The following is a 55,197-nucleotide window of genomic DNA, read 5'->3' as shown; positions in this document are numbered from 1 at the left end:
TTCACTACACACAGCCTCGTGGCTCGACTCAGCTCAGCTGATCGGAAGTTAATGTTTATCAGATTTGACTTGAAAATGTTCCATAAAACTCTCAGCTCTGACTGTGCCTTCACTCAACCCTCTCAAAGCCCTTCCCTCAAAGCCCTCCCCTCTTCCCACTCTACTCAGTCTCCCGCATTATCCTTGTGAAGACGTTAATCCTATGTGATGCGATGCGAGCTGCAGTACTGAATGGCAAAGTGTTGTCGTCACTCCTCACATGGGTGGACGTCTCGAAACACTTCCTACGATACACTGCAGAGTGGAGCCATGATGAGTAATTGACCAACTAGTGACCATCCTCTTTGAGCTGAACTGGCTCCACAGCACTCTGTGTGGCAGCAGCATGTTGGAATCAAGGCTGTGGTGCACTCAGTATTCCAGGCGCCCAGCCCTGGCACATCGGCAGGACATGGATGGGCAAACCGGGGGCAGGGAATCCTCCCACTCAGCTCCTGTTAACCCTGCAGCCAAAGCCCTAAGGGGGAGGGTGGTCCGAGCTGGACAAGCAGCGGGAAAGCTTGGCCAGGCAGTGCTCTCTCTCTCTCTCTCTCTCTCTCTCTCAATGGCCAAGCTGCGTGTGGGTTAGACCCCAGCAGTTACCCTAACGCACACGCTGGGCTCCCCCCAAGCCTTGGCTCTCGCCAACCTGCGCCTAACACTCTCCGGAATTGGGTAAGCAACACGCGACGCTCCTCCAGAGAGAGAAAGAGAGAGAGAGAGAGAGAGAGCGCATTCCATTCCAGACACAGGGACATTTATTTCCATGTGTCGTTGGGATACATAGAATTCTCAGTTTGAGAATTGCCTCCAGTTTAAGAATAATAATCCTTACATTAAGTGCAGCACCTTTCACATCAGCAAATGCCAGGATTATTATAGGATTGTTATATCATACAAATACATGCTCTTTGCATTTGACAGCAATATCCTGTGAAACACTTTATGAGACGTCTCAACGACGTAATTAGGGCCTGTAACAAAGGCAAGGAATATGACAAGTAATCAGAGTCCTTGCAAGCGAGAGGACCCCGGGTCGATTCTAGGGCACAGTGAAACCTTAGGGAAGTTTCCTTACTCCACACGTCTCTGTTTACACGGCCGTAAGTAGGAACCCGGTTGTTAGTCGATCCGCGGGTCGCTGTTTGTGGGACGCTGCTGTGCGCAAATGGCTGCCACGTTTCGCCCACAAAATATACAATCAATTCACTTTACGTCTCAACAGTGTGACAAGGCACCGTTACAAATAACATTCTCTTTCCGGCGTCTCACTCGTTCCCTTTTGGTGAGTAAAGCTCTCTCAGTCGGCCTTCTCCTCCAGGAAGCCTCTTGTGGGGACTCCGGCAGAAAGACGAGGAGATGGGAGAGAGAGAAACCATTGCTGGGCCAAGATTCCCACACACATTGTGTCTGTGTCGGAGGATGTCAGTGGCTGCCATGTAGTTTTGCTACAAAAGATGTTTTACCCAAATCTTTACAAATATATTCCAGCAACAAGACAGGTTGGACTTGCGAGCGTTTGACAAGTAAAGTCTATATCCTCACCATTAAAAACATCGTTGTCCCGTTAACTTGCTTACAAATGAAACAATAATCCTGTGTTCGAAACAGCGGCTTTCGCATCAGGTTGTCTCAAAAGGCAGTGTTTGGCAGGCGATCGTGGCAGTCGGTTTGAGCGCAGAAACGTCCCACAAACAGTCACGGAGCAGGTGACCAATTTGGTTTGGGGGATCGTTGACCAAGGCTCGGGGGGAGAGAGGAACTCCCTTCTCTTTTCGTATAGCACCTCGGGATCTTTAACGTCTACGCGGACAGGAGCAGAAGGGGACCTTGGTTTAACGCCTCATCCGAGGTTGCCCCCCCCACCCACCCCACTTGTGACTGACTCGCCAACCAGTGGGGAGCCGATAAACGCTGACTGGTTCCCCATCGTAATCTTTTCATACTCTTGAAGATAAAATACACAACAGCTTTACACTTTACTCCCGCGAAGTGTTTCGAAACGTCTGAGCAAAGCGATGAGGTGCTACATATCAAATGCACGGATTATTATTGTTATTCTTATTAACACTATTGTTACTCTTCTTAACAGCAATATTATTATTATTGTTGTTAGTCTTCTTAATAATATTATTATTATTGTTATTCTTCTTAATAATAATAATAATAATAATGTTATTATTACGATGTCTCTCAAGGCTTTTCTGTCTCGGTACAAATACCCTGAACCTTCTCGGGCCTCTGGCCTCGGGGTTTGGCTGATCGCGTGCCTGACACGTGCGGAAACTCATCACCGAGCTCGAGAGTCTCCAAACCAGACGGAGACGCTTGCATCTCACCTGTGCACGGAAATTCCCGTCTGTGGGATGGAATACTCCTCTCTCTCCCCACCCCACCCCACCCCGGGGACCAAAACCTCCTTACCTAATTGGGAAGGTTGGAAGAACCAAGGCTTGAGGGGGGGGGGGGGGGGGATCTTAGAGTGTGCATTGTGGGATAATTCCGAATAAAACCGAGAGCTTGTCACTGTGAGGACCACCTTCGGCCACGTTCTCCTCCTGCTGCTTCTCCAGCTCAGACCACCCTCATTCCCCAGAACCTTCCCAGTGAATCCACGCTCCGCCTTTCCGTCACAATGGGCGCGGGGGGTGGGGGGGGGGGGGGGGTGGGGAGGGCAGGAGGAGAATAACTGGCCACAAAACCCTGATTGTGACCCTAATGAGAAGTCTTGCTCAAATTCTGCCTCCCCTCCTCTCTTCCCCCCTTCCTCTCTTCCCCCTCCTCTCTTCCCCCCTTCCTCTCTTCCCCTCCCCGCCCTTATTTGGTGTGTGTGTGTGTGTCTCTCTCTCTCTCTCTCTCTGTGTCAAACTGAGCGATTTCTCTGCACTAATCTCCGCCAGGGCTCGAGACGGTGAAGTTTGCAGCCTGGGAAGCAGACAAGGGCAGCTCCTGAACAAAGAGCTGTGGATTGATTGTGTTAGTGTTAGATGGTGTGTGGCGAGGGTAGGGGGGGCGGGGGGGGTTGGACGAGAGACAGACGGACAGACAGACAGACAGACAGAGAGAGAGAGAGAGATGGGAATATTTTTACACCATCATCGCTGCACGAGTAAACCCCGTGTGGGTTTGATTATAGAGACGACTCGCTTACGAACTGAAACCGTGCCCTTAAAAACATGCAACTCCCTCCCTCCCTCCCTCCCTCCCCGCCCAGGCTGCCAGCCCGTAAACTAGGTGGGAGATGATAGCGAGAGGAAGGCGGTGGGGGTGGGGGGGGGGTGGTGGGGGGTTATTTGTTTAACTGCAGCATCGCTCTGTGACAGCAGTTGGCATCGCCGTCACTGCCATGGAACAAGGTGGATTGTTGCTTTTAATGTGCAATCTCCGGCCACCAACCTCTCTCTCTCCCTCTCGGTCTCTCTCCCTCTCCCGTTCACACTGCAGAGCCCAGTTCTGGGGGGAGGGGTGGGGGGGTGGGGTGGGGGGCTTGGCTGGTTGTGTGTGTAAAGTAACTGTGACACAACGCTGATTGCACCAATTAATTCCCAATGCCCTCATCATACGATTGGCTGCCACGTTTCACCCACAAAGTACACAGTCACTCCACTTTACAGTATGTCCTGTGAAACGCCTCTGAAACATCTCGAAGACGTGATAAGGCGCTGTGTCAAACGTGAGGATTATTGTAGGGGTATTATAGAGGTGAGATCCACACAAGTACCACAACAACACCTTGCAGTTAGATAGCATCCCTCGTATGGGGTAATCTCCCAGAGCGCTGTAAACAGGGGCTCACATCTCGCACCCCCCACCATCTTTTTATGTAACAGATGATAAATCAACAGTAGGTAATGGTAACTACACCCCCATCCCCAACACACACCCACACACACCCCTCCAACACACACACACACCCCTCCAACACACACACACACCCCTCCAACACACACACACACCCCTCCAACACACACACACACCCTCCAACACACACCACCACACAACCCTCCAACATACACACACCCCCAACACACACCCACATACACCCCTCCAACACACACAGACCCCTCCAACACACACAGACCCCTCCAACACACACCCCAACACCCCACTGATAGAATTGGTGTCAAAGGAAATGGAGTGAGATTAACAATAAGACACTCAAACGCTTCTTATTTACATCAAACTTTAAGCTGCTCCATCATTTCAAGGCAACTTTCTGTCCCAGTCTGACTATTGGCAGCAACTCACCCACTGCCATGTCAGGGCTTTCCCAGAGAATAGCATCACATTCTCCCCTCTCCCCCCACACTCCTCTCTCCCTCTCCCCTTTCCACATCTCTCCCTCTCCCCCCCATCTCCTCCCCTTCTCTCCCTCCCCATCTCCTCCCCCTCTCTGCCCCCCACCTTCTCTCCCCTCCTCTCCCCCTCTCTGCCCCCATCTCCTCCCCCCATCTCCTCCCATTCTCTCCCTCCCCATCTCCTCCCCCTCTCTGCCCCCCACCTTCTCTCCCCTCCTCTCCCCCTCTCTGCCCCCACCTTCTCTCCCCCATCTCCTCCCCCCCATCTCCCCCATCTCCTCCCCCCATCTCCCCCACCTTCTCTCCCCTTCTCTCCCATCTCCTCCCCCCCCATCTCCCCCACCTTCTCTCCCCCCATCTCCTCCACCTTCTCTCCCCTTCTCTCCCCCATCTCCTCCCCCTCCCCCATCTTCCCCCCCCATCTTCTCCCCCACTTCTCTCCCCCCATCTCCTCCCCCATCGCCTCCACCTTCTCTCCCCCATCTCCTCACCCTCCCCCATCTCCCCCACCGTCTCTCCCCCATCTCCTCCCCCATCTCCCCACCTTCTCTCCCCCCCATCTCCCCACCTTCTCTCCCCCCATCTCCTCCCCCCATCTCCTCCCCCTTCTCTCCCCCTCCCCACATTCGCTCCGCTGTTTCGCCACAGAATTGTATTTGGTCTGGGAGGGGGGGAGATAGAGAGGGGGGGGGGGGGGAGAATAGGGGGGAAAACGAGAGAGAGAGAGAGCAAAGGGGGGGAGAGGTAGAGAAGGGGGGAGAAAGGTGGAGAGAAAGGGGAGAAAGATAGAGAGGAGTGGGCAGAGGAGGAGCTGAGGGGGAGAGAGGGTTGGGGGGAGAGGGGAGGGTTGGGGGGAGGAGAGGTGGGGAGGAGGGGTTGGGGGAGAAGGGGTGGTTGGGGAGAGGGGGGTTGGGGGGTTGGGGGAGAGGGGGTGTGGGGGGTGGGGGGGGTAGGGGGGTGGGGGGGGAGAGGGGGGTGGGGGTGGTGGGGGGTTGGGGGGAGAGGGGGTGGTGGGGGGTTGGGGAGAGGGGGGTGGTGGGGGGAGAGGGGGTGGTGGGGGGTTGGGGGTGGTGGGGGGTTGGGGGGAGAGGGGGGGGGGGGGTGGGGGGGTGGAGCTGCTCACAGCATTGTGGTGTGTAACAGTATTCGGGGCTTCGACGCCACAAATGAAACAAATGAATGAAAAGTGCTCTGAAAATCCGCGTCTCCTTCTCCTCCATCACCGCCTCTGCAGCATCTCTCCATCCCTCAACCTGTCACTGCCACACAGCAGAGCCCCTCTCTCCCCCTCTCCCCCCACAAACTTTTACACCCAAATAACACTGCCCCCCCCCACCCCCCCCCCCCCACACACACACACACACTTACCCTCTACAGCCGCTGTAACAGTTGGCAATAGCCATAAAATCCAAAGCGTTTCCATTATTGCGGGTCGTGAGCGGCTGCATTGACACTCAGACTGGAACCAAACCACAGAGAGAGGGGGAGAGGGGCTGTGCTATAGCCCATACCATAGGGGAGGGGTGGGGGGGGGGTCTGTGTGGGGAGGGGAGGGGGAGACACAGAGAGAGAGGGAGAGAGGGAGAGAGGTGGGTGTATAGGGACTGGGTGTTTGCTGATGCAAAGTACCATCCACTCTCCCACACAAAAAAAAACTCCCCAAAGCAGAGCTTTCAGCATAAACTCAACATTGCTTGTGAGAGGGGGAGGAGGAGGAGGAGAGAGAGGGGGAGAGAGGGAGGAGGAGGAGAGGGAGGGAGGGAGGGAGGGAGGGAAGGAGAGAGAGAAAGAGAGAGAGAAAGAGAGGTGCTTCCTATTGCAACGTGTAGTGATTTAACACCAACCAGACACACACTTTCCACACACCACAGCCTTTGTTGTGGGCAAAAAAAAAATCAGGGCTTGGATTGGGTTTGGAATGGGTACCAGGAAAAGGTAGAAATCTCCCCCCCCCCCCTCTCTCTCTCTCTCTCCCCCCTCTCTAAGCCCACCCCCAGCCCCAGAGCAGAGCAGAGCAGCCCCTACCCCTGTGTCAATCACCCTCAGCTCAGCCTCTCTCCCTACAGCAGATATTTCATGTGATTCCAAGACAGATTTGCTTTACATTCAGCAACTGCTCTGTGTGTGTCTGCACTGGGATTGGAAACCTCCACAACTACCCTTTTCTCTCCTACACACTACCTTTCTCTCTCTCTCTCTCACTCTCTCTCTCTCTTTCTCTTCCCCCCCACCTCTCCCTCTCTCCCCTCCACCCAAAATATAATGATTTAAAAAATGTCCATGAATGATATTCCATAAGAAATGTCCCATTAATGATATTCCATAAGAAATGTCCATTGATGATATTCCATAAGAAATGTCCATTGATGATATTCCATAAGAAATGTCCATTGATAATATTCCATAAGAAATGTCCCATTAATGATATTCCAAAATACACAGCAATTGTTTCAAAATCTGTTGCACACCATAAACACACACGTTATTATCCCCACAGCAACTAACACTCAACTCCATCGCACCATCTTTTGCGGAGAGAACATGGACCGTGAGTCAGGATCGGATAAGAGCAGATTTTTTAAAAACAAAACGGTTCGAAAAATAAATTAAAACCAGGTCATATCTGAGCGAAAGCCCGAACTCCCTGAACTGGGCTTTGGTCAGAGCTCTATCCCCCAGTGTCAAACATTGAGGTTTCCAATTGCATTCCTCACTCTCCTGCCATCCCTTAAGCCTTGGCTGGTGGTTAAAGGATATTAAACAAAATTGCTCCTTTTTTTAAAAAAAATAAATTCTCCCTTTTTTTCGGGGGCACCAAATAGCAAGGGAAGCCTCGGGCCGGGGAGGTAGAAATCTGTCTGATTCACGCAAGCCATGAGAAGCCTGTGGTGTCTGAAGGCCAAGTGTCTTGCAATCCATCTCATTGCGCATCCAAACCAGCCTCAATGAACTGATGCAATGAATGGTCCTTAACCACTGGCTTTGCTGCTGGACGTGACACTGCCGGCCAGAGCCTGTGGTCAGGACGAAATGGGGGTTAAAGACGATGCTTTTCACTGCAATTTTTTTCTGTCTGTCTCTGTCTAGTGGAGTCCTGTAGCTCAGCGGTTAGAGCACTCGCTTTGCAAGCGAGAGACCTGAGTTCAATTCCCGGCAGAGGGCGAAACCTTGAGCAAGTTTCCTTACTCCACACAGAGCCTAATAATAATCCCTCCAAAACCCACAAAAAATAATAAATTTGGTCATTTTCAATCCACGACTGTCTGTGGGACATTGCTGTGCGCAATTGGCTGCCGCGTTCGCCCACAAATATACAGTCAATTCACTTTACAGTGTGTTCTGTGAAGCGCTTTGGGACGTCCTCCCAACGTGAAAAGCGCTACATCAAATGCAAGGATTATTATTATTATCTATGTCTCAGTCTCTCTGCCTCTCTCCTCATTGGGAGCCAATTGACCAAAGCCGCTCACCCACTGCGTCAAACAGCGCCGTCTGCTGCCGGCAACGTGCAACCGCATCTCCAAGGGTTTGACCCAACCGCCAGCTGACCTCTGAGCCTCACCGTGTTCTCTGTCCACTGACCTCAGTGTGAAACCGTTCCCTGACCCATAGGTTTAATGTCTCATCCAAAGCCATCCATCTCTACCAAAGCAGCAGTCCAGGTGCATGCATTCACTGTCCTGTGTGTACAAGTCTCTCACCCCCCCACCCCCCCCCCCACACACACACAGCCCTGGGTGTACAGTGCAAAGATAGGCAGAGAGAGAGAGTGTCGCTTCACCTCTGAGCGCAGCCAAACTGACTGTGTGAGAGTCTGGGAGCTTCTCTGCTGATGAGTCTCAATTCCACTGCACACAACGCGACAGCTTGAAGTCCAGCAGAGGCTGGCACTGAGATGACAGAGGGCTGGCTGGCACACGGTGCTTGGCTAGTCACAATGAGGCAGGGCTAACCTTCGGAGGCAAGGACTCAGCACATTATGGAGGTGTCTGGCTCCACCAGCCGTCAGAGGGCTCGATCTTGAGTTACGGGCTCTTCAGAGTTCCCCATTTTGTTCGTAGCACCGTCCCACAAGCAGCCATGGAGCAAGTGACCAATTTTGTTTGGGAGAGAGATTGTCTGCGAAGTCACAGGGAGAAAGAAACTCCTTTTTCATATAGTGCCACAGGATCTTTAATGTCCACCTGGATAGGCAGGTGGGACCTCGGTTCAACTTCTCATCCAAAGGACAGCACCTCCGACAATCCAGCTCCACCCCCAGCCCCACACTGCAGTGTCAGCCTAGACTAGATGAGATCCAGGTCTTGGTCTGACCCATGGGTCAGAATGCTATCCACTGAGCCAGACACAAACTAACACCGGTCAGTGGACAGTGAGTGGACACGCACAGGCTGAAGCTGCTTGGTTTATATACTGGGCAGGAGCCCTGCATGAATTGGTTGATTGCTGCTGACTATTTCTCCAGAGATTTCAAATATGAAAGCCTCCAGTGTTGTGTTTGATTTGTTTTCAGTTGCAAAAGCGAGTCGGCCTAAACCAGTGGGATTCCATCTCCTGAAATCAGTTAGAACTAATTAAAGAGCTGAGGAGTGAAAGCCAAACAGGTTCATTTAAAGACTTTTAGGAGCCGTTGTGTGTATGTGTGTGTTAGCTGCTCACACACAAACTCGCTCAATCAGAGGATTGTAACTTACAATACATTAAATCTCACACACACACACACACACGCAGACTCTCACACACACGCGCACGTGCACACACAAATACTTACACACACGCACAGACGCACTCACACACGACGCACTCACACACAGATGCAGACGTGAGTCATTATAGCATGTTTTGGAGCTGGGCCACACAGCCGTGGACACAGATGGCTGTTGCACTATATCAGTATCCTGTAGGGCAGTGGCTGTGAGATTGTGCCATTAACAACCAGACCTGGAGCTGGGGCACACAATCTGGCCGACAGCGACACACCAGGGGTGGCCTTCCATTGCAGGGGAGACGCTGATTAGAGAAGGTGGTGGCTGAGCCCAATCACAACACAAGAACGTACAGCAGAGAATCAGGCTGAACAGGCACCCATCACAGCATCAAGCTGGTTTTTAAATGAGTTTAGTGTCCTGGCCTGAACAACTCGCATGGGAAGCTGTGTATGTTGTGTGACTTTCACAGTGTCCGACCCGAGGACATCACAGTGGAATCTGATCCTGACCTCAGGCGGGGATGTTTCTGGATTGTAATCAGCAACAGCAAAGCTACGGCTGATGCCTCGCTTCTCAAACTCAGATCCTCTGTCGCCCCAAAACAATTTGCTAACAAATAGGATCCCTGTCGCCCCTGGTTCGATTCCTGGGCAGGGACAAAGATTGGGCAAGTTTCCTTTCTCCACACGCCTTTGTTACCCAGCAATAAGTAGGAACCCGATTGTTAGTAAATTGGTGAATCGTTTTCTGGGGTTAATAGTCTCTCCAAAAGCCCCTCCGTCTTGCTGTGCACAATTGGCTGTTGGACAAACGTGCCAGCCAGTTTGCGCCACGTCCCACAAACAGCCACGGAGCGAGTGACCAATTTTATTTGGGAGTATTGTTGGGCACGGGGAGAGAGGAACTCCCTTCTCTTTTCAAACAGCTTTAACGTCTGCCTGAATGACTGCTTGTATTTGTGCGGGTGGGGGATGGGGAGCAGCTCGATGGATGTGCTCAGGAGCCCTGCCAGCAGCTGGTGTACGATAAGATATTGGATTTAACACACTAAGAGGATTTTGAAGAGCATTTTATCAGTGCCTCTGCTGCCAGGAGTTCAACAATCCCCCTTGAATTAAACGCCGATTGTATTAAATTCCTTTGTTGGGTTCGGTTCAGAAGGATTAAGTGGTTGTAGATTCAGACCCTGCCTGGAGTTGGAAGAGAAGTCAGAAAAGCTGTGAGGCTGTGTCCAGTTCGGTCAGGCCACCAGTCTAAAGTTACACGGCATTAGCAATTGAATGCTACACACAACACAGAGTCTGGGAATAGACTTAAACTCTCTTCAGAAACAAACTTTGGGCCATGGTTAGACTTCAGATGTTACCCCAACTCACTCTGGGATCTCCAAGGCTTGGAGCTCCATCCTCGAATCTCTCCTCCTTACCCCCTCCCTCGCCTCCTTCAAGTCCCATCTCCTTACCTCCTTTTTGGCCACACTCCCCCATCCCCCCCCACTCCCACAGTGCCTTTCGTGTTGGGATGAAGTCACAAAGCGCTTCATAGCATTTACAGTAAAATGGAGTGACTATATATTATTGTGGTTTGAACGCGGCAGCCAATGTCCCACGAACAGCCGTGAAGTGACAGCTCAGTGCGATCGGGGGGGGGGGATTGCTGGCCTGGACTGTGGGTGAATCAGGGCTTGTGCCTTGGCTATTTGCTGAATTGGGATGACGAGGAATATGAGACACTGGGTTTCCACCTGAGCAACTCCCTGAGCATCTTCATTGCTTCTCAAACGATCAATTAAGACAATTTGCTTCTCCATCACAGCAACAATTACACCCCAGAGAATCCTATCGCTGGTGGAAACCTCTCTCCTGAGCCAAGCAGCCCCAGTAAGCGTAGTGCTCAAGTTCCATTCAGTTAACAGCCTGGCGCAGGGGTAGCTCTCTCGCCTCTGAGCCAGGAGGTTGTGGGCTCAAACCGCACGTTGGCACTTGGAATCACATTATCTCAGCTCCTCTGCGTTGTTGGAGGTGCCGTCCTTCAGATGAGACGTTAAACCGAGGTCCCATCTGCCTGTTTAGGTGGATGTTAAAGATCCTGTGGCGCTATTGGAAAAGAGATAGGAGTTCTCTCTCCCAGTGTCCTGGCCGACAATCCCTCAAATACAATTGATTAGATTATTCACGTTAACCTTATCAGCTGTGTGTGAGGGTGTATGTGTGAGTGTGAGGGTGTATGTGTGAGTGTGTGAGTGTGGATGTGAGTGATTATGTGGTGTGTGGGTATGGGTGTGAGGGAGTGTGTGGGTGTGAGTATGTGTGAGTGTTGTGTGTGGGTGTGAGTGTGTGTGTGGGGTGGGGGTGTGAGTATGTGTGTGAGTGTGTGTATGTGTTTGTATGGAGGTGGAAGGGGAAAAGAGGGAAAAGGAGGGTTTCTGTGTTTCGTTGGGGGGTGGATGGGGGGGAATAAGGAGACAGTCACACACCTGGGGAGGGGAGGGAGAGTGATTACCCACGTTGTGACAGAGCCTGGATTGATTCTTGACAAGCTAGACCCTGAGCAGCGAACACTGAGGCCCTGAGAGAGAGCGGCTGGAGCTAAGCTGATCAGAAAACACACTGAGTTGCTATGTGACAGGGAGATTTAGTCAATCAGTCAGGATAGAGCACGTGCCCACGAATGGTTAATATCACGGTGTTGAGGCAGGTCTTTAATAATTTATATTGATGTGTTAGTCCTGCGTAAACACAGTAATAACCGCCCTAATGAGGTGGAATATTGATAGCGTTTTCATTGCCAGTTTTACCACTCTATTAATAGCATGTTATTAAAAGCAGATTTCATAAGGAAGTGTCTATTTATACACGGCAAAAAAAACACAGCTTCCTAAACGCCCAATAACTCGGAGGAATTCAGATTATCCACACCTTCCCCAGGTGGTGTGCCTGCTATCTTCCCTCCCTCCCTCCCTCCCTCCCTCCAATCTTTCCCTTAAAATTCTCCCCATTAGAAAGTACCTAACCCGAGGTCGCTTTGAACGTGTGTCTAATTTTTTAATAATAATCCTTACATTCGATATCGCGCCTCATCGAGTCATCTCAAAGCGCTTCACAGGATATACTGTAAAATGTAGTGACTGTGTGCTTGGTGGACCCAAAACAAGGGAGTTAGGTCGTACACAGGCTAAAGGCAGTCGCTTTTCACAGTGTCCTGGGAAGTGCTGTTGCACTGTCAGAGGTGTCGTCCTTCGGATAAGACATTAAAAACCAAGGTCCCGTTTGCCTGTTTAAGTGGACGTTAAAGAACCCGTGGCAATATTCGCAAAGAGAAGTGAGTTTCTCTCGAAGAGAAGCAGTTTGTAAAGGAACAAGCAGAGCCAAAGGGCAGGACTGACTGACTTACAGCATCGAGCCACCGGCTCAACTCACCACAAGCTGAACACAGGAGAAGAGCAAAGTCCCACCTCGATCTGGATTTACTCTCTCAACAAAGCGGTTGGAGTGAATTCTTAAAAACACAGCCTTCATTTTGAAGCCATTTTTCCTCTAAATTCTTTTAAGAAACTACAGCGATATCTGTGAGCAAATCAGCTGCCACATTCACCGACCAGGTTACTGTGCTGCACTGCAAATCTTCCAAAGCGCTTTTGAGATGTTTCAACGGTGTGGTACAGAGCTAAATCAAACACGCGGATTCTTATGATCGTCATTAATTATAAACTCCAGACTGAAATCAACCGTTTGCCAAATTCTGGACTCTCCAAAAATGCTACGTTAATATAGTAAACCAAGATCCGGGTGGAATTCCTATCCCTGTACGTGTCGAAAGATAAATGGTCTTTGTGAGAGTGTGGGATTCCGTTATTTGATCCCTGAGTGTGGTGGTGATATTGTTACTGTCTAAACTAACCTTCCAAGGCAATGTTGAGGGAGATACTGTCTATGGCTGTCCAGTTGAATGTTAATGATCCCTTGTGGCTATTCAGAAAGAGAAGGGAGTTTCTCACTGTTTTGTGGCTAAAAATTGCCCCCAGGTAAAATCACTCGCTCACTTCACAATAATAATAATCCTCTAATCCTTGCATTTTTTTTTACAGGACCTTTCACATCTGGAGGACGTCTCAAAGCGCTTCACGGGATTTACTGTGACTGTTGTTGGACTGTGAAAAGCAGCCGCCAGTTTGCTCACAGCAACATCCCACAAACACAGCCGGGAGGTGAATGACCGAAACTCCCTTCTCTTTACAAATAGCGCCTCTGGATCTTTAACATCCCCCTGAACAGGCAGAAAGGACGGGACCTCAATCTAACATCTCATTCGAGGGGGCGGTGGGGGGTAATGACAATGCAGTGCCTCCCCACCACCCACCCCACTGACTGCCCTTCACAATGAGCAACACCGAGCAGCAGTAAAGAGGTGAGCAGCGCAGAGCTGGATCCCCAATACCCCAGATCCTCCCCAGGGAAAGAGCTCGACTGGAACAAGTCCTTTTCTTGCTCGTTCACCAGTGGAGCTGTGAGCGAGTGTAGGTTTGTGTCTGGCTTGTATGTCTGGCTGCTCCCAGTGTCAGCGCCATGGCAGTCTGGAGAGGTTGGCCTGAGACATCAGCATTGAATCATAACCAATTTCAGTGCCATTAGAGCCAGACAGATAGGGGTTAGTATTTGTGGGGGGGAGAGGTTATTCCCTGTTTGGTGTGTGTGTGTGTGTGTGTATGTCTGTGTGTGTGTATGTGTGTGTACGTTGTGGGATGGGGAGTGGGGGCCGTTGTGGAGGTTTAAGACTTTGACATTAGATTCCTCTTGTCATCTCTCTGACACAATGTCCTAACGGGGAATAATTGGCAACGGGGCAACAGAGCAGAACGTAATGAAGCTGACAACAAAAGCTTCTGGGAGATGTTGCCGGCAGTAAGATACAGGCCACACAGCCTGCCGAGTGGGAGCACTCACACAGCGTTACCACAGCAACTACTGCCCCGGAGAGATCAGTGACCCCCTCCGACAGCTTCTGATGTGGGGAATTGTAGGTCACATATGGCAAGGCCGACCAATCATGTGTAATGGGAACTGACTTTCAGGTCAGAAATTAAATATTAGAAACAAATTCCACAGCAAAAAGCTAATTCCACTTACGGGAGGTTTTTAACCCATTAAATTCCCAGTTAACTGCCTCCCTCGTGCGCGCCGAGGAAAACGATAAATAATAAATAAAAGGCCAACGTGACGCTTGAGTCGCCCCATTTGGCGTCAGGAATAAACGCTCTGCTTCACGCGGGGAGAGGGGTGGATTCGGTTTTAATCTGAGGAATGACGGCGACTGCTCTCGGTCTAGCAAGGAGATTACAGCCCACACCTCTTCCCCATGGCCCCCCCCGCGCCCCCAACACTGAGCTGAGTATAGGGACCACCGTCTCATCACAACAGCTGCGGGTGAGCGAGTGAGAAGAGACTGAAAGGAAGATCAAAGGAGGAAGAGATGAGAGCAGGACATGGGGACAATCCACCCACAAGATAATAATAATAATAATTCTCACATTTGATATCGCATCGTTCATAATCAAGAGGAAATAGAGGGAGAGACACGGGAACTGGGGAAAGGGAAATGAGGGGCTGCTACATTGCGGACTTGAGGTTCAGGCAAGAAGGAGGGAAGAGGATAGACTTGGAAATCGAGAAGAAAGAAAGAAATATGGTTCCCGAGATGAGTGGATTCCTCTAGGGAGGCTACATGACAACATGTTTGTTGAAGAAGCAAAAAAAAAGCTGCAGGCTGCAAAAACAAGACTTTCATATGAAGCCTTGCAATAATATTTGCATAGCTACATACACGGAGGTGAACGGAGAAGTGTTTCTGTGTCAAAAATCCAAAGCCCAAGGAGACAGAATCACAGAGAAATATTACAATGGAGCCACATTGTAAGCTGTACTGAGGAGATCTATAAACCTGTCAATTAGTACATAGCCACAGCTGATAAACGGACTTGGAGCAAGTGACCAATTTTATTTGGGGGATTGTTGGCCAGGACATGGGGAGAGAGAAACTCCCTTTTGTTTTTTGAATTGCACCAACAGGATCTTTAATATCCACCTGAACAGACACAGACTGGACCTCGATTTAACATCTCCTCTGAAGGACGGCACCCCTGACAATGCAGCGCTCCACAGGACGACATGAGAACATCAGCCGAGAGTGTGGGCTCAGATCCTGACGTAGGGCTTGAACCCAGACCATCTGGCTCAGAGTCGGGAGTGATACTGACTGAGCCAGGCTGACACCTTGAGTTTAACACAACAGTCACTCTTTGGGAGAAAGTGAGAGTGTTTACAACTGTAACAGTGAGGGCAAAGAGCCAGTGGAGACTATTTTTTCACTTAAAGACTAATGGACTGTGCTGAGGGAGAGAGGCACAACCTCAAGGCATAGCTCAAATGGGAAGATTGATTTGGTCTTTATCACCTGGTAATTCCAGTTCAGATCCTCCGTCTCTCAGAGCCTCCAGTGGTGGTACATTCCATGTGTGGGTGTGTTTGATCTCTCTGCCGGCCACAACTACACAGAAGGTCATCGAAAGGTAACTATCAATGCCACCCTGTCCTTCCTTTCCCTGCTTTAATTTGGGACGTCCTCCCGACGTGAAAAAGGCGCTCAATAAATGGAATCTTGTTGTTGTTGTTGTTTAACGGGTCAAGTTTGACTGGAGCAAACAAGAGACATGTCTAACAGTGACCTAAACAGAATTACAGAATTATAATACTACTAATAATAATAATCCTTGCATTTGATATAGAGCCTTATGATGTAATTAAGACAACAACAACAACAAGATTCCATTTATAGAGCGCCTTTCACGTCGGGAGGACGTCTCAAGGCGCTGTACAGTTGGGTCAGGACCCGAGCATTGGGGGGAAATGGTCAGGGTGAGGGGAGGGAAGGGAGGGAGCGAGGAGGGGGTAGAGAGTCGAGAGGGGAGCTGAAGGCACGGTCAAAGAGAAAGGTCTTGAGACCGGCCTTGAAGGAGGAAAGGGAGGAGGCGGCGAAGGCACTGGGGGATAGAGTTACAGAGCCTCGGGGCTGAGAGGCTGAAGGCCCGACCACCGATGGTAGGGCGGTTGGGGCGGGGGATGTGGAGTAGACCGGAGCCAAAGGAACGGAGGGTACGGGCAGGTAGGGGGATAGTAGGTCAGAGAGGTAGGAGGGAGCGAGGCCATGAATGGCCTTGTAGGTGAGGATGAGGATCTTGAATTCGACTGCATTTTTGTGGGCAAAATGCAGCAGCCAATTACACACAGCAGTGTCCCACAAACAGTCGTGGATTGAGTGACCAAATTATTATTATTTGTTTGAAGGGATTATTACCCCGGAAAGCGATCCACCAAATAACAAACAACCTGGTTCCTACTGACTGCTGGGAGCCGGTTGTTAGTTTGACTCCAGAACGGCCTGCGCTGGTGGGAGGTCAGAGCCAGACCCATTCACACGTTAGTGAGGCTTCAGTCTATCCAGGTGGAAACCCAACACCAACAGCAGTGTCCTCCGGCTCCTGCCGCCTGGACATCATCAGTGACTGACTTCTCTGACGTGTTACTGAGCTCACAGAGAAAGAACCTACAGACACACAGTCTGGATGGAATTAAATTAACAACAATTCAAACTGTGAGCTTTCCGAATGAAGCCAGCCTGGCTCAGTTGTAGCACTCTTGCCTCTAAGTTAGAAGGGCTGTGGGTTCAAGCCATCACATCGGGACTTTGAGCTCAGATAGTCTGCTCTAGGCTGACGCTCAATGGGGGTGAGGGCAGCACCGTTGGAGGTGCTGTCCTTCGGATTATAGACGTTCAGCCGTGTCTAAGTGTCCTTAGTTCAAGCGATGTGTGTAACAGGGGCCGCCAAATACAGGTCAAAGTTGAGCATAAACTATTCTATAATCAAAGGCAAGAACATTTTGTTTCTGTTATTGTATTCCTAGAAATGACACAGTACGTCCCACAGTACAGTCACCGCTAAATCCTGGGAAGAGCTTTGAGACGTCCTTTCAATATGAAAAGTGCTGCATCAAATGCAAGGATTATTATTTATTATTACTATAATGATTATCAGTAATAATATAGTTAATGTTATTAAGGATTCATACTGATTATTAATAGCAATTATTAATGCTAATTAATCATTCATAATAACTCACTAGAGTAAATTGCCCTGAAGTTTTAGATAAAATGGAAAATGCAGTACAATTTACATTTGCACAGAGCTTTCCACGTTAGGGATGATATTCCAAAGTGCGTCTTAAAATGATGATGTACCAAAATCTGATATACCATTCACCATTCATAGCACCATTCACATCGGGAAAACATCCCAAGGTGCCAGATGCTGTACTTACTGTCAAGTTGTGCGGAGATATGCACACACACACACATATATGCACACACAGACATATACACACAACAACAACAAGATTCCATTTATAGAGCGCCTTTCACGTCGGGAGGACGTCCCAAGGCGCTGTACAGTTGGGTCATACACACGCGCATACACATACACACAGATACACACACACACATAGACACTAATGTACAGTCTCTGTGCACTGCTTCCTTGACACAACTATGGGAGTAAGACGTGACTGGTGACTGGTGTAACCTTTCCTGGGGCAGTGCCTGGCTCTGACATTCTTCTCCACCGACCTCTTGTGTCCCACTATCTGATATGCTACGACAACAGCAACAAATTTACATTTACAAAGCGCCTTTCCGTCGGGAGGACGTCCCAAGGCACTGGATGCTGTATTTATTGTCAAGCTGTGCGGAGAGAAAACTTGGTCGCAAAGCAGAAATGGGATTTTGAACGAGAAGCCGGCTTGCTAAATAAATTTGCTACTGTAATGAGTTTAATAGCTATTCAAATCATCTCTCATTATCTTCCATAAAAGATCCATTACCATGGGATGGGGAGTGACAGTGACAAGAACTATTCTGTAACCTGGGCCACGGACAGCCATTAACTGTGCAGCGTTTGATATATAATATATATAAACGTTCTTAGCTTTTTCATCTGTTTTCTATCAGAAGCGCTTACTGTTTTGTGCTCCGGGATCTAGTTACAGATATTGTTAACAAAGTGTTAGAAAAATGTTGATAACAAAGGTCGCTTGGCTTCGGCGAGTGCTGTTCTGCAGTAACACTGACATAATACCTTATAAAGAGCCGTGCATCAGGCAGATTTCCTGTCTCAGCAGTTTACTAACGCTCAATCACTTGACAACATATTGGCGGTCTGAAACAAACACAGAAGTGGCCGGGAACCCTCAGCAGGTCAGGCAGCATCTATGGAGAAAGGAAAGTGAGTCAACGTTTCGGGTCCGCGACCCTTCGTCAGAACTGGGGCGTGTTGGGAGGGAGAGGCTTTTAAGGACTGACAAAGAGTGGTGGGGGGGGTGGGGGGGGGGGAGAGGCAGGGCAAGGAAGGCAAAGGAGAAAATGGGGTAGAGGACGGGGGATGATGGGTTCAACAGTGTCAGCGCGGCTCAGTTGGTTACACTCTCGCCTATGAGTCATACGGTTGTGGGTTCGAGCCCAAGTCATCAGGACTTGAACTCGTACAGTCTAAGCTGATACTCCCATGCGAAAAAATAATAATCCTTGCATTTGATATATATATATATATATATATATATATAAGTTGTTGAGACTTCTCAAAGCGCTTCACGGGATAGATTGTAAAGTACGGTGACTATGCATTTTGTGGGCGAAACGTGGCAGCTGTGGAGTGAGCGGCCAATTTGATTTAGGGGATTGTTGGCCAGGACATGACACCCAGAAGAAGGAATTCCCTTCTCTTTTCCAACAGCATCGCGGGGTCTTTAACATCCACCTGAACCGGCAATCGGGACTTTGATTTTTGACCTTCTCATCCAAAGGACAGCACCTCTGACAATGCAAACCCCTACCCCCCCCCCCCCCCCCCCCACCCCGCCTCCCAGCTCTGCACTGCAGTATCAGTTTAGATCACCTCGACATGGGGCTTGAACCCACATTTTTCGGACTCAGAAGCCAGAGCACTACCCACAGGGGCCTGGAGCAGCGCTGCCCATTACTACTTTAGAAATGGCTCCCATCATTTCACACTTCACAAGCTCCCGATATTAAAGTGAAAATTTTGCAACAGCGAGGGGATAGCTGAGATATATCTGGGATGAATCTTTTATGTGGCAGCAGAGAAAGCTAAGTGGGTCCGTGCAGGAGTCAGAGTCCCTCCCATCTTACTTGCATGAAGACTCTTCGGCTCGTTTGATCTCAGCCCTTTAGATCGTCTCCCATCACAGCATCTCAGTATCCAGCTGCTTATTAAATGTGTCCCAGTGTCCTGGCCTCATCCCCCCCTTCCTGCCAACCTGGTCCTATTCCTTTTGGTTACTTATCCTTGTGCAAAGGCCACCGGTCACCTTTTACTTTTCCGAGTGTGGTTAAAAAAAAAGAAGCCTTTGATAGCAACGCAACGCACAAAGTACATATTGTGTTCAGAAACATTAATCCCCCAAAGAGACTTGATTATTTCACTTCATTTTACGGGACTTTGCGAGAAGACGGAGGCCTCAGCCTTGGAGGTTTGATCGACAGGCCTCGTCTGTGTCCCTCTGTGGGTCACGTCAACCACATGCCAGGGGAGGCCGGCTTTGTGGCCAGTTGCCTCTCTCTGTGCTGTTGGGAGATACTGTGGAGCCTGGAGCCTCCTGGAGCAGAGCATCTGTCACGTACTGTCACACATCACATTGTGTCAGCCCGGCTCAACGGTAGCGCTCTCGCCTCCGAGTCAGAAGGTTGTGGGCTCAAGCCCCGCATCAGGGCGTGGAATCGTATCGTCTAAGATGAAGCTCCGATGCAGCCCTGCGTGGGTGTTGCATTGTGGAAGGTGTCGTCCTTTGGATGAGGTGTTAAACCACATCTGTTCAGGTGGATGTTAAAGATCCCGCAGGGAGAAGGGAGTCTCTCTCTCTCTCTCCACTGCGGTGTCCTGGCCGACAATCCCCCAAATAAAACTGGTCACTCGCTCCATGGTTGTTTGTGGGACTTATTGTCCAGGGCCTTGGGACGTCCTCTCGTCGTGAAAGGCCACTTGTTCTTGTTGTTGTTGTTGTCTTTCATTCTCTCCGCCATCTCTGGTGGACGGGGTCTGTATGTGACTCACTCTCTGGGTGCAGTGTTGCCAAGACACGGTTTGGTATCTGCAGCACCAGACTTGACCCCTATTATCGATGCGATTGGTGATTTGAGCGGAAGCGGAATAATAATTGGTGCCTTGTTTAATGGAATGGCATTCACGCTGCTCAAAGCATCGCCACCACCAGGACTGACATCTCCCACTTAACGGACAGAAAATATACTGACGTCCCAATCGTCTGCCCATTTGTGTGGATAAAACTTTACGATTAAGACACTCTGAGCGACAGTTTTAGTAAGAATCACACTGTACTCAGCAAAAGGCAAAAGACCGTGCTTTTCGCAGACTTGTCAGGAACAATAGTGGAATCCCAAAGCGTGGTGGTGAGAGCGCTCGCCTCGCAAGCGAGAGGACCCAGGGTCGATTCCCGGGCGGGGCTAAACCTTCGGCAAGTTTCCTTACTCCAAACACATGCCCGTTTACCTAGCAGTAAACAGGAACCTGGTTGTTAGTCGATTGGCAGATCGCTTTCCAGAGATAATAATTCCTTCCAAATCAATAAATAAAAATAATAATTTGGTCACTTCAATTCATGGCTGTTTGTGGGACGCTGCTGTGCGCAATCGGCTGCCGCATTTTGCCCACAAAATATCCAGTCGTTACACTTTATAACATATTCTGTGAAACGCTTTGGTACGTGTCAATGACGTGATAAAGCGATTTATCAAATGCAAAGATTATTATTATAATGAACTCAGAAAAACCCAGAGAGAGAGGCAAAATGCTTTCAGATTTAGGGGAATAAACCGTACAAAGGAAAGTGGGGGTTAGACCTCGATCTTTCGTCTTAGGTGTTCAACGAAAGTTATTGTCTGAAGCAGAATCCTTCCATTTTGATATAGTGTCGCCTTTCATATCAGGACTTCTCAAAACCCTTCGCAGGATTTTACTGTAAAGTGAAGTGACTATTTTGAAGGCTGCTAATTTGTGCACAACAATGTCCCACAAACAGCCATGTAGCGAATGATAATTTTTTCTATCGTGGGAATTGTCGGCCAGGATACCAGTAGGAACTCCCTTCCCTTTTTCCGATAGCGCTATATGATCTTTAATATCCACCTGAACAGGCACTCGGGACTTGAGACTTTATAACATCTAATGTGAACTTGTTTCTTACTCAAAGTCAAGCCGATTAAACATTTACCGGGTGCTACACCTTTAATGCATCCCTTCTCCCAGGAACTTCAAACACCTTAAATAATTGAATATAGAGAGAATGTAAAGAAAGTGGTAAATATAAGATTCGGTCCATTAGTGTGTGTGTCTCTGTGTGTGTGTGTCTGTGTGATGCAGCTAGTGTAGTGTGTGTGTGTCCGTGTGTGTGTGTGTGTGTCTGTGTGTGTCTGTGTGTATGTGTCTGTGTTACACAGTTAGTGGAGTGTGTGTGTGTCCGTGTGTGTCCGTGTGTGTGTGTGTGTGATGCAGCTAGTGTAGTGTGTGTGTCTGTCTGTGTGTGTCTGCGTGTGTGTGATGCAACTAGTGTTGGGTGTGTGTGAGTGTGTGTGCGTCTGTGTGTGTGTGTGATGCAGCTAGTGTAGTGTGTGTGTCTGTGTTACACAGTTAGTGGAGTGTGTGTGTGTGTTTGTGTTATACAGTCAGTAGAGTGTGTGTGTTTGTGTTACACAGTCAGTAGAGTGTGTGTGTGTGTGTTACACAGTCAGTAGAGTGTGTGTGTGTGTTTGTGTTACACAGTTAGTGGAGTGTGTGTGTGTGTTTGTGTTACACAGTCAGTAGAGTGTGTGTGTTTGTGTTACACAGTCAGTAGAGTGTGTGTGTGTGTGTTTGTGTTACACAGTTATTGGCGTGTGTGTGTGTTACACAGTCAGTTGAGTGTGCGCGTGTGTTTGTGTTACACAGTTAGTGGAGTGAATGTGTGTGTGTGTGTGTGTGGTGTGTGTACCGAAGTATTCAGAGGGTTGAGTGCATTTGCTCTTTGGTACTTCAGCAAAGCTCTCCAAGACTAAAAGGAATAGTCACTCTTTGGCAATGTTCTGAGCTTCTCATTGCTGTGCAGACATCCTCAAACGATTTCCTTAATCTATTCTAGCAGAAGGAACTCAGAGCGAAAAAGTCTCCTGGGGTTTTCTACAAGATCAGGGGACTATTTCTTATTCAGTTGTTCTGCTTGACTGCATTTGGAATATAAAATGCCTCAGAACACATTTTGGCTTGTGTAATGCAACCCAGTCTGGTACAGAGTGATTTTAACACCATCAACAAACAAGCCCAGTTTGCCGGGTGGGACAGTTAGAATGTCCTGACAGCAGGATGGGCTGTAATGGCAGTGATGTTCTCTGCTCACCCGCTCCCCAATAATAATAATAATAATCCTATTGTTTGGTATAGCGCCTTATCGTGGTAGAAGGATGTCTCAAAGCAATTGACAGGAATTATTGTGGAAGGGAGTGACTGCGTTTGTATTTGTATTTGCATTTTTATACACAACAGCCAAATGCGCACAGCAATGTCCCCACGAACAGCCCTGAAACAAGTGACTAGTTTTATTTGGGGGGATTGTTGGCCGGGACATTGGGACAGAGAGAGAGAGAGAGAGAGAGAGAAAAACTCCCTTCTCTTTTCCAATAGCCCCGCGGGATCTTTAACATCCACCTGAACAGGCAGACGGGACCTCGGTTTAAAGTCTCATCTGAACAACGCAACACCCCCACTAGAACCTCACTGGAGCATCAGCTTAGACTATGTGAGTTACGTCTCTGAACCCACAATCTTCTGACTCAGCGAGTGCACAAAAGCAATCCTAAAATAAGCCGTCCTTCCTCCTCACCTTTGATCATAGCTTTCCGACCGTGTTGCCAGTCATCTGCACGTGTCATGAACCTTGCACACAGCTGAGGAGACATGGAGCTTCGAAAGGAATACTAGAGAAGTGGGGCTGTAAATAACACCAGGTTTTGTTGTAAAAACAAATCAGCCATTATTTATTGTTTTACTGAAGCCCTTTTTAGGTTATTACTGACACTGTCTGGTGTTCCTCAGTCAGCAACTCCCTGATACAGGTCATAAACCAGCCAAATGTACTCAGCCCTCGCCATAGAGAAGCCCTGAATGGATGTGCAAATGCTGTACTCTCCCTCTGATATTGTAAGTTGTACAATAATAATTCCCCGTGCATTTGAAAAAAATGTTGCCTAAAGCATGTTCATTTCTTCTCAACTTCAACCTTTCCCCATAGGATACAAATCATTAAAAGCCTTCATATTCACTCACAACGTGGGGTGTTTAGCTGTATTTGGAGTCCTCAATGCTTGGCTCTTGCCAACCTGCGCCTAAGACTTTCTGGAATTAGGTGAACAGGATGGGAGAGAGAGAGAGAGAGGGGGAGAGAGAGCGCGTTCCATTCCAACAACCTATCTCTGGGATTTCCATATGTCGGTGGGATGTGGGGAAATCTCAGCTTGGTTTGGAGACTCTTAAGCAATTGGGCTGGTTTCCACGTGTGTCAGACTGGGCAAAAAAAAACATATCGACTTACTGCGTAAAGTGGAGAGGATTCCCCGTGGGACAGGCAGCTTCAGGCCGTTGCTTCTGTTATCTGGTGTGAACTTTTCTCAGTGTTACTTTCCACTTTGCTGCGTCCGACAAAATGACAGGTGTCACTGACCCCGACGGGGAAATCAATCCTCAGCTCCCAGTCGCCTCCACCGAGAACCCACCCGATGTGAGAAATTACTGGCGGATTCCAGCCGCAGGTCATTTCCAAACCTCTCCCACCCACCCCACCCACTCCTCCCCACACCCCACCCCTCCCACCCCCCCCCATTTCTATGTTACAATAATACAAAATAATAATCCTTGCATTTGACACAGCGCCATATCACGTCTTCGAGACGTCTCAAAGCGCTGCACAGGATACACTGTAAAGTGAACTGACTGTATTTTTTTGTGGGTGAAATGCTATCGCTCTATGTCTGTGCGTTAACTATCATTATCACAATTTTCCTCCTGTTTTCAGTGTTGACGTAATTAATGCCGATTGATATTTGTCCTTTCGTTGCTATGTGAAGTTCTTTGAAGTGCGAGTCATTGAAGTCTTGTTTAATGGCAATAAAGGTGGCAACACTGTCCCCTACAGAACACACTGCTCATAGCACCCACACGTGAACACGACTGGATCGGTGTATGTAGGTGTGTGTGTGTGTGTGTGTGGGGCGGAGGGCGGGGGACAGGGGGGGAATTCAATTCATGAACTGTGTCTAAACCTATTTAGATTTTATAGCTGGGGGGTAGCGGTGGGGCTAACTGAGAACTATAAGCAGAAAATCAGGGAGAGAAGTCAGAAGGAATTTCTCGCGGGTTTCTGGGATTGCTCAACATTACATAGTAAAATAAGGAATACATGTGAGGATATAACCCTGGGTTTCACAGCGCAGCCTGTGATGTGTCCAGGGGACTGTACGGTTTATAATTTACAAGAGTAATCTTTCTGTCCTGCTTTTTTCTCCGAGAGTTATCTGTACAAATGTCGATCAAACTTGGATCGCATGTTGGCTGCGTGTTAACGGACATCAACAAAGATTCAAACACATTTCAAGGAGCCGATGTGAAATACTAACCGAGACGTTAACGACTATTCACTGCTAGAGAAGTCAGGAAGCAGTCACAGCCGGGCAATATTCTACCCCTCTCTGAGGTGGACTCTTCTCCCGAGGCCGAACAGCTCCCGAGCTTGTCTGACTATTGCTCACAGCTCAGTCCTCTAAACCTGGGGTTCATCCTCATCGCTCTCCTTGTTGCTGTCTCTCCGGCTGTATGATGTGATGACCAGAACAATATACAGTTTCTACGACTTCAACCCTCTGCACTGAGCAGGGCTCCACATTAATACCAGTTACTGAGGAAGTCTGAGGTACCGTTTAATAAATGCAATGTGTCCCAATGAGAAAATTCCGAATGGGAATATCCAACCGTGCGGTTTATTCGACAGCAAAAATAGTTAGAACTTAATCAACAAGTAAAACTTCAATTGAAACATCACTCCGGCCTGAAGTGCAATTTTTTTTGTTTATTCATGAAAGCAAAAAGAGGTTGTAGCATTGGAGATTCAACGGTTAAATGGAGAGTTGTTCTCTCTCTAACCCACCCCTTGTATATAATCAAAACACAAAATACTGCAGATGCTGGAATCTGGAACAAAAACCAGAGAACTGAGAAAACTCCAACCTTCGTCAGAACAGAAAAATATAAAACACATACTGGAGAGAGTGGATCTCATAAGGCGACGAGAGCAGTGATCAGAAGAGCGTTGAGTTTCGCGGAGGTATGTGTGATCCTGGGTGGATTGGAAGCTGGAAGGGTGGAATTTAAGACGAAATCCATGTGGAATTGTTTGCAGTTTAAGACGCAGGGTTGTGGACCCGAAACATTGACTCACTTTCCTTTCTCTATAGATGCTGCCTGACCTGCTGAGTGTTCCCGGCTCTCTCTGGGCTTGTATATAATGTTGGCGGGGCACCTGTTGCCCAGGATTGATGGGATTGAGCTACAATCAAGATGAAAAGTGTATAGTCATTGCAGAATCCGCATGAAAGTGCGAAAGTGCTTGTGGACAGAACAGCCTGTAAAAGGTTTGTGAACAGATGTTCCTAATAAAATAATAAAGGAACTTGCTGGGTTAGATACCTACCTGTAGCTCAGTAGTTAGAGCACTCAGCTCGCAAGCGAAAGGACCCAGGTTCTACTCCCGGGCAGGGCAAAAACTTAAAACAATTTCCTTACTGCACATGCCTGTTTACCTGGCAGTAAATAGGAACCTGGTTGTTAGTCGATTGGCGGATCGCTTTCTGGGCATAATAATCCCTTAAAAGTAATAACAAGAAGAATTTGGTCACTCAATACACGACTGTTTTATTTGTGGGACACTGCTGTGCGCAATTGGCTGCCTCGTTTTGCCCACAAAATAGACAGTCGATTCACTTCAGTGCAGTCCACATGCCAAGTTGTGATTATTATTGTAATAATAATAATATTCATAATAATAATAATGCTTGCCTGTGGAACAGCGCCTTTCTCATGCCAAAGCGATTATAGAGTAAAGTGCAGTGACTGTGTGGTGTGTGGGTGAAAGGGTTGGTTGTTGTTGTTGTCGTCGTCGTCGTTGTCTTCACGTGAACGGAGATCAATCGGGGAAGATGAGGAACCCGCTGAAGAAGCTGTTGGTGTCCTCACTGCCCAGCATGGCGTTGTAGTCTGTGGGCTCCAGCCACACGGTGTCGTTGATGTTCAGGTGCAGAACAGAGCCACCCGAGGTGACCTGCTGGGCGCCCCCACGGTTACAGAAACCCACCTTCTTCTCGCCGTTTTTGATCAGCCCGAGGCACAGGTTGGAGTTGGAGGTGGCGTGATACACAAAGTAATAGTAGCCATTGATGTAGCAAGTGAACTTCCCTGTGGTGTTGTCGTAATGCTGCTGGTCGTTCGAGATGTCTCGGCTGAAGACGATGGGTGTGTCTCGAGGAGGGGACTCATTGCCAGCTCTGCGGGCACTGAATGCAGACTTCAGGGAACTCTTGTGATGTCCCGATTTGCCCACATCTCCTCTCTCTCCAGGGATGCCTGGCTCCCCTTTTGCTCCCTGTTTCCCGCTGTGTCCTCGTTTCCCGGGCTGTCCCACTCTCCCAGCATCTCCCTTCTCTCCCCTCTCACTCTCGCCGGGACCAGCCCCCAAGGAACCTGTTTAATAAGACAAGTGCTGCCAGTTAATTCATATATAAACCAAACTCGACACAAGAGGCAGAAAAACCTACAAGGCAAGAAGTAACGTTTGGAAGCAATGACTTTTTTATGGTCAGCTGAGTGTCTGCCACATGTGGAAACTCATCTCCATTTATTTCGCCAAAGATATACGCAGTCAATTAATTTTACATTATATTCTGTGAAGGGCTTTCAAACATCTCAACGATGTGATAAGGCGCTGTATCAAATGCAAGGATTGTTATGATTATTATTATTATTATTATGAGCCTCCAAACTCAACAAGGGAATGGAATTTCCCTATATCTGGAATGGTAAGAGCACCCTCTCTCCCTGGAGAGATGTCCCCTCCTCACCCAATTCCAGAGAGTATTAGGCGCAGGCAGACACACGACTCCAAGGCTTGGAGCTCCAAAGTGCAAGTTGGGGTAACTGCTTGGAGTTTAACCAGCGAAAACCACACAGCTTGCCCTCGAGGGCACCTTGAATCGCTTTTGGGAACTCCAATGCAAGAACATCTCAAAGTCAGTTAAGACTCACTCCTTCCGCAGATCGTTAAAAATCCAAAGCTGTCAGCTGGCCTGGAGCTGGTTGGTAGCACTCTCGCCTCTGAGTCAGAAGGTTGCAGGTTCAAGCCTTCAAACACATCTGGGCTTTGAGCTCACAGTCTCGGCTGATGCTCCAGTACAGATTAGTTGCTGTGTTTGGCTCCACAACAGTGTTCGATTTATTTTATGCTCACTATTCTCAATTTTGAGGTACTTGGTTTCTTACACGAAAGGTTACTGGGCAGATTAGAGGGGATAGAAGAGGGTATTGATACCTACGGTAGTTACCAATGCAATGCAGCACATGAGACATGAGAGACATTAGGTGATTGCTCTCACACACAAGCTTTCCCAGTCTGACATGGTTACTATGTTCTGCAATGTTCTGCACGGAGCCAGAGGGTGGGACGATGGCGGAGATGGCCCTGCGGTTAGTTATTACCTGGCTTTCCTCTCGGCCCCTTCACACTGTCTCTGCCGTCCCTCCCAGGGTTTCCCGGGATGCCGGGCATTCCCGGGATTCCAGGGACTCCGCTCTCTTCAGCTACTGGAAACATCACAACGCAGAGCAGAGCCAAGCAGACGCTGACCGGATGCATGGCTGTAATCAGTTGGTCCACTCTGAGAGACACAAAAAATACGGATTGTAATACAATACAAAGGTACATTGGCATCGACACTCACGTTGAGATTAATGTTGAGATTGACATTGAGATTGACGTTGACAAAGCGCCTTTCAGGTCAGGAGGATGTTCGAAGGTTCCTGAGAAGGTCCATTGTTTGGAATATTGGACCCGTTGTTCAGATGAGACGTTAAACCGAGGTCCCGTCTGTGCCTTGTCAGGTGGACGTTAAAGATCCCGTGACACAATTGGAAAAGGGGAGTTTCTTTCTCAGTGTCCTGCCCGACAATCCCCCAACATAAAAAAAATCGATCGTTCACCGTTTGCAGGACATCCTCCCGACGTGAAGGGCATTGTGCCAAATATAAGGTTTATTATTATTAATAAGTTACTTTAGATTACATTTGTCTTTCCCAACAGAATACACATCACTACACTTTATAATACAACCTGTGCAGGGCTTTTAGACGTCCTCTCGAGTGAGAGACACTATATCAAATGCCAGGTTTGTTATTATTTTTTAACTAAAGTCATTAAAGTCACAGGAGATCTTTACTTGTGGAGTCCTGTAGCTCAGTGGTTAGAGCACTCGCTTTGCAAGTGAGAGACCTGAGTTCAATTCCAGGCAGAGGGCCAAACCTTGGGCAAGTTTCCTTACTCCACACAGAGCCTAATAATAATCCCTCCAAAACCAAAAACAATAATAAATTGGTCATTTTCAATCTACGACTGTTTGTGGGACATTGCTGTGCGCAATTGGCTGTCGCGTTCGCCCACAAATATACAGTCAATTCACTTTACAGTGTGTTCTGTGAAGCGCTTTGGGACGTCCTCCCGACGTGAAAAGCGCTATATCAAATGCAAGGATTATTATTATTATTATTATACTCCCAAAGGACACATGGCTGCAATGGACCTGTGTGATTGGGATGCCACCTAGAGGTTGCCTGACTCACTCACTGGCTGATATCTCACAGGCAAGGATGGAGGAAGCTGTTGGAAAAATATCTGGAAAATCGGGAGTTTCTTTTCCTTGGATAATCATGCACTGGGGTTGGGGGCTGAGGGGGTCGGTGTTGGGGGGATGGGGCTGAGGGGGAGAGAAATCTGCCCCCAGGTCGAGATTCACTTTATTCTCTTAGCTTTGTTTCAGAACATCCAGACTTTGGGAAAAACCTTGAATACAGCCTGAATAGTGCAGTCTGTTTCTTTCTGTGTGTTTCTCCTCAGATTATTATTGTTGTTATTATTGTTATTTATTGGAATGAGATGAAATGGCGACAATTTCAACCATTTGCTGGGTTCCAGACGACGTGAGAGGTACGAGAATCGGGTCCATCTCGACCTGTTTGGATTTTCTCTCCAGTGGGTGGCGTAAACGGGTTAAAAACTTTTTGTCTCTGGAACCAGTAATGATAATAGTAATAATAATCCTTGTGTTTATATACAGCGCTTTATCACGTCTCTGAGACGTCTTAAAGCGCTTCACAAATCTGGGGTTTAACGACAGACGACTAGAATGGACCTAAACTAATGCATTTTCAGGGTAATACCCTGCCATTCAGCCCTGTGTTGGGATTATTGACCACTTTGACTCCAAGACGATGTGTGGAACACTCGGCTGCCCTCGAATAAAAAGGAACAAGGAAACTGAGAAATAGCGCTTCAATCTTAAATATTCACCTGGGGTGAAAACCGTTCCTCTGTGTGTGTGTGTGTGTGTGTGTGTGTGTGTGTGCGTGTGTCTCCTCACATTGTGTAAAATTGCCAAACACCGCAGGTTACAGTAAAAGGAGTCTACGGTAAAAGCAGGTTAAAATATAATCACTGCAAACAATTGATCCAAAGGCATCGAATCTTGAGCCCTTACCTTTATGTCTCTGCTGATGTAGAGGAGAGAGAAGCGCCGAGAAGCAGTCTTTAAATGGAGTTTCACACAATTCCGAATTTCCTTTGTAAATGCCCGAGCTGCTCGGAGGGGAGGGAGACTCTGGTGATGACAAACTGCTGGCTGCTGTCAGCACAAACTGAAGCACAAACATCTGCCCAGACGTGCATCCAAAGCCAACTTTCACTTCTCTGTTTCGAGCCAATTCTGGTCGTGTGCCAGGAGTTACCAGGAACCTGGATTACGAAGCATTTGTCTCTTGGTTTTGGGTTGAGGATGGAGAGACCCAGTGCAAATCCCAGCTTTAAATTGATTGTGTTCTCATCCTCTCCCCCACATTCCCTCCCCCACTCCCCCCTCCCCTCCCACACCCCCTCCCCCCTACAGTCCCACACCCCCTACAGTCTCACACCCCCTCCCCCCACCCCACACAGTCCCACACTCCCTCCCATACCTCTCTTGATTCCAAACCCCAGGCTCGGGTGTGTTTCGCCCACAAAACACACACAGTCACTACACTTTGCAGTATATTCTGTGAAGCGCTTTGAGACATTTCAAATGCAAGACATGATAAGACGCCATATCAAATACAAGGATTATTATTATTATTATTTATTGGAGTGAGATGAAATGGCGACAACTTGCAATCCTCGCATTTGATGCAGCAGCTCATCACAACATCAAAACATCTCGAAGCGCTTCACAGGATCTTACAGTGAAGTGGAGTGACTGCGTATCTTGAAGGCCAACCCGACAGCCAATTTGCACACAGCGATGTCCCCACAAACAGCGGTGGAACAATTTTATCTGGAAGATTGTTGGCCGAGATTGTTGGTCAACAACATGAGATCCCGAAACACACATTCAGACAAGTTAGCCCAAGGCACAGTTTATTAATTAATGCCAGTGTTAATATGTTGCCATCAATCAACAGTTGTTCCCACTCCACACAGATCAGTACATATATATATACTTACATCCATATATCACCTGTTTAACATACATGTTACATGGTGTTGGTTGCAGTGATGTGTATCAGTCAAACAGAACAAGGCAGAAAGAGACGTGTTTCAAATCGGTGTGGAACATAGATTTATAACATAGCGTTTGTTCATCTACTAAATACACAGATACTATACTTTACAGCAGATCCCGAGGAGCGCTTTGAGACCTCCCCCCCCCCCGGCATGAAAGGCGCTAAATCAAATGCAAAGATTATTATTATTTATTTTGCTCTTGAAAAATCACACCAAGAGCCCAACGCTGGACAATTACGCCCTTTTCAATCACTGTTTCGTACGATCTGTGGAGACCTCGGCTGTTTAACCTGCACGTTCTCAGGCTAAAGCTCTTAGTGCTTTGCTCCCGTGTCTCAGGTAAGTGGGTCAACACAATACAATGTCATTTACATTTCTACAATGCCTTTCAGGTCAGCAGGACGTCTCAAAGCGCTCACCATTGCTGGCTGAGGGTGGGAGCGAAGGGGGTGGAGAGGGGAAAGATGTCCACAGGTTGCGAGATGGACCTTGAATGAGTGTGGGTGGGGAGCGAGTTGGGGGGATTCTGGGATGGTGCTCTGGAGGGCGGGCGCAGGGGGTGCAGCTAAGATTGCCTGCCTGTCGCTGGTGGGGCAGATAGGGCAGGGGGAGGGGAGCGGTGGGGCCGGGGAGGACATGAAGCAGGCCAATATCCACTGAACAAAGTGGTGGGTCAATAGGGTTGAAGGAGTTTGGGGGAAGAAAAGAGGGTGGAGCAAGACTTTGAGTGGGGGGAGGAGGAAGGGGGGAATGAGACTGTGGGGGGTGAAGGTGAGACGGTGGAGACGTTAATCAGGAAACAGGAGAAACCCACTGAAGATGCTGTCGGCTCCGTCCATCCCCATCATCGAGTTGGAGTCTGTGGGTTCGAGCCAAACTTTTTCTCCTACGTTCAGTTTGAGGACGACTCCGCCAGAGCTGACCTGGAAGGTGTCGTGCATGACGTCGCAGAAGCCCGCCACCTTCTTGGACTGCTTCATGATGTTCACACACAGGTTCCCCTTGGAGGTGGAGTGGTAGATGAAGTAGTACAAGCCCGCGATTCTGCAGGTGAACTTGCCCAGACGAAAGTCCTGGTCGAAACTTTGGTCGTCCATCACGTTTTTGTCGAACTTTATCGGTAACTGTCTCCGCGGGTAGGAATTGGTATTCCTGGCTTTTGAGAAGACCGATTTGTGAGTGCTCGTATGGTCTCCCATTTCTCCTTTCTGCCCCTTTGCCCCCCGCTTGCCTCGTTCCCCGCTTGGTCCGAGTTCACCGGGAGGCCCCACCTTGCCAGGCATGCCCTCCAGCCCCCTGCTGCCCTTCTCTCCCTGTCCACCAAGGGCACCACCAAACCAGGAGATACCTGTCAAAGAACGTGAATTGCAGAGTTTAAACCTCGCTAAGTCGTTCAGTGTTGATTACAATGAAAATCCCAGCATTAGATTAAACGCCTATCAAGTCAGGAGGACACCTCAGTGTTTCACAGTATCTACTGTCAAGTGCAGGGAGGGTACTGTACATCGTAGGGCAACATGCACAGTGACGTGCCATGAACATCCATTAAGTGACATGAATGAATACTTTTATTTAGGGGGATTCTCGCCCAGGAGAAACTGCCTTCTCTTATGGAATAGTGTCGTGGGATCTTTGCCCGTTACCTGGGTCTCCTTGAAGCGCGGGGGGTCCATCGAGGCCATCTTTGCCAGGCAGGCCGGGCTTCCCTGGTATTCCCGGCATTCCATGAATGTTCGAGGAGGCCTGACACGTGTCCTGAGCCGTTGCCATCACCACGGACAAGAGCAGCACCGGTCCCACCAGCACCACGTGATATGACATTGTGACCAGACTGCAGGAGAAAATCACATCGGTAGTTTAAAGTTAAAGGCTTCTGGACTCACAATAGATCACAAAATCGATTGGGATGAGGAAGCCCTTCAGCTCACCTGATCTCAATAGTTTACTTTCTAAATCCCAGACAGAATCACACACAGTACAATTGTGTGAGATGTCCCCTCTGAAGACAGCCTTCAAGGTTGAAGTGCCCTATCCTGTCTAATTGTTCCTCACAGGACATCCCATTGCTGCTCCGAGCTCATGACATTGACCTGATAGTCAGTGCGAAACGGCTCCATGGAGGCCAAGGTCAGCAGAGAAGTGGGCAGGTCAATGGCCTTGGGAGGGCTGAGAAGCCACAATGGTCAACAAGGCTGAGACTAGGTGGAAATGTGAGCCTCAGGTCAAGCCGGTGGTTGAGGAACCGACAGACATTCACTGTCTGGGCTCAGACATGGATCAGGCGGGTCAGGCCGGGGCACAGGTGAAACCATACCCTAGCATCTCCCCTCCCCTTCGCCCACCTCGCCTCCCGTCCCCCCACGTCGCCTCCCACCACCCTCTTCACAACAGGAAGGAAAAGAAACCAGTAAAAAGGAAAAAGCGGCGAGGAAAATAAAGAGTTTGAAAGGGAACAGGACAGAAACAATCTGGTGGGAAAAAAAGACCTCAAACAATTGACATTTCTCTCAGCCTCGGCTAGACAGGCATTTCCAACAGGATTTAGATTTCAATTAGAATTCAATTGAATTCCTGTTGTTTTTCCAAATGTTTTATTGCAGAACATCGAAGTCCCTTCGCACACATGCAAAGTTATGAATTATGAAGCTATGAAACAAATATAGCTGCTGTGAATAATGCTACATTCCCCTATCTTTATTACTACAAATGGCAATAAAATAAATCTCCCTGCCCTGCACCCCACCCCCCCCATCCCCCGCCTTCAGTGAACAAAGAGTTAATCAACGCTGGATTTACTCTGGTAAATCTTTAATCATTCACTAATGCGAGGGAATAAATAAACGTGATAGCACGATGCACTGAAATATCTAGACAGAGAAGTTTTCCTAGCTCTTACCTTGAGCTCTTGTCTCAAACCTTATTGCGAGGAAAAGAAGCAGACTTCAGCACGGAGCCCCGTAAACCAGTCCTGTAATATCTTTTTTTTCATGTATTTGAAACGCCACAAAAGGGAGGTTCGTGCAGCTGGCACTCTGAGCCAGCGAGGCCGTAGAGAGCGAGAGTGTGTCCCAAGTCTGAGGTTGCTTTTTGCACCAGTGCCAAGTTTCAGTTCCTTCTTCAGCAGAAGTTACAGCAAAAAATCTAGTCTTCAGTCCATCCTACCATGGCGATCTCAAGGCAAAAGATTCTCACTCTAAACTCGAACTCTAATACAGAGCTGTTCGAAATGAGAATATTGCAACTGCTGATGACAATCCCTGCAATTCATATAACGTCTTATCACGTCGTTGAGACGTCTCAAAGCACTAACAGGATACACTGTAAAGTGTAGTGACTGTGTGTTTGGGCGACAGCCAATTGCACATAGCAACGTCCCCACAAACAGTCGTGGATTGAGTGACCAAATGTTTATTATTTGCTAATAACATTAATGTCCATCTGAAGAGATTTGTTGTTTGTCCATCTGTTTGCTGTTTTTGTGGTGGCCGTGACAGGACGGGTCAAGACTGTTTATCAGTGCCATTGTTTACTGCGCTTGGCAGACCTTCCCGCAACCCCCTCACTTGAGCAACGGCCAATCCTCCTCTCCGGCCCAGAACATCTTATTTATTTAATTTGACAGATTTATAACATTCCCCGCGATTGCTCAACTTTTAATGAAGCCAGAGTGAGCCCAGCACTGAATGTTTATTATTCTGTTTTTCTTCTTGGTAAAGCAAAAAGGGTGAAAACAGAATCTCGGAGGCCATTAGTGACAGCCTGAGGTAGAGCAAAGCGCCCAGTGTTTGACTCGGGACTTCCAATCGTAGAGTCCTGTAGCGTGTTGGTTAGACCACTCGCCTCGCAAGAAGAGGACTCCCTTGTCCTAATGGAAGCCATCTCAGAAGAGAACAGTGGGGAGAGTTGTGGAGAATTTGGATGGGGAACACAAACCTGATGATAGGTTCCTGCAATTACCTTCTCATGGCTGACATCTGAGGTGGGGCCTGATACATTGATGTATTGAGCGAGAGGGACAACCTGACTAGTTATGGCAGTTGCTGCTTTAGGGGTTTGACCATGGGAATGTGCTGAAGGAGGTGCACAGCCCATTCGATCTCGCATGTCTCAGAGGCAGTCAAAGCTTTCCAGCAAGGCTTGCATTCCTTTTCTCCTATAGGATATAAAAGGTGCTTTCAACACAGCCACAACAACAACAAATGACACTTTTATAGCGGCTTTTACATCGGGAGGGTGTCCCAAGGTGCTTTCCAAAGAGAACGGGTTGAACCGCAGACCTCCGAGTGGCCCTGGGAAGAGAGTTCCCAAGTCACCCCGTTTGACCCCTTGTTTATGCAGGAGTTATCGGAGAGAGCTGCCACAAGGGGATTAAACCCGTGATATTTAGACAAGGTTCTAACCCACTAACTGCCCAGTTCCAGAACATCTGCGGACCTCATTTAACTATAACTTATTTTTTTTATTAAAAAGTCACATTTTTTTCACATTTGTAACCATTTAGGCTAATCTGCTCGGGATTTTTGCTCCCAAAATTTTTTGGAAAAAACAAATATATTCTCAGTTATTTATTACCTAAAGTGGTCCAGGAATAGCTTAACCCTCCATTAGCCTTTGGGGGTGGTGGAAGCAATAATAATAATAATCATTGGATTTGATTTAACGTCTTTTCACATTGTTGAGACTTCTCAAAGCCCTTCACAGAATATTTTGTAAAGTGGATTGACTGAATATTTTGCGGGCGAAACACGGCAGCCAATTGTAGACAGCAGTGACCCACAAACAAATCTGGATTGAGTGACTTTTTTTAAGGGATTATCACCCCGAAAAGCGATCCGCCAATCGACTAACAACTGGGTTCCCACTTACTGCTGGGTAACCAGAGGAGTGTGCAGTAAGGAAACTTGCTTAAGGTTTCCCCACACCTGGAAATTGAACCCAGGTCCTCTCGCTTGCGAGGAGAGTGCTCTAACCACTGCGCTATGGGACTCCACAATTGGTGCCTCCAAGCAGAGATGATTGCTTGTTAGAGAGACTGTTTGGAGAGAGTTTAAGACCTATTTCCAATGAACTTCATCCAGGATTTCCCAATAACTGAGGATAATTAGCCATTTGGCTGAATCATATGGAAAATGTAATTGAACCACCAGATTGGCCTTTTGTGTTTCAAGTTAATTCCTGTCTGTTCATATACACGCTCTCGTTCCGGGAACACTTAATTATAATGCCCTGGCTGCGGCCAGAATTCCGAGGAAGACTATTGATTAACTGACCCGTACAAAATACAGTCACAGCCATGTGGCAGAACTGAGCTCCTCTCCATGTTGTCACGTAGAGGCAGCATCAAGCACATCCAGTCACGTACACAAAATCTGTAGAAAAACCTCACTGCCCCCAAACTGTAACCTACCCAATCCCCAAACCCACACCACTGTTGGGTGCCTGGAGATGCCACCCTGGGTGAAGGGGTCTATAAATATGCAAGTTGTTGTATATCTAAACAAATGAGACATAAATTAAATGTTAATTGTATCAGTGGCCTTTATTACACATACAGTTAATAGCAGGAACTTAGATACAGTCTATAAAAAGTTACAGCTGATGGGAGCTGGAGGTTTGTATGACCAGCCTTGTGGGGACAATCTCAGTGAGTGGAGATAGTTACCCAACTGCACCATTGCCAATGACCAGTGAAGGAAATGAAGACAAATCACAAAATGAACTTGACCTAACTCTTTCAAGTTTACTTACCATGAATATTGAAACTTACCATTGGATAAAAATGTAGCATTTCCCGACAAGTGTAGTTATATAACTGCATAAACAGCCATTCTCCCACGGAATAGTCATCGCACTTTAGGGGATATCCCGAGAAGCGCTTTTGGATGTCCGCCTGACGTGAAGGGCACTTTCCGAATGCAAGGATTATTATTATAATTATATCACACATTGTATATTATATTGCAGGCTCTTTGTAATTCTTCCTATTTCCCCATTAATACCCAGCATTTTCTTTTGTCTGTCGCAAAATATTCCTTTCTTGCAAACTGGAAATCCTGCCCTCGAGGGGGCTCGGAGGAGAGGTTTGGGTAGGGAGTGAGGGGTGGGGAGGGGGCGGGAGAGAGAGCAGGTGGGGAAGGGGAGACACAGGGATTACCAAGGGACGGCCTTTGCTTTTGAGACGATTCTGGGCAATTCATAACGGTGACGTATTTCAGCTCAAGACGAACGCGGTTTTCTAACCATCCAGTGAGTGGCTCAAACAGTGATCAGGAGCGCGATCCACAAGAGGGAGAGTGAGGGGGCGAGGCAGAGGGACTCAGCGATAGTTTGTCAGAGAGAGAGGAGGGGAGGGCAGACTCCTGCCTGCCGATGGTGGGGTGGATGGTGGGCGGGGGACGTAAAGCAGGCTGGTGCCCCGTGAATAATAATAATGATCCTTGCATTTGATATAGCGCTTTTCACGTCTTCTAGACGTCTCAAAGCGCTTCACAAAATAGACTGTAAAGTGAATTGACACGGCAGCCAATTGCGCACAGCAGCGCCCCACAAACAGTCGTGGATTGAACATGACCAATTTATTATTGTTTTGCTTTGGAGGGATCATTATAGAAGGAGAAAAGAGAGGGGTTGGTGGGGGTGGGAGGGTGGAATGTACTGCAGCAACACAAACCACAAGCTGATGTTTACATCTGAACACTCAGGGGGGACGTTGCAAAGCATTTCGTGGGATTTACTGTAAAGTCTAGCGGCTGAGTGTTCTGCAAACTAATGATGAAGGTGGACAGCTACAATGCAATACAACTTACATTTACACTGCGCCTTTCGTGTCGGGAAGACCCCGCTGCCTGAGCCGGGTAGGGAGGGAGGGAGGGGTGGGGGCGAAGGGGGTGCTGGGTGGGAGCCAAGGGGAAGGGAAAGGGATGGGGGGGGCAGGGGAGATGGTCAGGGTGGTTGGCGGTGGGGTTCACTGACCAGGAATATAGATGTTTTGTGTCACTATTCATCTGGAAAGAGGAGGAAGCCAGAAAAGACACTGTTACGCTCTTCCGAGCCGTACATCTTGTTTTTATTCTCCTTGACCTGGAGCCAGACCTTGTCTAATTCGCTGAGGTGCAGCACAGTGCCACCAGAGTTCATCTGGTACTTGTTCTGAGAGGAGCTGCTGGTGTCACAGAAGCTGGCGATTGTGTGGCCTTTGGTGTCCGGGTGATGGGACACCTTGATCTGAACGCAGAGATCTCCCACGGCCACTGCGTTGTACGTGAAGTAATACCACCCGCTCTTACAGCAGACAAACTGCCCTGTGTTGACTCTGAAACACCCTCCTTCGTTGGTAATTACTTTGGTGAACTTCACCGAGGATTTGGGCGAAGGGGGATGAGAGGTGACTTTGGCCACGGAGAAGGCAGGTCTCTCACTGCCGTGAAGCCCCCCACCCTCCCCAGATTGTCCTTTCCGCCCCTTCTCTCCGGCTGCTCCAGATTCTCCCAGTAGCCCGGGTAACCCGGCGTAACCTTTGATGCCGGGAATTCCAGCCTTTCCCGGGTCGCCTTGCCTTCCTTTCAGCCCTGGCTGGCCACTCCCAATGCTGGGGGGTAAACCTGTTGAGATAATAACAATAATAATCATTTTTTTTGACCAGCCGGGTGCCTGAATACACGCGCGGATCGGGGTCTCGTGGGCCTGCGGTGAGAGACACTGGCGGTGGCCGGCAATGTCGGGGATGTGGGGAAAAGTGGAACGGGTCATGACAGGAACGTGAGGTGTGAAGGATAGTGGGGGGTCAAACAGAACAGGGAGGTTCCACATTGGCTGAGTGTAGAGGGCAGTCATGAAGAGTGATAGTGTCAGCGCCTGAGGTGAGGAGGTGAAGCCCTTTGACGCAATGAGGCTCTGTATCAAATACAAGGATTATTATTATCATTATTTGTTATTTCTATTTCTCGAGAAGTGCTGGTTGATGTTTACCTGGCTCCCCTCTGTCGCCTTTTTCTCCCTGTCGTCCATTTCTGCCGGGAGATCCTTTCATTCCCAGTAACCCGTCACGGCCGTCAGGGGCCTTGCACTCTGAGTCAGTGGCCGCTCCTGTCACCAGCATCAACAGCAGAGCTGCACACCTCATGGTGTCCCTGTAAGACAATCAGTGACCATCACCGCAGTGACCGACGGCACAAGGAAATCTTGACCGGTTTGACGCAAAGCAACAATCGTCACGCGAAGGGACGGCGGGATGTTTGTTCTCGCACAGGTTAAGGATTCAAATAACTCCGTCAGGGAGAGGGAGTAGATTAGGCTGGAGTACAGCAGAGCCACAGCTCCTTTGGGTGAAGTGACACCAGCCTAAGGTCTGAGAGTTGATGGGCTGAGCAGCCATGTGTCTGTGGGTCTCCTGTCCTGTAACCCAGGCACTAACTTGAGGTACACACAGTAAAAGCGAAGGGAAATCTTACCTTCAACAAGAACGTTTGTGACTGAGAGAGAGAGAGAGAGAGAGAGATGGGCTCCCGGCAGCTGCTCAGTTCCAGCGATGAGGCTTTTGTAAAAAGGGGAAGAGAAACTCGGGAGTCGTACTGGAACTCGATCCTGGTTCCCAATCAGCAGCTCGGACGAGCTGAGCCAAGTGTGTGTGACTCATGGCAGACAAGCTCCGATTCACAGCTTTAGCCCTGAAATTAAAGCAAGTCTCGGGTTCACGGCTGTTAATAATAATTATAATAAGTATAACCTCTGCATTTGCTTAATAATCCTTACATTTGATACAACAACGTTCACACTGAGAGGGCAACAATAACTTAACATTTACACAGCGCTTCATTTAGGGAAACATCTCGGGGTGCTTTACAGGCATGGGGTCGGACACCAAGCAAGGGGGTTTGGGGGTGGGGTGGGTGGAGTTCTGGGGCGTGCTGCGTTGGTTGAGACATTAAAATCGAGGTCCCGTCTTTGCCTGTTTGTGTGGACGTTAAAGATCCAGTTGCATTATTCGAAATTTGAAAAGTGAAGCGAGTTTCTCTCTCACGGTGTCCTGGCCAACAAATCCTCCAAATAAATTTGGCTGTTTGTGGGACATTGCTGTGTGCAACTGGCTGCCACTTTCACCTACAAAGTACAAACAACCCCACAGTATACCGCGCGGAGCACTTTGAGACGTCGCGACAATGTGATAAGGCACTGGATCAAACGAAACACGGTATATGCTTTTAAGGTGGTTTTGAGGGCAGGGAGAGGTCCAGAGAATAGGTCGAACATCAGACACTGATGGAGACACACAAGGAATACAAGGACAGGTATATGGACAAGCGTGACACCAGACTGGAGGAAGGAATAGCACAGGCAGGAGAATAGGGCTGTAGACTGAAGTAGGCACTTTGTGAAGCTTTGCTATTAAGGACTGGTCTGGCACATTTAATGACAGATTTTGGGAGAATTTCCTTTCTGCTTGTAGTTCTTCTATTTACACGGATAACGACTGTAGAATTTCCCAGTAAATTAAGAACACTTATATGTTCGTTGCTGATCTCAGTGAGGCTGCTTGAGTCTGGAAGTCTGGAACTCTGGCACTCGTCTTAGCTTGTGTTACAGCACCTCCTAAGGGGGGGAATGTGATAAAACTCTGTAACAGACGCAAGGATTATTATTAGCTGTAGATGGCACTCTGATATTAACAATCAGCAGAGGAAATATCCAACCCACAGAGTCCAGAGCTTCAGGACAAACGGGAGACTCCGTGGAAATTATTGTCTCAAAAATCGGTGAAAGTAACTGACAACAACAACAAGATTCCATTTATTGAGCGCCTTTCACGTCGGGAGGACGTCCCAAGGCGCTGAACTGACGTCACTTTACCCAAAAGATGCAAGTTACAATTCCACAAGACGGCACTCAAAGGACAAAGAATCATTCTCCGCACTCACCTCCAGGCAGAGTCGATGTGAATTGCCAACTAATAAACTCAGACCCTGATTTAAGACCGTTCTCAAATCTTACACATCAACAGTTATTTGCAGATCACTCAAGACCTTTAAAGTTGTAATCCTTTGAAGTCTTCAGACCAATTTTAATAAACTGCATTCCTCCTCCCTCCCTCTGACCCCCACCCACTCCCACACGCTTATCAATGGAACCAACAGATCAAAGTGTTTGTGTAGATAGCTGATAGCATCTTTTAATCATCTCAGCTTCAAGACCATCTTGTAACCCTGGCCCCAAACTTCCCAGAGTTCATGCTGTGCCTCTGGATGTAAAGTTATAATAATAATAATAATCCTTGCATTCGATATCACGTCTCAAAGCGCTTCCCACAATATATTGCAAAGTGAATCAGGCAAAATACGGTAGCCAATTGCGCACAGCAGCGTCCCACAAACAGCCATGGATTGAATGACCAATTATTATCATTGTTTTTGGAGGGATTATTACCCCGGAAAGCGATCCGCCAATCGACAAACAACCGGGTTCCTACTTACTGCCGGCAACCAGAGGCGCTTGGAGTAAGGAAACTTTCCTAAGGGTTTGCCCTGACTGGAAATCGAACGCACATCCTCTGGCTTGCGAGGCAAACGCTCTAGTCGATACACTATGGGACTCCTGGCAGTGATATCAGGTGATATAATAGCACTAATCCTTGCATTTGAAACATGTCTCACAGAATTTGCTGCAAAGTGTTGTAACTGTGCATTTTGTAGGTGAACACAGCAGCTAATTTGCACACAGCAAAGTCCCACAAAATCATGAAGTGAATGACTAATTTGGGTCAGAGGGAAACTCCTTTCTTTTTTCAAATCGCACCACGGGATCTTTGGCGCTCACCTGAGCTGGTCAGACATTAACCACGAAACTCAGGTCCCCTCTAAAGTACCTCTGCCTCGTCACCTGGGACCTGGTTGAGTGATGGAGAGAGAGAGCCACAGATTTTTGGTGTTTAAGTCAAAAGCTACATTTTGAAGCTCTTCCCCCCAAAAAATAGTCCACCTTACATCTTCCTTCTCACAGCTGTGAAGAATGGCTTTGTAGGACTAATCCAGTTGGCAATAATAAAGCGATATGAATATTGACAATGCTGTGGAGAGAAATCTTTCCTGATGTTTCGGCCTCTGCGTCAGTAATAAAATGATAATATCTTCCTCACACATTATATACAGGAGCACGGCTGGGACTACAGCTCAAAGGCCGCAATGGAAATGGTGTCCTTCGGAGGCTACTGTCAACCTTGGGACATTGTGATACAGGACGTCCTCTGTCACTGCAGCTGGACGCAAAGCATGGGCTCAGCCCAATGTTAAGGAATAAGTCGTCAACTGCTGTTGCAGAGACCCTCTAGTCTGCTCACACTCAGCCACCACTATTCCACACACACACGCACACTCTACACTATTCTATTCTTCCCAGCTGTATAAAGATTCTTCCTACTCTGCTCCCATCAATCCTGCAAGCCAAAGCCCTTACGGGCAGGATGGTCCCAGCTGGACAAGCAGTGGGAAAGCTTGACAGACAGTGGTATCAATGGCAAGCTATACGGTTTCAGCGCGTTCAACTCCAACAGTTACCCCGACATACACTCTGAGTCCCCCCAAAGCCTTGGCTCTTGCCAACATGCGCCTAATACTTTCTGGAATTAGGTAAACAGGCTGTGACCCTCCAGGGAAAGAGAGAGAGAGAGAGAGAGTGCATCCCATTCCAACAATCTATCTCTGGGATTTCCACGTGTGTCAAACACCCGGCTGACTCCAAAAAAAATCAGCCAAACCTCGTGCCCTTGTTTAAAGAATCGTTCACAGTTCTGGACCATCAAAGATCCTAAAGACAAGAAACCGCTCCACGGGCTGAGACCGAGTGGAACTTGCAAACCTGTTCAGATGTGCGGCATTTCGCACAGAGGCAGACAATCCAGTGTCGGTACAAGGCAGCCGAGTGGAGTCAGGGCTTTGTATTATACTGTTTGGATTTGGTTGATTTCAGTTCAAGGCTACTTGCTATTCCCCTGGGATTTCTTACATACACACATCAAAGTGGCCCTGACGCCTGACAGACAGCAAGGATGCTTCCAGCTAATCCTATTCACGGGACATCTTCATTAACCTCGTCCTGTTTCATGCTGTTCCCTGGCATTCCCTCCCCCAACACTTCCCTTCCCCGAGTCCTTCAACTCTCAGACAGCTCCTTGTCACTCAGACCCGCAATTCAAAAGCTCCCGGTTCCCCTCACACTGTCAGGCTCTGAGCCTCTGTCGGCTGGTGTTTTGCTGGTTTGACGGGTGCTGTCTGTCTGCTCGTGAGACTCGGGAAGTGCCGAGTGTTGAGACGTCTCAATTTTATCTGTTTGTAAAAACGAAAAGGCAGCGTCCCCCGCTGCTCAATAACCGTAGCGACTGGCCAGCAGGGGTCTCGGCCACCCTCCCCATCGCCAAGGGTAAGTCGCGATGCCTCCACTCACTCCCTCCCTCCAGTCCCTCCCTCCATCCACTCCCTCATCTCTCTCTCTCCACTCCCTCCCTCCATTCACTCCCTCCCTCCCACCACTCCCTCCCTCCCTCCACTCTCTCCCTCCACTCCCTCCCTACTTCCATCCACTCCCTCCCTCCACTCCCTCCCTCCTCGGCGTCAGGCTCCGCCCTGTGAAGCGCTCTGAGACGCCGCCCCACGTGAATGGCGCTAAATACATGCAAATTGTGGTTGTTATTGATTACAAATCCTTTCACTTGTTACGCTGCCTTTCATGCTGGGAGGATGTCTCAAGGCACTGGGCAGGATGTGCTATAAAGTGTTGTGACTGTCTATATCGTATTTCATTTGTAAATAATTTGGTCACTTCAACCCATGGCTGTTTGTGGGGACGCTGCTGTGCGCAATTGGCTTCTGCGTTTCGCCCACAAAATACATGCAGTCGATTCACTTTACAGCATATTCCGAGAAGCGCTTTAAGACGTCTTGAAGACGTGACAAGGCGCTGTATCAAATGCGAGGATTATTTCATCCCCTTCACCCACAGGCCTGTCAGTCAGCAGCAGTAAACCAGCGCGTCTCGCGGTGTAACAGTGTTGGGGCCACCTGGCCTGAAAAGTATAAGAAATGCTGGACCAAGAAAGACCAAGGCCCAACCAGTTCACCTTCCACCTTCCTGGCCGTCGCCTGCACATCTATCCCGAACCACCTCTCAATGGCAAGTCTCATTTTCCAAATGTTCTTTTAACGTTCTGCTTCTCTGGGTAACTGAACCGCGTCCTTGAAGGTCAAAGCGTGCTCTTCAGCGAGATCCTCTCCTTTAGTGTAGTGTTGACAGGTAAGTGCAGCCAAACATAACCAAACTGATTACGGAGTAGCCCCAGAGAGTAACAGTTTGGCTGAGGTTGGATAATAGGATTTCTGCATTGCTGCTCTGTCAGATAACCAGCGATTGGACATGGCTGGGTGGATCAAAGGTACAGGTGTACAGACAGCACAGCCTCCTGAGGGGTAGGGAGACGAGATTTGAATTTGAAACTCTGAGAGAACGCAATTAAAATGATAACATCCATTATCAGGTGAGTACCTTTCATCCCCACCCCCCCCCCCCCCACCTTTAGCCGTTGATGAAAAGAAATTCTACCTCTCAGTCCCTTTCGAGACCAGCACATATTTAAATCAAGCTCCAAAACACCAATACATGGATACATACATGGATGTAGTTTAGCTTTCACTCCTCTCAGCTCCTGTTAACCCCGCAGGAGAAAGCCACAACGGGTGACTGGATTGAGTGACTGCATTATTATTATTTTTTTTAAAATGTAACCCAGTTCTGAGCATTGAGCAGCTTTCAAACTCAGCCACTAGAGAGCGGAGTGACCATTCTCCGCACATTTCTCCTGTGGAGTAACACTGAGCCGCAGTTTGTATCATGTGTTAAGCGCATGAAACTTTCACCCACAAAATTTGCAGTAAATTCACTTTACAATTCACTTTCTGTGAAGCTCTTTGAGACGTGTCGAAGACGTGATGAGGCACTATATCCAATACAGGGATTATTATTATTATTATTATTATTATTATCAACACTTTTGTTGGAAAGCAACTGCCAATCCGGTCCGATTCTCAACCAGTCCTCGAGAGGTTAATATTGTTTCATGCTGAGCTCTGTAACCTTTGAACCGCCTCCTTCCACCCACGCCCTGACATTATCTCTTTGGTCAAATTACTAGATGTTTTCTGGCCGCAGAGACCCATCTGGAAATGATCTGGGGCCAACAGCCCTCTCCAACAGCCCTCTCCAACAACACTCTCCCCTCAACAACGCAGGACTCCTGGAATCTGGATCTGGGACCAAAACTAACAAGACTCCGTTTGGAATCAAATCCACTCCCCTGGACGGTCAGTGTCAGAGCCCCACAAAGTGCGGTTGAGAATTAATCCACCCTGCATTTGCATTTGATATAATAATAATAATAATCCCGGCGTTTGATACAGTGCCTTATCGTGTCTTTCAGTCGTTTTGAAGGCGTTCACAGGATATACTGTAAAGTGTAGTGACTGTGTGTTTTGGGGCGAAATTGGATACAGTATTCTTAAAGCAGCCCTCGCTAACCACTGTGCCATGGGACTCCAAACACATGTGTGCGAGTGTGTGTCTGAACACTTATGTAAGTGTGAGAAGGTGTGTCAATGTGTGTGCCCTTTTTTTTGGCCCATAAAGTACACAGTCACACCACCTTACATGTGTCCTGGGAAGCGCTTTGTGATGGCTCGACCATGTGATAAGGCACCATATCAAACACAAGGATATTATTATCAGTGTGTGGGTGAGTATGTGCGTGCGAATGAATGTGTCTGCGTAAGGGAGGCAAGAGCTAGTCTGCTGTTTGGGAATAGGTTCTGCCTTGCCCAGCCTGGTGAAGATACACCCAGGGACCACAGCCACACATGCTAAGTCTTGACGTTCAGTGCAGCATTCATGTCATGTCTGTCCATAGTCATTTTTATCGCTGACACATTATTAACTGTGACAGAATAAGCAGCTGGCAAATTTGGGTTTGCATTCTCGTATTTACCATAATTAGATTTATAATTACACTTGGCATTGCTGTAGATAATGAGGTCATGCTATAATCACGCTTAGGTTCAGGGTCAGTGATCTATGGATCTCAGTGTCCCCTTAGATTCACTTTCAATTAGAGCAGCATCGATTTGATAAGCAGTGTTTGAGGCCCTGGGGCCTCAGCAAAAGGCAGAGCAGAGTTGAAGCAAGCCACAGGGCAAAGGAGAAGTCTCCTACTTGGTTTAGCCACTGATCTCCTCAATATTCTCCACTCCTTGTTCCCACCATTGTCCTAATGTCTGAACATCCCATAGCAACCCAGGACACATGTCAGGAGCCCTGATTTAAAGAAGAAAATAATAACTCCTCGTATCTGGTACAGCAACGGAGGGAGGGAGGAGATTTCAGAATGTTTCACAGGATTTAATTAGTGTTTTGGAGCCGATGCAGCAGTCGGGTTGGCCACATCGATGAACCGAGTGACTGATTTTATCTGGGGGTTTGTTGGCCAGGACACCGGGGGAAAGGTGTCTTGGCCAAACACCAGGACGTCCCTCCACCTCATTCCCCATCTTCAGGTCACGCCTGAAGACTGTCCTCTTTGACCTCGAGTGCCTACGGTCCCCTCCCCCTCCCCCCCCGGCTCAGTGTCGTGCTCCGTCACTGTCAAGCGCTCTGGGACGCTGCCCTGTGTAAATACAAGTTGTTGTTGTTGAAACTCTTCTCTTTTCCAATAGCCCCGCGGGATCTTTAAAGTCCACCTGAACAGGCAGACGGGACCTTGGTTTAACGTCTCATCCGAAGCACAGCAGCTCTGACAATTGATTAGTTAGTGATTGCTCAGCTACCAGCAATCTCCACAAACCATGTCTGTTCCAGTTACATTCTGCTCACAGACGTTTCTTAACTCGAAACCATTTGCAACGTGGATTAATTACACAGGTAATACGTGATCCAAATGTCAACAGGTAACGGTTCAGATGCGATCCACATGATCTTCCCAATCAGCATTGTTCAGAACAAGTTACTGTGGGTGAATGCTGTCATGTGTGCAAACAGGGCCTCCAGACTTCACCAGTAACATCCAAGGAATAATGGCAAGCAGCTGAGTAGCTATTAACTTTAATTTTGGGGGTGAATTTTGGAGCAGGGAGGGTTGCTGGCCAGGATAATAATCAGAAGAAATTCCCTTCTCTCTTCCAATAGAGTTATAAGTCGATCGGACCTCAGTTTTACCTGAGTCACATCCCAAGGATGGCCCTTCGATTCGGTCCCTTTATTCTCAGCGCAAGTGATTTGTTATTTTCTATCAAATATTACACACGCACGGGTAATGCTGAGGGAAACCTGGATCTAAGGGACACTTTCTCGTGCCCTTATCGCTGTGCTTTCTGGCCTGAGATAATGGACAGTCGATCTGCTCATGTAGAAAATGAAGATTCATTCCTAAACTGGTGCAAAAGCATTTAACCAGACTGGGTAATTAAAGAGCTGCGCTGTGCCTTGAGTCTAAATGGACTGTTAGAGGGGAAAACATTTACTGAAGATCCAATTACCGGCAGTTTTTGTTTGAGTGTGAATGACTGTGGTAGTTTGCTGTCTCCTGCCCGTACCCACACCACAGACCATCCTGATGTACTTAGTCTCTCACCTGCCGCAAAAGTAAAATGGTTTCGCTACACTCTTGATCAGGATAAACATCTCGCAGCCCCTTTAAGACAGCGCAGGAATCAGCACAGCCATCATTGACTTCGATGTCCAACAGAAGGTTGTGGGATTATTGTGAACGCAATAATCACAACATAAATAAAGCCTTAGCTGCAGGTCCCAAGTGAATAACATGATTTTATGACTAATCTGTTTAATTCCAAACAGAAACACTCACAGCTGCACTTGTGGAGCCAAATGCAGTCTTACTTTCAGGTTGAATATGACACTGAGCCCAGGCCGGTGATAACAACACTCTAGGCATTTGATGCAGCTTCTTTCACATTGGGAGGACGTCTCAAAGCCCTTCATTGGACTTACTGTAAGTGTAGTGACTGAGTATTTGTAGGAGAACGGGGCAACCAATTTTCACACAGCAATGTCCTGCAAGCAGCCAAAAGAGTGATAAATAATAATCCTAGGATGTAATATAGCACTTTACCACGTCATTGAGGCGTCTCAAAATGCTTCACAGAATATATTATAAAGTGGAGTGACTATGTATTTCGTGTCGTGCTCCACCACTGTCAAGCGCTCTGAGACGCTTCCCTGCCTGAGGGGCACGACGTAAATGCAAGTGGTTGTTGTTGTTGCTCCCACCCAGCACTGGGCTGGAATGTCAGCCCAGACTGAGAATTGATGGGATGGGGGAAGAAAGAACATTTTTCAGGCGTCTTGCCCCATTGGACCTTCACGGCTAAGTACAACGACCGTGTGTTTTGTAGGCAAAGGGAGGCAGCCACTTGCAGAGTTAGGTCTCCTCACAACAAGACAAAAACAAGGAGAAGGAGCTCGGGCTCTTCTGCAGCTATTGTAAAGCCACACATCTGACACCGAATGCAGATGTAAACTTAACAGGCCAGCAACCAACAGCCTGTTAAAGACCTCGGAGTCAGCCACATTAAGCACTTCACCTCCAGGGGACTGAGTGCATTCAGTCTGTGCGCCTCAGACTGTAAATGCTAAAGCTCCCCCTCTGGTTCTGCCCATTAATCAGAGGGTGTTAGCCTCAAAAACAAATAGCTCGATTAGTTGGTATTGCTGTAATGTACAGCAGCTGGACAAGGTGGCTTAAGCACCTGTTTTAATATCCTGTCGCACTGGACATTTCTTTTCTTTATTGCTAACAAAACCCACAGAAAGAAATTGAAACCCGTCGTTTTGTTTTAAAAACCGGGCAGCCTTAAAAATGCAATACGTTCAATCCCTGTGGAAAACGAAGCAGGCTTTTGCCACAAAACACATAGTGACTATACTTTACAGTGTATGCACTTTGAGAAATCCTCCCGATGTGAAAGGCGCTTATGCCAAATATAAGGATTATTATTATTATAATCTGAAGACAGGAGCTGAGGGAACCGATGAGCGACTGACACAATAACGATCCTTGCATTTGATAGAGCACCTTATCATGTTGTTGAGACATTAATTGCGCACAGCAGTATCCCACAAACGGTCGTGAATTGAGTGATCAAATTATTAATATTTTAAAGGGATTATTACCCCCAGAAAGCAATCCGCCAATCGACTAACAACCAGCTTCCTGCTTACTGCTGGATAAACAGAAGCGTGTAGAGTTAGGAAACTTGCCGAAGGTTCTGCCCCACCCAGGAATAGAACCCAGGTCCTCTCGGTCGCGAGGCGAGTACTCTAACCACTGCACCATACGCTACGGGACTCCACAGTTGGGCCGAATGGCCAGTTTGTGTGCCTCACAGACAAGTTATTCCATGTAACCATGCAATTGCACGTGGATGGTTGAAAATACTGGGGGAGAAGAACGAAAGGAGATGGAGATGGAATGTGTTGGCTCTGATTACTAGGAAAAAAGGGAATCATTGTAGGATTTTGATTCAGCTGCATTTCTGGTTGGGGTTTTTTTTTTTGCCTCGAAAGGAATCTGAACAATTCTTCCAAGAGAAATGGGTCTGGAGGGAGAGGCAGGAGCCACCTGCTCAGCCAGGAGCTTCATTAGCTACATGTCCAATGGTCAGCCTCCTGCTCTCTGCGATTTATTGCTGTATTTCCTCCGGATCTGTGCTGTCATTGCTTGTGTTTGTGTATGTATGTGTGTTTGTGTGTGTATCAGAGAGAGAGAGAGAGAGTGAGAGAGAGAGAGTAACGTAGCAATGGAAACATTAAAGGGATGTGGAGAAGAGAGATAGCCAGCAGGATTAATAAACAAGGCCAACTTAGAAGACGGAGTGGTGGCACAGACACGACAGGCCGAATGTCCTCCTTCTATGCAAGAAATGTCCAGCGTTTCTCTGACAGAGACGAGAGGAGCTGCTGTACAGATTGTGTGTCTCTGCAGATCACAGAGTCATCTCAGATCTCACCACATGTTCAGTACTTTTTGGCTGGTTTTGATCTGCAGTAAAAATGAACCCTCTCTCTCTCTCTCGTTTATCTGTGTCTCCTCCGGACTGATCCAGATGTCAGTTTGGACAAATCAAGAGAAAAGACACAGGAAGCGTTCCTAACCCACAGCCTCTGATGGTTACTCTCTGGCTACAAGCCTGAAAAGCTGAAATGTATTAAGTTTAACAATCTTGAGTTGTTCCCAATGAAATAAATAAATGAATGTAATACAAGGTCACAGGAATTTAAAGGGCCAGTAAAACACACCATTAAGCAAAAGGGCAACGTTTGTCCAGTGGTGTTAAAATTTAATTCAAATAGAGAACGTCTGATCTTCACGGTTACTCTACACTGAATAATCCATTCCCCCTGGGTTTAGTTTTAAATAAGTTTGAAACCTGCCTCACCTTACTTTTCTGTAATTAGTTCATGGCTGCTCAAGACTTTGGAACTATGTTCAACAAAGCGAATCCTGGCAACAACAATCCTTGCAGTTCATGGAACGCCTTTTATGTTGGGAGGATGTCTCAAAGACCTCACTGTAAAGACTGTATATTTGGTAGGCGAATGTGGTAGCGTCTGATCAATCCATACAGGATTAATTGCTATCAACATCTCCATAATTGTAACATGTGACTCCCAGGATGGTAGAAGGCGGAGTAGATGGACCTGGGTATCTTCCTATGTTCTTATTCTCACTGCAATGTCTCACCAACAGCCACAAACTGAATGACCAATTGTTATCTGGAGGATCATTGGGCAAGACACTGGGAGAAACTCCCTTCTCATTGAGCGATGGCATGGGTTCCTCATTGTCCACCTCGGTTTAACATTTCATCCGAAGGATGGCACTCCCAGCACTGCCCCAGAGTGTCAGTCTAGACTGTGAGTTCAAAGTCTCAATGTGGGGCTTGAGCCTGCAACCTTCTGACTCAGAGGCAAGAATGCTACCAACAAAACCGGGCTGCCTTTCAGGGCACTCTGAATAGAAGATGAAAGGTTTGAATGGTCTGATCTTGTATAAATTGGGTTGAGTGCCGTACTGCACGCCCGAGCTTGACTGCGTCATATGTAATTTGGTCACCTAATCCACAACTGTTTGTTGGACGCTTCTGTGTGCAATTGGCTGCCGCGTTTCGCCCACAAAGCATAGTCAATGCACTTTATTCTGTGAAGCGCTTTGAGACGTCTGGAAGACGTGATAAGGTGCTATATCAAATGCAAGGATTATCATTATTATTGCTGTGTAAATGGGCTGCCACGTCGGCTGGCGAAATACACAGTCACACACTTGACAGTAAATCCTGTGGAGCGCTTTGAGACTTCCTCCTGAAGTGAAAGGCTTTGGACCAAATCAAGGATTATGATTATTTTCTGTTGTGTTGCAAATTGAGTTTTGATCAGGTTCAGCTGCTGACGTGAGGTTTGAAAGTGCATCACGTGAGCGTTGAGTGGGGGGGGGGGGGGCGGGAGAGGGGGTTGTAAAATCATGGACAGCGTAGCTCAGCAAGTTGGCCAGCGAACAGGACCTGAGGAATTAGTCCCAAACACGGAGACCCATCTGTTCATAAAATAGCAGCGAAAAAAAAAACCTATCCAAACTGAAGTTTTGCACCTAATCATGGGAACACAGAAACTTTTATTAAACGCTGCTCTGCTCATAAATTAATCCTGCCACGCCGCACTTCACAGAAACAGGCAAGCTCCAGAGATTCGGTGGGAAATTAAAAAATACAAAAATGTCAAAAAGTGATTATTTCAATCAATTTTAGAGGGCCTCTTCGTTTGATATGATAGGAACCGATTCTGTTTTGTTTTGGCTCCACAACCCCCCTGCTGGTGAAGTCATTCAGTGTGTTCCCTCCCTCGTCTCAATTCCACCACCCCCCCCGGTCTCAATCGACCCCCTGGTCTCAATCGTGAAGTGGAGTGAAATGTAGCTCGCCTGCAACAACAACAACAACAACAACAACAGTCGCTCCGGTTTACAGTGAAACCAGGTGAAGCGCTTTGACCGGTGAAGTGAAAGTCCTTCCGATGTGAAAGCTGTGCTGTCGAATTCCTGAATCATTAACTCGGAACTGCCTCAGAACCTACACAACCCAGACCACAGAAAGTGAAGCCACTTCACAGTCAACTCAACCCCAAGCAGACCTCGCCTACGTCTCGCACCAAGCGCCCCAGCCCGAGGAGGATGGGGGAGTTCTCGTTGTTTGTCATTTGGGGTGGGGGGGGTAGTAGGACATTTCCTGTTGTCATATATATATGGCAGAGAATTTAACACTTGGGAAATAATCATCATCTTTAGTAATAATAATCCTTACATTTGACAGAGCACCTTCCACTTTGGGAGGATGTCTCAAAGCGCGCTCGCAGGATTCACTGCAAAGTGTAGTGACTGTGTGTGTTGGAGGCAAACTGCAACGAGGGGAATGGATTGCAATGGGAGGGACCTGCTCCGGGCTCTCAGGTCAATGCTCTGTGTTTGGGTCCAGCTGTGGGAAATGCTTGTCAGATGTTTCTTTGGCAAAAGCTCTAATTAAACTATTTAACTGGAGCCTGGATTCAATTAAAGACGCCCACAGTGGAGCGTCCTCTCAATGAATGGACCTGCACACCGAGTGTCCGTCTCCGGCCAGAGCACCGGGTCAAACTTCCGGCATTCCTGAGCACGTCTTGTTCCTTATTTAAGGAATGCTGTTAAAGTGTTCCCCTTCCTCTCCCCGAATTCTGAGTGACAACAGCAGCCGAAAAGTGACATGGTGACGGTGTTGGCTGCCGGGTTCGCCTGCAAAAAACACAGGCACTGTGCACTTTACAGTAAATCCTGTGAAGCGCTTTGGGACGTCCCCATGAAGCGCAAGGCGCTGTGTTGCAAGGATTAATGAGATGCCCTGTTATGTTAATAGCCCGTCCGATTACAGTAAACAGTCTTGGTTAATACGTATCCTCTTCTGTTAACGATCACTTTGCTGTATTGCTTTACAACAGCAATGATTTGTTGTCTAATTAGCATTCCGAGTCTGCTCTAAGATTCCGTCAGCCGACTCTGCCTATCATTACACCCGGGGACCTGATGCTGGTACAAGCCACTTGGCGTATGTGTGACCACAGCCGGGTCTGTGTGTGCTGCGGTCGACAGTGTACAATAGTAATGAGAAGAATCCTCGGCTTTGATAGAGAGCGTTATCGCGTTGTTGAAATGCAGCGATTGTATTTGAACGTGATTGCCAATGTGCACACAACAGTATGCGTGAAGTGACGAACCAATTTTATTTGGGTGTGGGGGTGGGGGGGGGTGGATTGTCAGCCAGGACAGTGGGGGCAAGAAACTCCCTTAAACTCCCTTCTCTATTCGAATAGTGTCACGGGATCTTTAACATCAGGCAGGCAGACGTAAACTAATTGTTTACGTTTCATCCAAGGGATATGTGTCAGCCTGACGCTACGGTAGCCCTCTCCTCTCGCCATCGGAGAGCACTACTGACTGAGCCAGGCTGACACCTGAACATTTGCAGCAATGATAACGAACGATTACACAGGTAATAGAATGGTTATTATTCCACACGTGTAAATCAATGCGATAGGACTTCACACGCTCAGAGCAGGACAGACAAATTCATTGTATTTTTCTTCATCAAAAGAAAATCAATAACTTGACGTAAGTTTAGGAAAAGCTGCTTTATTGGGAGAAGACGCTGGAGTATTTTTCACGGAATGAGGTGCAGTCAGTTTGCCCATCACCTACACTCTGGTAACAGGTAAGAATAGAATCAGAAAAAGGCTGAAGCTGCAGCACATGCCCATATTAATCAACGTAAAACATTTACTGATGTTCCTATCACGTTTAGACGGAATCCAGTTTCCTGCTCTCTCACCGGTCCCCAGCCCTCCTTATTACTTACTCTCCCCAAAACACACACAGCTCTCGCCATCACTCACACGCTTTCCACGCTTCGGTGGAGAAGAAAGCATAATCAGTGCCGTCAACTTCAGAGAACCGGGCAATGAGGAGTGAAGTGGGAGAGACTGATAAGCGGAGGTGTCAGGGGAAACGTCAGGATATTACAATAGATCATATAACAAACATTAAATCCATAATTAATACAAGGAAACTAGCGGGGCAAAGGGGATGGTGTCTCAACCAAGGAAATTAAACACTCGAACGATGTGGGATATTAATGGTGCGTGCCACTCACATGTAGAAAGCATTATAAAATTATTCCTTTATAATCTCTACTTTGGCACAAGGGGAAGGAACTCAGACTCAGCAGCAGACTGATTTAGCCGCGACTGAATGTATAAACCAGCTCCGCGCTGAAAGCACTGAATGAACTGGCTCCAGACTTAAGGTCTGAGAGGCATCGCTGGGTGGTTGCAGCAAGTCCTGGTCTGAACTACTGTACGTGACCCCAGGAAAGAAAAGCATTTGATCTGTTGTCAAAATGGCAGCTTAGAATCTCTCACAGCTGGTCGAGGCGCAGACCCTTGTTGGCTGAGCCCACGACAGCGTCAGCCCCTCAGTCACTCTCGCCCCCAAGTCAGAAGGTTGTGGGGTGAGGCTCCATTGCAGAGCTGGGTGGAGGAGCTCCCATCAGATGAGACATTAAATCAAGGTCCCTCCTTGCTGCTCAGACCAAGCAACTAATTGAAAAGTGATGGGAGTTTCTCCTGGTGTCCTGACCAACAATCCCCACAAATATACAATGAACAAATCGGTCATTCACTTCCAGGCTGTTTGTGGTCCATTGTTGAGCCACATTTCACTACACATTACACAGCGAAGGTAAGGTAAAATGCTGTGAAGAACTTCAAGGTGTTTCAACAATGTGATGAAGCCTTAATTCAAATACAAGGAATAATTATCATTGGTTTATTATTATTGTTATTAGGATGACAAGGAGCAGGTCTCTGTGCCTACGCCCCTGGTTAATATCTTTAAGTCTATTTCTTTGCTTAACGTTCACTGCTCTATTTGTCAAGTGCTTTGCTTGGTTTGTAGTGAAAGGCGTGATTAATTGCTCTCACTGGCTGTCAGTAAAACGGGACCCGTTAGTTATT

The 55,197-nt window shown here is 47.9% G+C and overlaps 2 protein-coding genes across 4 annotated transcripts; both read right to left on the bottom strand.

Annotated features, from left to right (window-relative positions):
• Positions 1–25,283: 25,283 nt before the first annotated feature.
• On the bottom strand, positions 25,284–34,345 carry c1qb (complement C1q B chain). Of its 2 annotated transcripts, XM_042343483.1 has the most exons (5): positions 33,959–34,345; positions 32,706–32,893; positions 31,864–32,410; positions 27,957–28,135; positions 26,042–26,945 (listed from the first exon to the last, which is right to left on the bottom strand). In XM_042343483.1, the coding sequence occupies exons 2-5, from the start codon at positions 32,881–32,883 to the stop codon at positions 26,392–26,394; spliced, it is 1,458 nt and encodes a 485-aa protein (XP_042199417.1). In that variant the 5' UTR covers positions 32,884–32,893; positions 33,959–34,345; the 3' UTR covers positions 26,042–26,391.
• A 3,617-nt stretch (positions 34,346–37,962) lies between these two features.
• On the bottom strand, positions 37,963–39,609 carry LOC103187678 (complement C1q subcomponent subunit A). Of its 2 annotated transcripts, none has more exons than XM_042343500.1 (3): positions 39,513–39,609; positions 39,031–39,191; positions 37,963–38,666 (listed from the first exon to the last, which is right to left on the bottom strand). In XM_042343500.1, the coding sequence occupies exons 2-3, from the start codon at positions 39,182–39,184 to the stop codon at positions 38,059–38,061; spliced, it is 762 nt and encodes a 253-aa protein (XP_042199434.1). In that variant the 5' UTR covers positions 39,185–39,191; positions 39,513–39,609; the 3' UTR covers positions 37,963–38,058. The 2 variants fall into 2 exon arrangements, with proteins under 2 accessions (XP_042199434.1, XP_042199435.1); XM_042343501.1 differs by having other exon boundaries at positions 37,963–38,663; positions 39,513–39,608.
• Between the last annotated feature and the right edge of the window lie 15,588 nt (positions 39,610–55,197).

Source organism: Callorhinchus milii, unplaced genomic scaffold (assembly GCF_018977255.1).
Source record: "Callorhinchus milii isolate IMCB2004 unplaced genomic scaffold, IMCB_Cmil_1.0 Scaffold24, whole genome shotgun sequence".
NCBI classification, from domain to species: domain Eukaryota; kingdom Metazoa; phylum Chordata; class Chondrichthyes; order Chimaeriformes; family Callorhinchidae; genus Callorhinchus; species Callorhinchus milii.
Note: the sequence above shows the minus strand (reverse complement) of the source record. Positions and strands in the feature narration are given on the sequence as shown.

Excerpts from the sequence above, each read along its gene's own strand:
- c1qb (XM_042343483.1), bottom strand. The coding sequence starts at position 32,883 with ATGTCATATCACGTGGTGCTGGTGGGACCGGTGCTGCTCTTGTCCGTG. Across the intron at positions 32,411-32,705 it reads CGCGCTTCAAGGAGACCCAG|GTATCTCCTGGTTTGGTGGT; the intron begins GTAACGGGCAAA and ends GTTCTTTGACAG. Across the intron at positions 28,136-31,863 it reads ATCTTCAGTGGGTTTCTCCT|AGTGGACCAACTGATTACAG; the intron begins GTTTCCTGATTA and ends TGTGTCTCTCAG.
- LOC103187678 (XM_042343500.1), bottom strand. The coding sequence starts at position 39,184 with ATGAGGTGTGCAGCTCTGCTGTTGATGCTGGTGACAGGAGCGGCCACT. Across the intron at positions 38,667-39,030 it reads AGGCGACAGAGGGGAGCCAG|CAGGTTTACCCCCCAGCATT; the intron begins GTAAACATCAAC and ends TTATTATCTCAA.